At 38.2% G+C, this 72,089-nt stretch overlaps 1 protein-coding gene, 1 long non-coding RNA gene and 1 other non-coding gene across 5 annotated transcripts; 2 read left to right on the top strand and 1 right to left on the bottom strand.

Annotated features, from left to right (window-relative positions):
* The first annotated feature begins 18,005 nt into the window (after positions 1-18,005).
* LOC121970011 lies at positions 18,006-21,339 on the top strand. 3 transcript variants are annotated; one of them, XR_006108810.1, is made up of 4 exons: positions 18,006-18,980; positions 19,800-20,560; positions 20,857-20,928; positions 21,057-21,339. It is a non-coding gene; the product is annotated as an uncharacterized LOC121970011 (long non-coding RNA). The 3 variants fall into 3 exon arrangements; XR_006108809.1 differs by having other exon boundaries at positions 18,007-19,870; positions 20,504-20,560; positions 21,057-21,279; XR_006108808.1 differs by having other exon boundaries at positions 18,015-20,560; positions 21,057-21,279.
* A 7,490-nt stretch (positions 21,340-28,829) lies between these two features.
* LOC121974062 lies at positions 28,830-28,935 on the bottom strand. The gene has a single exon (XR_006109931.1). It is a non-coding gene; the product is annotated as a small nucleolar RNA R71 (small nucleolar RNA).
* Positions 28,936-48,768: 19,833 nt separating this feature from the next.
* LOC121973380 (NAC domain-containing protein 105-like) lies at positions 48,769-65,955 on the top strand. The gene is made up of 4 exons (XM_042524839.1): positions 48,769-48,922; positions 50,590-50,755; positions 50,859-51,130; positions 65,268-65,955. The coding sequence occupies exons 1-4, from the start codon at positions 48,920-48,922 to the stop codon at positions 65,844-65,846; spliced, it is 1,020 nt and encodes a 339-aa protein (XP_042380773.1). The 5' UTR covers positions 48,769-48,919; the 3' UTR covers positions 65,847-65,955.
* The last annotated feature ends 6,134 nt before the right edge of the window (positions 65,956-72,089 follow it).

Raw genomic sequence — 72,089 nt, 5'->3', positions numbered from 1 at the left:
TGTATGATGCCAATGCAGTCATGGTCACCCCTGACGCCAGTCAGCCATCTCACACCCAATGGTGAGACCGAGTGGGTAGGGTTGTGACAACCGTGCACTCTGCATCACTACTCCTGATGAGTGACCGAGTGGACGGGATGCTGTCAGAGTACACACATACTCCTACCCCAAATCATAAATGGGGGAGCGCAATGCTCTCATCTCCCGGTACACGATGACGGGGAGGGGTCTCGACGTGCTACCACGTTGCAATCACACTACCCATGAGCGGACCAACGGATCACCGAACGAGCAAACTAACGTGCTACCACGATGCGTCACGCTACCCATGAGCGTCAACAACGGAGCACCGAAAAGTGATGAAACTGGCGATGTGCTTGACAATAATGGAGCAATCTATCACACAGCATGCAATCATGTGAATGGTGCATGACACTAAGCATGGTAATATACTGAACCAAATCTATATACATACATAATGTGCACCATAATCAATAAATCATATCAAGAGTACACAGATCAGATAAGGTATCACACCTAGGTCCTGAATATGGTGAAGCATGGTTATATCACTACCCCTAATCATGTATAATTAGGTAAGCAATAACATGATATGCAAAACAAGCAATCAACCAAGCATGTAACAGGTAGTGGGTAGTGACTAACCGAAACAAAATAATAAACATAATTATTGCTATTTGTTAAATTCACTACTATGCATATCAAAGACATAAAGTCAAAAGTACCCGCCTCCAATAGAAAGGATCGTATCAGGTCCAAATCCGACGTCGAGATACTCGTCTCGCGTCAAAGTCCTGTGTCACCAATACATATACATTTTATTCAGCTAATTCCTATAAATAGCTAAATAAAAATCTCTTACACTAATTTAGGGACAAACCCTAATTAACACAATAGCATAAACCTAATCCACAATCCACCAATGGATCAAGAATTCAAACTTAATTCCATTTACACATGATTACACATCTACATAATCAATCACCTAAATCCTTACCTTAATTCGGCCGCTGCTAGAACTCAAGGGTTGCTGTTGGACAAAGTGCTGCTGGACGAAGAGTTGCTGCACAATTAGCGGCTGCTCGTTGCCGGACACGAGGTGAGCGGCTGCTGGAAGCAAGAATACCTGCTGGACTAAGGCTGAGGGAATAGGTAATTGCTGGAAATCAGATATACTACCATGAATTTATTGATCTGATCCAAGATTGAACTCCTAGAAATCAATAAGGATACACATGCTCACCTCACTGCTGTTTTGTTTGGATCCTGTCAGCAAAAAGGAAATCTAGGGCACGGTAGCAACAGGGAATCGACGGCGGTCAACAAGACAGCGCAAGAGAGATTTGTCGGCGGCCAGTGCTCGAGTGCGGCTGGTGGAGAGGCTAGGGCAGAGAAAGGTCTCTGCTCGGCTGTGCTCGAGCGTCGCCGGCGCTTGGATAGGGAGGAAGAAGGGAGGCGCGTCGGTCGGCTGTGGCTCGTCGAACCAGAGGAGGGGGAAAGGAAATCGGAAGGCGGTGGTGGAGATGCTAGGGCACAAAGGAAGGAAAGCGAAAAAGAGATAGAAAAAGGAGGAAACTGCCGTGGCCGGCGGTTAGGGCAAAGAGGAGAAGAGGGAAGGGCGACGTCGGGGATGGCTCGGGCGCACGGGTTCAGCGAGAGAGAAAGAAAGAAAATAAAGAAAAGAAAATAGAAAAGGAATTAAGGGAGCGTTTGGTTTAGGGGAATAGGAGTGGGGAATGGGAATGTGAATGTCATGCCCCAGAGGAGTCTCTGTCCGAAGAAATTTCGACAGCATCTCCCCTGTACGGCGGACAATATGAAAACTTCCTACATATCACATATACATCAGCCACAAGCGGCTGGAATGATAACAAAAATAAAACAAACACCACGCAGTTTATAAAGATATTCAGCCTCTGGCTGTCACATCCACACAGTTAATAATAGTAATCAATAACAATAGGACTCTGACTCGAAATCCACCCTACTCCACTACACTCGTAAAGCTCAAATCCAACGAACTTACCTCTTCTGCCGTCCAGGCAGGCACGTAGTAGAATGAAATCCAATATCATATCAAAAAAAAATCCATCAAAAGGTATCACTCCATACAATATCCATAGGAAAAATCCAAAGACAATACTAAAACAAAGTCTGATATAGAAAAAGGCCAAATAAAAATAAATAACGAACTAGTAGAGAACTGGCTCTACGTGCAGATGGGGGGCCAGCGACTGGAACTGCAACTGAAAATATCAACAATGGAGGCGGGTGAGTCCAACACTCAGCAGTATAATCGATACGATAATAAAACAAATAATGATAACACTAATCACGATCTCGAATACGAAGGAATAAATGCAATCGAACGAATCGGAGATAAATTAACCGGATCAAAGTACAAGGTAACAGAGTCGCATCGGGAAGTCATAATCCGTATGACGTCAATCATACGCATCCACATAAACGCAGCAAGTAAACGCAGAATCACAAACAATAAATGCAATAAATGATATGGTGACCGCAGACTGACATCATCGCTTCCCGCAGAGCGATCGAATGGACGGATCTTGAGTACTCCCTCCGTCCCCAAATCATAAATGGGGAGCTCAATGCTCTCATCTTCCAGAGACAATGAGGAGGATCTCTGCCGGCTACCACGCTGAGTCTCCTGACCAACGGAGCCAAACAGAGTCCACCATCTGCCGGCTACCACGCTGCTACACTAAATGCCAACGGAGCCAAACAGAGCGGAACTGACTGCCGGCTACCACGCTGAGTCCTCAGACCAACGGAGCCAAACAGCAGAACCGCCACACACCTGCCTGATATACCACTAATCCATGGGTGGTGGTGGTGTGTGCAGTACATGTAACTGGCGATGGGCTCAACCATAGTGGAGCCGACAATCGCACAGCATGCAAACATGATGCATGATACTAAGCATGGCAATCTCATGAATAACATAGCAAGATCCATACATAAATAAAAGGTGTACCACAAGTCAATGATCGGATGGAAGGTACACAAACAGATAGGTATCATATAAACCCTAGTCCCGAACACGATGTATCATACGGTTGGTCACCACCAAAGCATGTATGGTCGATAAATAATAATACGCAGGCATAATAAATAAACAAACAACATGTAATAATCACGTAGTGACCAACCGAATCAAACGGACATAATTCTTGCTATATGTTAAACACTTTATCACGCATATCAAAAGACATAAGTCAAAGTACCCGCCCAATAAAGTGGTCCAATCCGTCCAAATCCGGACGTCGAGATACTCCTGTAATACCAACAGAGATATATTTTATTTAGCTAAAATTCCATTAAATTGCTAAATAAAATCCTTAAAACTATCTAGGCAAAACCCTAAATCATAAATCATCAACATATCCGAATTTAGCTAATTACTATATGTATTCACTAGCTAAATCAAATTCCTATTAAATCAAGAACCCTAATCAACTAATTCCAATTACTCAAGCCAGAAGAGATTTTCTAACACAAAATCCACATTTAACCTCATCATTAAACCAACCAAATCCAATAATGAACCCACTCCAAAACTTACCCAAACTCAAGTAGGTGGTCAAGGGTACAATCCGGCCACAGAGGTTTTACAATTGCTTCCTCCCTGCTTCCACTTCCTCTTCTTCAGTGATGGTAGTACAATACAAAATCTACTGCTGGTGGTAGTGAAACCGGCTGCCGGAGGAATGGAGAGTGAAAGACAATGGTGTCGGGCAGCAGATTGGGATCACCAAGAGGCTAGTCTCGGATTACTTTGCCTCTGTCCACAACCCGGAGAGATAACTAAAGCACAGAGAAAACAAAGCAAAGATTAGGGCAAAGGAGCATCCGAGAAGAATTGGCCGGGAATATTCGAGATGAAAGCAGAGAGGAGAAAAACCGGCACTGCTTGGCGTCGGCGGAGACGCTAGGGCACAGATGACAGCGCCGGCACTGGAGTTTGTCTAGGGCAGAGGGGCACGGCGTCGCTGTGGTGGCGGCAGAGGAGAGGAGAAGAAACGTCGGCACGGCTTTGGTGCACTCGGGGAAGAAGGAAGGAGGCGGCTAGGGTCGGCGCAGAGGAGATTAGGGCAAGGAGAGGCGCGACGGTTTCGTGGAGAAGAAATGGAGGAAAACGGCGGAAAATAAAGAAAAATAATAAGAAAAAGAAAAGGAAAAAGGAAAAGAAAATAAATCTTTTCCTCATTAAAACAGGGTAACCTAAATAAGCTTTTCCGGACCCCATTTTTATCCCCGTCCACTCGTCCGTACGAGCTCCGAAAAATTCTCGAAAAATCTCCAAAAATTCCGAAAAATTCCCTTATTAATATTCGCCTATTTTCCGGTATTTTACATTCTCCCCCCTAATAAAAATTTGGTCCCCAAATTTCGTTATCTACCATCAGCAAGTACTAACAACAGATATAAAGTATAAATGCTGAACGGTAAATTAAATCACATACCTCAAGTGAAAAGATGGGGATATCGAGCTCGGATAGTATCCTCGAGCTCCCAAGTAGCCTCCTCGTCCGAATGATGCTGCCATCCGACTTTAACCAGCCGGATAGTCTTATTCCGCAACTGACGCTCTTTCCGGTCTAGAATCCATACCGGAACCTCCTCATAGGTGACGTCAGGCTGAACGGGAACTGAGATATCTGTCAGCACATGTGTCGGGTCAGGTACGTATCTCCTCAGCATAGATACGTGGAATACCTCGTGGACGCCTGCCAAAGACGGCGATAATGCCAACCGGTAAGCTACCGCTCTAATCCTTTCCGAGATCTGGAAAAGTCATATATATCGTGGAGCTAGCTTACCTTTGAGGCCAATCTCTTCACCCCTTTCGTGAGTGAAACTCGCAAAAATACATGGTCGTAAATGGAGAACTCTAAGAGTCTCCGACTTCGGTCAGTATAACACTTCCAGCAGTCTTATGCCTCTGACATCCTCCGTCCAATAGTAAGGACCACTCTGCCTCGCTGAGCTCTATGAGGTCCCAACAACTGGGCCTCTCAGATTCTCATCCTGATCGACGACTGAGCAATTATGGTAACAAGACTACCCTGCTCGGTCTGTCCCTGCTCCTCACGGTCTAACACAGAGAAACCCTGAATCAAGTCTATAACCACAACTCGGTAGCAAGTAAAAGTCCCTCTGGACTTCTGGCTAAGTGCATCGGCAACCACATTAGCTTTTCCCGGGTGATAGCTAATGGTACACTCATAATCCTTCAGGAACTTCATCCATCTCCTCTGTCGAAGATTAAGTTCCTTCCAAGTAAAACAGATATTTGAGATTCGATGATCAGTGAGAATCTCAATGTAATATCATATAAGTAATGCCGCCAAATCTTCAGGGCAAAAATAATAGCGGCCAACTCCATATCATGAACTGTGTATTTCTTCTCATGCTCCTTCAACTATCGAGAAACATATGAGAATACTCTACCGTGCTGCATCAGAACAGCACCCATACCTTGTAGAGACGCGTCGGTGTAGAGGACAAATCCGTCCTCTCTAGAAGGTAAAAACCAAAAAAATCAAAGCCAACACTAGTCTCCGCTTCAGCTCCTAGAAGCTGGTCTTGCAATCCTCAGTCCAAGTAAACTTCACGCCTTTCATGGTCAAGCGTGTAAGTAACATAGCAATCCGTGATAAACCCTCAACATATCTCCGGAGATATCGAGTCAAACATAGGAAGTTGCGAGCTTCTTCTATAGACTCCGTCTACTCCCAACGGTAACAACCTCCATCTCCTGTGGAACCACGGTATACTCCTACTGGTGACCGTGTGTCTCAAATATCTCACAGAAGACAATCAAAATACGCACTACTGATCTTCACATCTAGACGTTTCCATCGAAACATCTCTAGAACTATGCAAAGATGATGTGCGTGACTCACCGTGGATCCAAAATAAATCACAACATCGTCAACAAAGACAATGGAAACTGATCCAAACATCCTGGGAATACCAACATCATCCAGTCTCTGAAAACATCTAAGGCTTCCTAAACCCTAATGGTAAAATCATGACACATAATGTCCATATCACAGACATTTCTAACCATAAGATCTCTGATAATAAGTCTGAAATATGATCACCATCGATAAAAATCACCTAAGCATAGATCCTCCAGTGTGAGAGCAACGCTCCATCACAGAAAATACCATATATGGGGGAGCAACGCTCTACCACAAGAAATCCTCAATATGTAGGAGTAACACTCCACTACAAATAATCCATAACATGTATCTGCAATAGATATGGGAGCAATGCTCCGCTACAAGCAATCCGAAATATGTATATGTGGGAGCTCCGCTCCACCACAAACGATCCATAAGTTTCCAAGGCACCTAACTATCCAACTAAAGGCTGCACGAGATCACTCGACCACATATCTCCGTGGGCAGCCAAAAGTATAAACAACCTAGTAAACAAATCAAATCCATAGTCAAACTCTATCATCATCCTAGTGGGTTGGTCACCCACTAATAGGAGAATTAGTTGACAGGGTTATACAACCAATAACATAATGTAGGCACTCAGCATTCTACATTCAACATAGGTAGAATCATCATGATGCTATCCACCATACACCTGGCACACATGCACACACAACATATGTATGATCGACATAATTCTCTAATTAGTACACCCCAAACATACTCACAACATAGGCATAAATCATCGTGTTACCTCTAACAATGCATACCGAACCCGTGTGCATATATCAACATAGGTATAATCGACAATACACCTCAAACAACCTCACATGGCATATATACACCTATGCCAAGAGTATAACCAACATATACTTCCAATAAAGCATACTAAACCCAGGTGCACTCACATATCAAACATAATCAAAAAGATACCTCAGATACCACACCAAACACATATGTACATATCACAACTCAGATTAAATCGACAAAATGCCTCCATCAAAATACCACCGATGTACTTATACTACATCTCGGATTTAATCAACAAGATATCTTCAATAATACCTTCAGATAAATACACCCAACTACATATCTATGATCCACAAGGAACCTTCAAACCATATCAGAACATGGATACATATACTACTCGCAAATGGACAGTCTACCACAGAACTCCTACAACCCAAAACAATCATGATATACATGCAAAATCAGCATACCAGCTCAATCAAAGAGACCAACCTTATGCTACCAACACTCATGGGTTACCGGTATATCTAAACAAAATTCATGCATATGTATCAAGCATGAATACATCAATCAAAGGCAACCCAAAATAAAGCAGCCTAATCATCCAGTAACAACCCTGCTCTAGGTTCAAAGGAACTAATATCGGACAAGAAAGATATACACACCATGTTATAACATTGCAAGTCAATGTCATACACTACCAAGACCATATCTAATGGGGAAAATTTTATCATCATAAATCCAAATGTACTCTCCCAGTATACACTAGTAACGATTATATCTCATAAGTGTTAAACAATTAGCTCTACACTTCCTTACATCAGCAGGGTCACATATCCCAATGCACCCTCTAAGTTATCCCACCAGGTATATACAGTCCACAGTCAAACTCTTCATGGAATATGATACATCGATCCTCTATAACCTATCCAAGCCGTCAGTGATATATGGCTAAATCAGTCCTTTCCACGTCAGTACAAAACATGTACTCAAATGTGCTTTAGATACATAACTATGCACAAATATCCTAAAGGTTCGAACCTCTAAAAATAGAGTATGGCAATCCTCTACTAATCAACCAACAAAACTAAATCATTCATCTACTAACTAATCAAGAATACTTTAATCCTCCACAAGCAACTAAGGTATATCAAACCACAACTACCCAACTCGACAAACATAATTCAATCTTCTACTGACCGATTTAACAAGAGTAAATCAATATTTACTGACGAAAATTAACTAAGATAAAATGGTATACAACATTATCAAATAACTAAATCAGTTCATGGGTCAATTCAACACTAATTACATTAACTCAAACTAGAAAATGTCAACCCACATAATATCATATGTATAAATGTGTACAACCTAAAAGACAAAAGTCAGAATTCAAGAACATCAAAACACCCTCATTTTTTATCCTCAAAAAAATATCAGCCCAAACAATATCAGGTGAATAAGTCTCTACTCCACATAAGAGCATATTAACATTCAAAACATCGATTATTATTTATCCACATAGTCCAATATCAGAGGAAGCATATATCAATTTTTGTCATCCTGTTAACTAACCACAACTAACCAGATTCATTAAAATTTCATGGGCACACTCAACCGTAAACTCTCTAACACCCAATTTATAATCTGAGCACCAACTATAATCATCAAACCTGTAAATATCATACATGACACTCATTATGTCACCATCAACGACATCCCAAATATAAATCATCAAAAATAGTTATCCACTAATAGATCATCAAAACAAATATCTAGTAATTGATCATCAGACAACCACATAACATTATCCTCATAAATCATTAGAAATCAACATATCACAATATCTGATCTCCCAATATCCCTCAAATCATTCTCAACAATGATCAACATGATAACTCTCCAATGACCAATTTTCATCATATCGGGTACCCTAATATCCAAAAGGTATTAGTATAAAAACTCTACTGGCTAAGTCAACAGGAGTCTGTAGGTATCATCCACTACCCAGCTAACAATAGCAGAGGCTGGTATGTGCCTCCATCTCCTACGAGTAGTAACAGAAGCTAAAACTACTGATGGTATGATAAGAAAAATCACCAGAGACTATAATCCTTGATCTCTATTAAGGTCAACCATGCTCAATGGCTAACCCATCACATGTAATATGTGCTACAACAACCAAACAGGTACTAAATAAAAGAAACGCTAATACCTGTCATAAATTATAAAATTAAACATCATACCTATATGCCGTCTGGAGATGTTCCATCGCTGTCCAGCCCCCAAATTGACCTCGGAATTCCGTACGAGAAAAACAACACTGGAAATCCATATAAATCAATAACGGAAGTCCATAACAAAATCGAAACGGAAAATCCGTGCAACCCAAAATAACTGCCCAGACTAATCTGTCTCGCAACTAGGGCTAGTATAAAAATGTCCAAAATACCAAACGCAGGTATCACACCCTGCTCTGATACCAATGAATTGGTATTAGATAAATCCCGAAAATCCAATACACGGAAATCAAATAAATATCGCCAAACTTTGGCGCGCTGATACCCAATAAACTGATATCAGATTATTCAAAGTATCCATAATACGAAAACAAAGATCGTATAAATCCAGAACACACAGCAAGTATCGTAACCTGCTCTGATACCAAATAATTTGTCACGCCCCAGAGGAGTCTCTGTCCGAAGAAATTTCGACAGCATCTCCCCTGTACGGCGGACAATATGAAACTTTTCTACAGCCACAAGCGGCTGGAATGATAACAAAAATAAAACAAACACCACGCAGTTTATAAAGATATTCAGCCTCTGGCTGTCAAATCCACGCAGTTAATAATAGTAATCAATAACAATAGGACTCTGACTCGAAATCCACCCTACTCCACTACACTCGTAAAGCTCAAATCCAACGAACTTACCTCTTCTGCCGTCCAGGCAGGCACGTAGTAGAATGAAATCCAATATCATATTAAAAAAAAAAAATCCATCAAAAGGTATCACTCCATACAATATCCATAGGAAAAATCCAAAGACAATACTAAAACAAAGTCTGATATAGAAAAAGGCCAAATAAAATAAATAACGAACTAGTAGAGAACTGGCTCTACGTGCAGATGGGGGGCCAACGACTAGAACTGCTCCGGACAGCTTCAACCTGAAAATATCAACAATGGAGGCGGGGTGAGTCCAACACTCAGCAGGTACAACTGATATGCATAATAAAACAAATAACAGACAACACTAATCATGCGTACAGTCTCCTGAATACGAGAAGGAATAAATGCAACTGGAACGAAATCAGGAGATAACTGTACTAACCGGGATCAAAGTACAAGGTAACAGAGTCGTCAGACCGGGGAAGTTATAATCCTGTATGCATGTCAGTCATATGCATCCACATAAATGCAGCAAGTAAATGCAGCAATCACAAACAATAAATGCAATAAATGCATATGGTGACCGTGCACTCTGATATCGCGCAGAGCGATCGAGTGGACGGATGCTATCGAGTACTCTGCCCTCCGTCCCCAAATCATAAACGGGGAGCTCAACGCCTCATCTTCCCAGACACAACGACGGGAGGATATCTCACGGCTACCAGTCTCTTGACCAACGGAGCCAAACAGAGTCCACCATCTGCCGGCTACCACGCTGCTACACTAAATGCCAACGGAGCCAAACAGAGCGGAACTGACTGCCGGCTACCACGCTGAGTCCTCAGACCAACGGAGCCAAACAGCAGAACCGCCACACACCTGCCTGATATACCACTAATCCATGGGTGGTGGTGGTGTGTGCAGTACATGTAACTGGCGATGGGCTCAACCATAGTGGAGCCGACAATCGCACAGCATGCAAACATGATGCATGATACTAAGCATGGCAATCTCATGAATAACATAGCAAGATCCATACATAAATAAAAGGTGTACCACAAGTCAATGTATCGGATGGAAGGTACACAAACAGATAGGGTATCATATAAACCCTAGGTCCTGAACATGATGTATCATATGGTTGGGTCACTACCGAAAGCATGTATGGTCAGATAAATAATAACATGCAGTGCATAATAAATAAACAAACAACATGTAACAGATCATGTAGTGACCAACCGAATCAAATGGAAACACAATTCTTGCTATATGTTAAACACTTTATCATGCATATCAAAAGACATAAGTCAAAGTACCCGCCTCCAATAAAGTGGTCCAATCCGTCCAAATCCGGACGTCGAGATACTCGTCTCGCGTCAAGGTCCTGTGATACCAACAGAGATATATTTTATTTAGCTAAAATTCCATTAAATTGCTAAATAAAATCCTTAAAACTATCTAGGCAAAACTCTAAATCATAAATCATCAACATATCCGAATTTAGCTAATTACTATATGTATTCACTAGCTAAATCAAATTCCTATTAAATCAAGAACCCTAATCAACTAATTCCAATTACTCAAGCCAGAAGAGATTTTCTAACACAAAATCCACATTTAACCTCATCATTAAACCAACCAAATCCAATAATGAACCCACTCCAAAACTTACCCAAACTCAAGTAGGTGGTCAAGGGTACAATCCGGCCACAGAGGTTTTACAATTGCTTCCTCCCTGTTTCCACTTCCTCTTCTTCAGTGATGGTCGTACAATACAAAATCTACTGCTGGTGGTAGTGAAATCGGCTGCCGGAGGAATGGAGAGTGAAAGACAATGGTGTCGGGCAGCAGATTGGGATCACCAAGAGGCTAGTCTCGGATTGCTTTGCCTCTGTCCACAACCCGGAGAGATAACTAAAGCACAGAGAAAACAAAGCAAAGATTAGGGCAAAGGAGCATCCGAGAAGAATTGGCTGGGAATATTCGAGATGAAAGCAGAGAGGAGAAAAACTGGCACTGCTTGGCGTCGGCGGAGACGCTAGGGCACAGATGACAGCGCCGGCACTGGAGTTTGTCTAGGGCAGAGGAAGGGTCGCCGGCACTGCTCGTGCGTCGGTGGAGATGCTCGGCTCGGCGGCGGCGGCACAGCCCAATTAGAGCACGACGTCGCTGTGGCGGCGGCAGAGGAGAGGAGAAGAAACGTCGGCACGGCTTTGGTGCACTCGGGGAAGAAGGAAGGAGGCGGCTAGGGTTGGCACAGAGGAGATTAGGGCAAGGAGAGGCGCGGCGGTTTCGTGGAGAAGAAATGGAGGAAAACGGCGGAAAATAAAGAAAAATAATAAGAAAAAGAAAAGGAAAAAGGAAAAGAAAATAAATCTTTTCCTCATTAAAATAGGGTAACCTAAACAGGCTTTTCCGGACCCCGTTTTTATCCTCGTCCACTCATCCGTACGAGCTCCGAAAAATTCTCGAAAAATCTCCAAAAATTTCGAAAAATTCCCTTATTAATATTCGCTTATTTTCCGGTATTTTACAGTGAATCATTGATTGTCATTGTTAATGTTTGAATTATAGGAATAGGAATGCAAATAAGGGAATGAATCCTTAAAATTGGGTAATAACTCATTCCCATGTACCTCCCCTTCAATGAGTCATTACCCTATTTTCATCAATCAAAATATTCCCTTATTCCAAAAATACCCTTGACCTAAAATTAAAATTTTCTCCCTTAATACCAAATATCAAAATATATTTATTTATTTTTTCTTTCATATCACTTCTCTCTCCTTGTTCTCTCTTATCATATTTTCTCTCTCATCATTTTATCACACACTTTCTCTCTCCTTAATCTCTCCTATCACACTCTCTTTCCTTTTCTTTTCTCATTACACTTTCTCTCTCATCATACTTTCTCTCTCTTCCATCACACTCTCTTCCTTCTTTTTCTCTCATCATACTTTCTCTCTCATCATATTTTCTCTCTCCTCAATCTCTCCCATCACACTATCTTTTCTCTTTTTTTCTTATCACACTTTCGCTCTCATCATACTTTCTCTCTCCTCAATCTCTCTTGTCACACTCTCTCTTTTTTTTCCTCAACACACTTTCTCTCTCATCATACTTTCTTTCTCCTCAATCTCTCCCATCACACCACTGCTCTCTTTTTTTCTCATCACACTTTCTCTCTCATCATACTTTCTCTCTCCTCAATCTCTCTCATTACACTCTCTCTTTCATCATACTTTCTCTCTCCTCAATCTCTCTCATCACACTCTCTCCCCTCATTTTTCTCATTATATTTTCTCTCTCTTTATCCTCTCCCATCATACTTTCTCTCACATCATATTTTCTCTCTCATCTTCTCTCATCATGATCTCTCCTATCACACTCTCTTTTCTCATTTTCTCTCATCACACTTTCTCTCTCTTCATTCTTTCTCATCACACTTTCTCTCTCATCAGACTTTCTCCCTCATCATTCTCTTTCATCATATTTTTCTCTCACATTCATCTTTCTCTCACATCTAATTTTTTCTCTTATTTTCCTTTAAGGGTAAAAAGGGAAATTTTGATTTATTCCGATAGAAAATATGCAACTAACCAAACATTACTTTTAAGAGTGATATTTATGCTCATACCCATTCTCATTCCACAATACAATGATTCCCATTCCGATTCCTATTCCTAAGAAAGAACCAAACACCCCCTAAGAAAAAATACATTTCCTCGCTTAAATGGGTCGCCTAAACAGGCTTTTTCCCGGCCCCGTTTTTATCCCTGTTAACTCGTTCGTACGAGCTCCAAAAAATTCCAGAAAAATTTTCAAAAATTCCGGAAAATTCCTTTATTAATTTTTGCTTATTTTCGGTATTTTACACGTAGCGGAGGAAACCCAATGATACAAGCCTTTCAATAAGGCTCCTAAAAAATTAGATTAAAATTCATATTGTGGGATGCAAACAATTTATATCTAAACATTATCAATTAAGAATAATAGCATACAAAATAACTTTCACAATATACATTATTTCTTACAAGGTGAGAACTAAGTGCAAATCATTATCAAAACAAGATGACACCCCGTCATATTGGTATGCTAATAAAAAGATCAAACTGTGGACATGCTTAGAGTAGATGTGGAACACAGATAAAAGCATCAAAATAGAATACATATCATATGCAACATCCTTCTAGCAGTCCACACTAAATAATGTTGCTATAATCACAAATGGAAGTTATTGGGTTTGTAACAAGTAGAACTCATTCTCAAATAGAAATTTTTTAGCTCGTTAGTGGGAGGATAAAAAGAAACTAACTTTGAATCACAAATTAATTTTATGTCCATGGAAGAGAAGTCATATCACGGGTCCAATTCATCGGCAATATACTCATTCAAGGTAACTTTAAACAAATTATTTCAAATCTTTCGTAGGGGTGGAGGAAGGATAGATTTGGGGGTGAGTTTGAAGGTGGGTTCCTTTGCTCTTCTACTATAGGCATCAGTGAAGATTGAAGCAATGTCGTCGTCAGCCCTACGATCAGGCTTGAAGGTGGCTCATCTCCTCGAAGGTGGTTGTCATAGACCTAGCCCACCACCACAGCCGCTGTAGTCGTCGGGGCGTGTCACCACTGCCTGCCCAGACACTCTCAAACTTGAGAATGATGATGGCAGCAATGGCGGAGAGAGAGAGAGGAAGAAGAGACAGCGACCATGAGATTCTACATCTTCTCCATCCTCCTCTTCTATCTCTTTTTCTTTCTTATTTTATGGAAGAGTAGTGAAGCAGTGAGGTCGAAGGCTGAAGTTCATTTATTTATAAAGGAGTCGTGCAAAGAACAGATCTAGGGTAAAGGTTTTTTATTTTTATTTTTTTTACATTTCCCCATGCATGAGTTTTGAGGCAGAAAAAATACAACGGTTATAATTTCATTGACAACGAGTTATAACCGTTGCCTTATTATTATAATGACAACAGTTTATGAACCGTTATTCCAAGTATTATGAAAATATTCTCAATTACAATGGTTCATTTAATTGTTATCCCAACTATTGTTAAGATAAAAAAACTCTTAAAGATAATGGTTTTAGAAAATCGTTGTAAAATGCGTTGTTATTTAAAAAAATTGTTGCCCTAAATGATAATGGATAGTGTCAAACCATTTTCTTTTGGGGTAACTATTGTATCATTGTCTTTTTCCAACGGTTTTGTCAACAGGTTTGTCAAAAATGATTGTCTTTTTCCAAATTTTCAATATTTTTTTCCTAAAATCATTGTCTTTGTGGTGTTATTTTTTAGCAGTTTTATTGTAATGATGATATGAGTTATGTGTCATCTAGTGTGATGTTCACGACCTCTTCTCCTTTGTGGATGGTAGACTCATGAGCCACAGCCCATGTAGTTTGTGATAGGAGAGCTTTTGTGGAGTTCCACCGTTTGAGTCCTCATATAAAGAGGTGATATGTGGGGAATGGAGCATATGTGGTAGTGAGAGGGATTGGGGCGTGCAAGTTGTTGCTGTAAAGCAACCAAATTCTATATATTCATGATGTCTTATATGCTCTAGAGATTAGGTAGAATATTGTATCTATCCGATATCTAGATCAATTAGGATACTATGTGATGTTAGGAAACTCTGAAGTTTTTATTTCTTATGACAACTCTTTAGTTTGCTCTGGTTTAGTCCATGAGGGACTCTATGTATTAAATTTGATTTCATTTGCTTATTCTTATTCTCCTACTATCTATGCATCTGATAGTGTAGTAGATGATGTGATTATATAGTATAGCAGACTTGGCCACATAGGGCATGAGAGGATGAGTGGGTTAGCAACAAGTGGCCTGTTGGGCCCGGTAACCAAAGTCGAGTTGCCCTTGTGTGAGTTATGCCTATCAGGCAAAGCAACAAGAAAGCATTTTGGAAAGTAATGAGAGTCGGGACTCCTTTATAGCTGGGTCATTCTGAGATTTGAAAACCCATGAATGTGAAAATCAGAAATGGAACAACCTATTTTATTATGTTTATAGATGACTACACGTGTTTTGGCTATGTCTACCTAATCTCGCACAAGTCTAAAGCACTAGAGTACTTCAGAAGGTTTATAAGAGAGGTTGAAAATCAACTAGACTTGAGGGTGAAAACTCTCAAAACTGATCGGGGACGTGAGTATCAATCTGAACAGTTTAAAGAATTATGTTTTGAGAGAGGCATTACAAGATAGTTGACTATTCCTACTACTCCATAACAAAATAAAGTCGCAAAGAGAAGGAATAGGTCTTTATTGGAGATGATGAGATCTATGATGGCATTGGCCAATTTATCCATCTTCCATTGGGGGGATGCGTTATTGAGTACAGCCTACGTCTTTAACCATATTCCAACGAAGTCTGTAGTCAGCACCCCGTATGAACTTTGGATAGGAAGGCAGCCTGACCCTAGTAAATTAAAACCATGGAATTGTACTGTGTATGTTTATGATTCCTTACACAAATATAGCAAGTTAGGCTTGCAAGGAAAGAAGTGTATCTTCATTAGGTACTTTGACCACTCCAAGGGACATGTGTTCCTATGAGAACATATAGACGGGACTGTTAGGCTTGCAAGGAAAGAAGTGTATCTTCATTAGGTACTCTGACCACTCCAAGGGACATGTGTTCCTATGAGAACATATAGACGGGAATGTCACTGAGATTAAGTCTCGTGATGCCAAGTTTCTCGAGAATGATTTTCCTAAGAGAGGTGAAATCAATCAAGACTTCACATTCTACAAGATGGATGAGCCTTGTGGCTCAACTATACCCAACGGCGGGATAGATCCTATTAAGGATTTTGGTCCTAATAAGAGTGGTCCATTTGAAGGTCTAATGACTCTGCCTCCTCGTAGGAGTTATCAGGACAAGGTACCTCATCATCATTTCCTGATGATGAGATTCTCATTATAACTCTAGAGGACAATGAAGAACCAAGGATATTCAGAGAGACTCTCAAGGGTTCAGTAAAAAACTAATGGTTAAAGGCCATGCAAGAAAAATTGGAATCAATGGAAGTCAATAAGGTCTAGGACCTAGTTGACTCGCCTGAGGATAGAAAGGCCATTGGGAACAATTGGGCTCTCAAAATCAAAAGAAAGTTGATGTGTTGATCAAGAAGTATAAAGCCCGTTTGGTAGCCAAGGGTTATATGCAAAAAAAAAAAAACACATTGATTATGAGAAGACCTTCTTCCTAGTAGTCAAGTTTATATCAATTCATTTACTTTTAATGATTATCTCTTATTTGGATCTGGAGTTATACCAGATGGATGTTAAAACTGCTTTCCTTAACATGAATCTAGATGAGGAGATTTATATGGAACAACCCTTGGGTTTGTTCTAGTAGGTCAGGAAGATAAGGTTTGTCGACTTTGGAAGTCAATATATGACCTAAAATAGTCATCCAAATAGTGGTACCTAAGATTTCATGAGGAGGTTTTACGATGGCCGAGGAGGTTCATTGTATCTATCTAATAAGGTCAGATAACTCTTTTGTGATTCTATCTTTGTATGTGGATAATATATTGTTGGCTGCGAACAACATTAAGTATTTAATAACCATTAAAATATGGTTGTTAGCCAGATTTGATATGAAAGATATGGGTGAAGCTGGGTTTATTCTCGGAGTATAGATCTGGAGGGATTACTCGAGAAAATGTTGACTCTTTCACAAGAGACCTACATTAAGAAAATTCTTGAGCGCTTTGAGATGAGTAAATGTAATCCCACAGATACTCTAATTGCTAAAGGAGAAGATCTATGTATGAAAATGTGCCCTAAAATGCAGGAAGAAATAAGGGAAATGAGTAAAGTACCTTACTCTAATACAGTTGGTAGTCTTATGTATGCAATGATGTGTACTCGCCCAGACATAGGTTATGAAGTAAGTTTGGTAAGCGTATATTAGGCTAATCCTAGAAGAGAGCATTCGAAAGCAGTGACAAGGATTTTTTTAATATCTTGAAGGAATTGTAAACTTATCCTTGTGTTACGGAGGAGGTGATTTGACCTGTGCGTTCACTATAAAAAAAAAATCCTCATTCAACAAAATTCAAAATATAACAGTTTTATGCTAAAACCATTATTTTTGCCTTTTAACAACATTTCTAATAAGTTACGACAATAATTTTTAGAAACCATTGTCTATTTATACTTTTTTGGGACTATGACAATGATTTTTGAAAGCTACAACAATGATTTTTGAAAATAGTTATCTATGTGCACTTTTTTGGGGATTATGACAATGATTTTTAAAAATCATTATTTATTAAGTGTTGTTGAATATTATTATTTTTTTCCCTTTGTCATTTTTTCGACTTCGTCATTTTTTGTTGCTGCATTTTTCTTTCCCACTCGAAAATTTTTGCATCCAACCTATGATCTCTTCGCCTTCTTCTCATTTTTCTTTCCTAATCTCTTCACACTGGCAAACCCCCCTTTATGCCACCGAACCCCTCTCCGCCTAACCCCTCTACATTGCCTAAATACCTTTACGTTTTCCCCCCTTCGCCTTTTCCTTCTTGAACCCTAAGCGCCTAAATGCCTTCCCGAACCCTAAGCAACAAAACACATCTCCATCCAACCTACGATCTCTTCTCTACATTTTTCTTACCCTCTTTGCCTACAATCTTTCTCTCTTTTATTCGTTAAGAAATAGAGCTTCTCATCGTGTAGTTCTCTCCATCCTCTTCTTCTCCATTTGTCTTGTGGTCATCCAGTTCCAAGACTAATTCTCCATGGACTCCTTGAAGGAATATGCCTTCATGAAGAGCAGTAGGGGGAGTAGGGGGAGGAGAGTGGCGACGTTGGAGGAATCAAAGAAACTAAAGTTCAAAGAAGATTCCATCAATGGACATGTTTTTGATCTTGATTACACCTCTCAGATCCATTTCTTTCTTGACCCGTTAGAAAAGTCCAGTTCATTGATCTCCAGCATAGTAGCTAGGGAAGAGGAATGCCAACGCCGGCGACAACAAAGAGTCAGCCCAAGTGGTGGCACTGTCAGCACCGACGGCTAAGCAGACCAAGAAGATGGTGAGGGATACAGAAGATGATGATTTGGGAAAAAAGAAGGTAACCTTGTTCTTTGGCTCGCAGACTAACACCATCAAGAGGTTCACGAAGGTTAGGTTTCTGAGCTTTTGATCCGTTCTCACTCTACATTCCTTGAAACTAGAGATGTAATTTCTATAGATTTGCTCTAAGAATCAATTTTTGAGAAAACCTCTATGGAAGAGATCAATGCGTGGTACAAGAAGGTCATCTTCAAAGTCATTGATTTGATGAGTTTCGCGAATTCAATCTAGCGATTCCAAGTAATTTACGAAATTTTGTTCAACTTTATTTTCTTAGAAATTTTGTGCGACTTATCTTTGAGCATTAAGTCAAGAAAAATGCTTGAATCCCTAAATTATCTTGCTAAAAAGATTTCTGATAACATACCTACTGAATTCAGAAACTTAATGAGTGTTGAGGAGATATAAGATACATTACTATTTTGCTGGGGTCTTATAGATATATATCTATTTCTACATGTAACTCTATTGATTTTGTTTATTCTTGGTATAAATTTCAGTGATTTGTCAAAAAATTACTTATCCAATATGATTCCTGAGGAACTTAGACTACTTCAAAATCTAGTCACATTGAATACCTCTTTATGAAATTATTTGTAGTTTATTTTTGAAACCAATAAATCAGATACTTTGAAAGGTTATAGAAATTTTATTCTACCTCATGATTGCTAAATTTTGTTGCAAGAATTTGGAAAACAACAATGTGACTAGTGGTATCACAACTCTCACTCACTGCCCAAGTCTTATTACCCTGTAAGTGACTCTAGAAAAATCACATTTTCTGTGTTTTGAAAATGAAATATTTAACTGTAATTGATTATGTTTCGGTAAACAAGAATTTATCTAATAATAATTTAGTTGGTGATGTTCACATAGATTACAACTTCTCTTGATTTTCTCCCGAAAGGTGAGCAATTGCACATTATTCATGATTTAGTTCCTTATTAAGAATCCACCTTCTATTGCTTATTGCATAGCATGTTAATCTCTAATGTTCCCATTTTTGAGGTTGATCATTAGGACTTTCTAATTAAAAGTCTTTTTCTACTTTTTACATAGTTTTATAGGAAATCCTGGTTTTTGTGGTTATTGACTAAGCTCTCCTTGCCACTTCCATCCACCACAGAGAGGTATAACTCTTTGTACAATAATCTAAGAATTTCCTAGAAGCACCTGCAATTTGTTGTTTGTATTTTGTATGATAATCTATGAATATACAGACTGCTTATTAACATGAGCATCACATGCAATGTATTAATATTTCATTTAGACAAGAGATTGGTAGAATCAATATAAAAATTCTGTTGTCTTAACTCTTTTAATTTTTTTTCCTATTTACCAGAAAAATACTTTTATGTCATGAAATAAAAAATTACTAAGAAAATCTACACAAAAATCTTTAATTAGTTTGTGTATAACCACATAACTAGTTCTAATGAATTTAGCAAAATAATTTTATTACACAAGGTCAAATCTTCTTGATAATGGGCATTTCTTGTTTGTGTCTATTCACAATATTTAATCTGACAGATGTAGAACTTCCCCTCAATGATTCATCAAATGTAATTTTTGCTAATGGAATTAACCAACCTTTTCATTATTTTGTTAGCTAGATAGCATTTGGGTAATGGGTGACAAAACTATAGCTAGAGAAATAATGAAAAAAGCTGGTGTTCCTACTGTACTAGGAAATGATGGACTTGATCTCTAATTGTTACTGCTTCAAATGCCTTGATCTCTAATTGTTATTTTTTGCAATTTAGTCATCAAAAGAGGCTATGAAGTTTGCCCATGAAATTGATTTTCCTGTGATGATCAAGGTACTTTTTTATTTCCTGAGATAGAGTCAACGTGTTTAATACTACAAAATATGTAGTTTTACATTTGTTTAGTCGTACAATCCATGATTTTAGTTTTTGTTAATTTAGTCTGATCTAGTTTCTTTGATGTCCACATGCAATGTTTCTCAGCCCATTTTTCTTCATGACAACTAAAGCACTCACTTCTAGATTCAGACAAATTTACTTCTAAATTCAAAATTTTTTCATCTTGAAATTAACTTGGCTTTTGGGGGTATTTTATTAAATCTCTTCTTTCTCTCCCTACTTTGACTTAGGCAACTACTGGTGGTGGAGGATGTGCAATGAGATTAACTAAAGAATCTGATGAGTTTATGAAGCTACTACAGGTACTTTTATGCTAGACGTGTACAGTCAATACCAATCTTGTTTTTCTTTTTCACTAGAATGCATCAAGCAACCATGCAAATGCAAGTTTCCCTTACTAGTTTTCTAATTCCTTTCTCATCATGAACAGGTGGAAATAATTTTGATGGGACAGTTAATATTTGTAAATTATGAGATTGATTGAAGTTAATATACTCTGAGAATTTGGACTTCCATTGAGGTAAGAAGATACTTGAGTTTGAGACATAAGGCTAAAGTTTACCACCATGATACAGTGTGGTTTCAACTTGTACTATCATGATATTCTATTTCTCTACCATTATTTAGTAACTGATGGCTAACTACTTCATTTAGTAACTGATGGCTAACTACTTCATTTTTTATTGTTACTTATATGAAGCTACTTGTAAACTAATGGTTGCTTCATATAATGGCTGATGGTTGCTTCTACTATTGTGTTTCTGACACCGAGCATAATATAGATTATTCTGGGACGTGAAACTACAGAGGAATTAAGAAAAAAGAAGAGAGAAATAACGAAATAAAAAGTAGTTCAAGATAAGTTTTTTTTTAAAAACCCTTTCTTGAGAAAATAAGAGCGGGAAATAAAGAACAAAAGAGATGTAGCCGTAACGTGATTTAAGCAAAACCAATTGATTCAATATCAAAATAATTTGTCCCAAATATCATCTAAGCATAGGTTTATATATCTCTCAAAACTCTCGAAAAAATCTAAATAGAAAAATAACCAACTAGACTTATTTCCTAAGATTTAGGATAAATTAACCATTAAGACTCGATTCCTAAGATTTAAGACAAAATTAAATATAAAAAATAAACTAAATTTAATTAATGGATAACTATTTAAAAAAATCTCAATTTTGGATTCTCTTCTGCATCAGTCACCTGAAGTAGAAGAGAACTCATCCTTGAGTTTAGGGTGGGTGTATCCGGCTCTAGAGCATAATGACTTAAGTGTTTTACATTAAAAATATCATAAGTTTTTAAATGGCTAGGAAGTCGCAACCTGTAGGCATTGTCATTAATTTTTTCTAGTATCTCGGAAGGTCCAATCTTTCGATCTTTGAGCTTATTGTATTCACCAACAGGGAAATGATCACGAGTTAATACAACCCAAACCATATCACCAATGTCAAAAACAACTTGACGTCGATGTCGATCTGTCCTGATCTTGTACTCGGTGTTGCTTTCTTGAATAGCTTGCTTAACCTACTCATAAATAACTTGAAGATGCTTGGCCATCTCCTCAGCCTTGGGGTTAGTTTGTCCTCGATGCGAAATAGGGACTAAATACAGTACCCTAGATGGGTTTCATCCATAAACAACTTCGAAAGGACTCAAACTAGTGGTCCTATTCTTTGATCTATTGTATGTGAATTCTGCTTGAGGTAAAACTAGATCTCATTGCTTTGGTTTGGTTCTTGTGAGACATCTCAGAAAATTTCCTAAGCTCCGATTCACTACCTCAGGCTGACCATCTGTCTTAGGGTGATAGGCGCTGTTGAAGTTTAGCTTTATTCCTAGTTTTTCCCATAAAGTCTTCCAAAATCGACTAACAAATTTAGTATCACGATCCAAAGTAATAGTTTGAGGAATACCATGTAAATGCACAATCTCTTTGAAGAAGAGAGTGGTAATCATAATAACATCCATGGTTTTTCTACATGTCATAAAGTGAGCCATCTTGGAGAATCGGTCCACCACAACTAGAACAAAGTTTGCATTGGCGAGGGTTCCCTTAGATTGCTGACAAATAAAGCAACGGTCCACAAAATGAGCTACGTCACTGGTTAGCTTGGTCCAATAGAAGTCAGAAGAGATGAGAGCTAATGTCTTATCTCGGTCAAAGTGTCCTTCGTTATGCAATTCATTGATAATGAGCTGTATATCTAAGAAAGATCGAAAGTCGACATCCTTAATGCTCATGGTAGTAAGCAGGGAAGAATGACAGCTTTGAGCATCTGCGACATAATTAAGACTCCTAGATTGATACTTCAGCATGAATATAAACTCTAGAAGTGCTAGAATGGATGTTTCGGTCATCTTTTCCTTCATCAATTGAAAACTAGTTGTAGCCGCTTTAGTCCACTTGAACCCGTGCCCTTTGAGATACTCAGTGATAAGACAATTAAGGTGCTGAAATTCTAGATGAATCGACGATAAAAAGAGGTCAATCTATGAAAATTTCGGATGTCATGAATGGTTTTTGGCTGTGGCCACTCTAAAATATTAGCTAGAGCCCTAGAGCCAATCATTTGATGATTGTATTTTGAACTTATTGTATCATATTCTATATAAATAAAGGCATTTGGTTTTTGGTTATTATACTTAGTTGTATTGGTGCCAAATAAACTAAGTATAATAACGTCCTTGAGTAGAAGGTTCTTACCTATATCAATCGATTGGTTGAATCGATATTGAGATGATATAGGGAACACTACTCTTAATCATTCCTAGTCGAGTATTAACATTCAGGGACAATGTTAATGTAATAAGACTAGCATGTAGGTCAACTCGATGACTTGGTCTCACAAGTCATGGATATAGAGATATCAAGTTGACACATGGGTATGCATTAGAGAATGTATACTGAATGACCCGCCATGAGAAAGTATCATGGATCGTTATATGAGTGTCATATATTTTCTCATGTGGCTATTAGTATGACTACTAGTCCTTGTACCTGAAGTCACCATGGATCCCTACATAAGGAGTTATGTACTTTGGTTTCGTCAAACGTCACCCGTAACTGGGTGGACTATAAAGGCGATTACTTGGTATGTAACAAATTATGCAGAGGGATGTGAGTGATGTAGATGAGATTTATCCCTCCTATATGACGGGAGAGACATCAATATTCTTGATAGAGTGAGACTACCAAGTGCATGGCCATGTCCAAATGAGTCAATATGAGATATTGAGCTCATTTGATTGAGTGAGTCTACTTGGAGTTCAAGATTTAGATTGATTAGAGGATGACACGCTCTATGCCTCACATTGATCAATCTAGATGTTTAGGATAGAAGGACACTTGTCATATATTGTGAGGAGTCACAATTAGTAGTCACAAGGTGATGTTGGATCTCAACATTCTTGTAACATTGGGTAGTAATGATGTGTTGCTAGATACCGCTCATTACTTATGCTCCTAAATGGGTTTAGGGGCATTGCCAACGTTATAAGAACCTATAGGGTCACACACTAAGGACAATTAGATGGAGATTAGGTTCATATGATGAACCAAGAGGATTAGATTCATTTGATGAATCAAATTGGATTAAGAGTAATCCTAATTGGACTAATTGAGTTAGACTCAAGTTGATTCATGTGTTTAATGAGTCTAATTTGGATTATGACTCATTGAATCAATTTAATTAAATGAATTAGATTCATTATATTAAATTGGCTTGAATTAAATGGTTTGATTAGATCAACCATGAGAGAGATTAAGTCAAGTTTGACTTGACTTGAGAGGAAGATGAAGAGTCAAGTTTGACTTGACTTTATGCCACCTCATTGGTGAGTTGACATTGAGTGGGCCAATGATGATGCTCTATATCATCATGGTTGCTTAAGTGGGATGCCACCTCATGGGAGTTACCAAGAGTTGTGACTCTTGGCATTCCATGGGAGTTACTCACACCCTCTTAATGTGGCCGACCACATGAATGGAGAGATAAGTTTTCATTTTTGTGAATTACTCTTATTCACTCCATCTTCTTCCTCTCAAGCTCTCCCTCTTCTCCTCTCTTTCCGTGACCTATCAAGGTGCTAGCACACCTTTCGTTTAGGTCTTCTCCACCTAATTAGTTCGTGTGGATACTTCTAGAGGAGTATCTATTTTAATACTCTTGAGATCCGGCACCATTTGGACGAGCGAGAACGCGAAGGGCTTCGGTTCAAAGGTATAACCCTTTTTTTTTATGTAGATCTAGGAGTAGATCTCGGTAGAAACTCGTATTCGTAGTTTTCGAAATTTTTCTTTGCATGGATTCGTTGGCTTTGGGGCTTTCGGGATTTCCGCGACACGAAAATGCGATTTTCGCGGACCAAAAAATCCAACATAAAACTGCATCTATCTTTGATGGATCTGCACGAACACCATCGGTAGATACTATAAATCCAAGAAACAAAACCGAGGTTGTGAAGAAAGAACACTTTCTGTTGTTGATGAACAAGTGTTCCGCCTTTAGCTTCTTAAAAATAGTGTGAAGGTGATCAAAGTGCAAAGCTCGTGTCAGTCTATAAATAAGGATGTCATCCAATTATACAACTATGAATCTTCCCATAAAAGGTCATAAGACTTGGTGAATGAATCTCATGAATGTGTTGGGTGCATTGGATAGTCCGAAAGACATGACCATCCACTCGTACAATCCATGTTGTGTCTTTTAGGCGGTATTCCATTTATCTCCGGGCTTGATTCGAATCTGGTGGTATCCACTCCTAAGATCAATCTTGGAGAAGATGTTTGAACTGGAAAGTTGATCCAACATGTTATATAAGCGAGGATTCAGAAATATATACTTCACCATGATTATGGTAATTGATCTACTATCAAATGCACCACGAACCATCTTTCTTTGGCATGAGTAGGGAAAGGACTGCATAAGGGCTCATACTCTCACGAGTATAACCTTGTCTCAATACCTCCACAACTTGTCATTGTAGTTTTTGAGCATCCTTAGGGATAACACGGTATGTCGGTCGATTAGGTAAGCTTGACCCTAGAACGAGGTCAATCTAATGTTGAATGTCTCTCCTAGAGGAAAGCCCCAGAGGAAGGTCTTCAGCCATCAAATTAGCAAAGTTGGATAGGAGTTGTTGCACCTTAGCTGGTAGATCTAAGTCTAGGTCTATTTTATCGCTTTTGTAAGTAAGCAAAGTATAGAACATGTCTTCGTGCTTCATCTTGTTCAAAAATCTGGACATAGAAAGTAGTGTAGAGTTATTAGTTACCAAATCTGAAGGGATTCCATCTCATCCAGACTTCGAATAGAGTGTAACCACGTTAGAAGACCATGAACTCATCATCTTCCTTGTAAATAGCCACTTTCGTCCTTCTTCTAGATTCAAAAGGAAAGTTGGTATCTTTATTTTCATCTCGTAACAACTCCAAGGGGAACATAGCCATGTTGGATGGTACGAGATGACTGTGTCACTAGATGCTCCTGCATCAGATGCCCCAGGTTGAAAAGAACTCATCCTCAAGTTCAAAATAATGTCTTCAACATCCATAGTCTCCCTTTTCATGTATTGTCTTCCGATACAGCACAAACTGTATCCTCAAATAAGACCGAAATCTCATGGTCATCACCATAGAGTACCTCGTCAACTTCATCATCAAATATCGATTCGCCTACTGCTTCGATCTCATCTTTGTTGTAAATTGTATCATCGAATAATTCGATCTTGTCGTCGTCTTCGCTGCCTCCTACAATTGGATGATCGAGAGAGTAGGACTGGTCGTACTCAATGTTGTCGAGGTCCGCATCCTCATGGTTGTCTCCACCGTCGTGAGAGGAAGGGGGGACGTAGAGGCACTGCAGAGTTGGTGTTTTCTCAAAGTTGTAGGTGGTGGGGTGATGTGCGTAGATTATATACTCTTTTATGCATGTTTTTACGCACATTTACATACTTTGAGCATGCTTGATCTATGCATTTTTATACTTCCAGCTTTCCTTTTAGCATATTTACTCTTTTGGTTCGGAGATCTGCTTTTTGTGCATTTTCTGTACACAGGAGTCGAAATTGGTGAAGATTATGCGTCCTCGGGCAAGCTTGGAAGGAATTGAAGGGAGAGAGCATCAGGCTGTGTACCACACACGGCCGTGTAGTTTTAACAGGAAGGGAAGAGGACATGGCCGTGTGAATCTCACACGGCCGTGTCTTGATTTGAAGAAATTAGAGCAGATGCCTTACATGGCCGTGTAGATCTACACGACCGTGTGAGGTTTCCAGAGGCTAAGCAGGTGGTAGCATTTCCAGAGAACAGAAGGGTCCTGGCCGTGTGAGTCACACGACCATGCAGCTTTGGCAGAGAATGAAAAGGACATGGCCGTGTCACAGGGCCGTGTGGCGCCCGATTTCCTCCTCTATTTAAACCCTCCTTCATGAATTGAAAGGGGATCTCTCCCCCTTTGGGAGAAGGCAAGATTTGGTGGTTTCCTCCTATTCTTGGGAGGATTTCTGGGCGATTCGAGGGGAGTTCTTGACGATTTCGACTCCGGAGCGAGGATTGGATCCGAAGACGAGGCTTCTTCGTAGATAAGTTTTCTCTTTCCCCCTTTTCTTGGTTTCTTGGATTGGGGATTTAAGAAATGCTTGTAATCTTTATTTCTTCGGGTATTTTTCCTCGATTCATGGAGTAGATCTTGTAATCTAGGATTAAGGGAGTATTTGTATGATGGATTGATGTAATCTCTTATGGATTTGCCAATTTCTTGTTTCAATGACATTGTCTTGCTTGTATCAATTAGATCTTGAATGATTAATGGTGATTTGTGCTTAATTCTCATTATTGATTGATTGTTTGGATTTCTTGTGGACTTTGTAAAGATAAACTCTCACTCGATCATCCGAGGGATCCACGTGGCAGGGCCCGTGTAAGGACGTTTGAGAGATAATCTTGAAGAGGAAATAGGAATATTCAAGAGAGTAGGATGGATCTTGTGATTAGTTTCTTGTATCTTGATAGATTAATAAGTTGTGGGCTTCTATGTTGATATCCGAGGAAGGCATAGTAATAGGTGCGCTTTTGTGTAAGGACAACGTAGGTTCACGTCTAATTGATCATATTTAGATACATTTCTCAGTCCTTAGCCGGTTATCTATTGCAAGAGAGAACCGACAACTTTCTACAAGTGTTTGGCAATTGAGGGATAAGAATTGGTGAACCATTTACATTCAAGAAATCTTACAAAGAAACCGAAACTCCTAGAGTCTCCCTTTATCATAACTCAAAACACTAAACTCTTGTTTGTTGATCTTTAATATTAGATTTGTTTACCTTCACTTTGCATTTGAAATAATTGGATAGTTGTTTAGCTAATTCGCATTGAGACATTTCTAGTGCTTATTCCAGTCCCTGTGGATACGATAATCTTTTATATTACTTGCGACATTTCCGTACACTTGCGGAGCGTAACAAGTTTTTGGCGCCGTTGCCGGGGACTGCGCTATAACCTTAGGAATTATCAATTGAGTTAGACTAAACATAACATTTGTTTTCCTTTCATATTGCATAGTTGTAACTAATCATTAGATTTCTGTTTTTACTCTCTTGTATAACTTTTACTTCTTGTTAATTCTTTTTGTACAAATTCAATTCTGCATTTTTGACTCTTTTATTTTTCATTTTCTGTTGAATTGTCATTTGCTATCTTGTTCTTGTGTATGCGAAGATCTAACTTTGCAGGGGAATTCTTTCCTTTTGATCCTGAGATTGACAGAACTTTCCATAAAAGAAGAATTCTGCAAAGGCAAATTGAAGAACAGGAACATTTGAACATGACGAATAGACCACTCAAGGATTATGCAGCACCTTATGCAAGAGGTTTTCGATCTGGTATTTCAAGACCTTCAGTGGAAGCTAATAACTTTGAGATCAAACCTGCAATTATATCTATGGTGCAGCAGAACCAATTTGGTGGAGGACCTCATGAAGACCCCAATCAACACTTAGAGGTCTTTTATGAAATATGTGGTACCATAAAAATGAATGAAGTTCCTTCAGAAGCAGTTAAATTATTATTATTTGGGTTTTCTTTAAGAGATAGGGCAAAGCAACGACTGAATTCTTTGGCCCCTAATAGCATCACCACTTGGGAGCAGTGTGAGCAACAGTTTCTTGATAAATTCTATCCACCAAGCAAAACAGCTCATATGAGGAATTTAATTGCAAGCTTCAAGCAAACTGACTCAGATTCTCTTTTTGAAGCATGGGATAGATATAATAGTATGCTCAGACAATGCCCACATCATGGGTTGGAAAGATGGTTAGTGTTGCACACTTTTTATAATGGTATCAACTATCATACCAAAGTGTCCTTTGATTCAGCTGCTGGAGGGGCACTTATGAATAAAAGTTTAGATGAAGCTGAAGAAATTATTGACAGTGTAGCACAAAATCATCATCAATGGGCAAATGAAAGAAGTGGTGGCTATTCTTCTGTAAACCCAACAATTAAAGCATCAGGGAAGTTTGATGTAGATGCAGTCACTCTTTTGTCTGCAAAATTGGATGCTCTTACAAAGAAATTTGAGAATATGGGGACTAGTGCTAATATGGTCAATGCTATTAGTACATCTTGTGAAGTATGTGGGAGTTCAGAGCACTCAAATAACTCATGTCCATTGGGAGCTATCACTGCACAAATCAATCAACTGGAATAATGTGATGCAATCATGAGTTACAATCAAAGGCAGAACAACCCATACTCAAATACTTATAACCCTGGATGGAAGAGCCATCCCAATTTTTCTTACAGAAATTATCAAGATCAAGGACCATCTATGGGGGCAAGACCAAATTTTCAAGCTGGGCAACAAAATTTTCAACATCTATCTTCTCAAGGCTTACCAAAGTCAAATATTGAAAAGATGCTTGAAGAAATTATCTCAAGTCAGAATGAAATGAAGCAAGATTTAGCAAAGCTCATTCAGAGAATGGATAATTCTGAAAAGCATCAAAAGATCGAGATAGTCAAATTGCCCAACTAGCTTCCTCATCATCCAGAGCACCAGGACAACTTCCAGGAAAACCTGATGTGAATCCTATGGAGCATTGCAATAGAATTGAGCTTAGGAGCGGACGGACCTTGGGAGACTCCCAAGTGACTGCTCCAAAAGGGATACAAAAAGAAGAAGAGCTCTCTCCTCTTATACCAAATCAGATTCAAGCTAATGAGGAGAGTACCATTGAGGTTGAAGAGACTCTTCCACTGAACCATCAGAGCAAAGCTATCCCTTTTCCTCAGAGACTTACAATGCTCAAGAAAGATGAAGAATTTGGCAAGTTTTTAGAAAAAGTTAAGGAAATTTGTGTAGAGGTACCTCTTATTGATGCTATTCTTCAAATGCCTAGATTTGCCAAATTCCTGAAGGATCTCATGTCAAACAAGAGAAGAAGAGGAGAGGTTGAGATAATTGCGCTTAGTGAGGAATGTAGTGCTATTTTGGAGAAGAACACTTCCCCAAAACTAAAGGACCCAGGGAGCTTTTATATTCCTTGCAACATAGGAAAATATTTTTTTGAAAAAGCTTTTTGTGATTTGGGGGCAAGTGTTAGCCTCATTCTCTATTCAATTTGTAATAAATTAGGTCTCAAAAACATTAAACTTACTACTATTGCACTTCAACTTGCCGATCATTCCTGCAGGTACCCTTTGGGTATTATAGAAAATGTGCCAGTAGAGGTGGATGGGAATGTTATTCCCACAGATTTTGTCGTGTTGGACATGGAAGAGGACCCTAGGATTCCTATCATATTAGGAAGACCTTTCCTTGCTACAGTTGGAGCTATAATTGATGTCAAAAATCATAAGCTTTCTTTGGTAATTGGTAAGGAAAGGTTGGAATATGATTTATCTAATATCTCTAACCATGTCTCGTCTCTTTTAATGCTTGTAGCAGGACAAGCACTTATAAACTTGAGGAATGGAATTTCCATCCTCATGGAAGGCCACCAAACGAAGGAGACAATGTGGTGGAAGATGCTGGGAGAAGATCTCCCAACAAAAATGAAAAGTATATCTGTCCTCCAAGGGCGAGGAAAAGAAGTGAATGATCAAGTTTGGTCGAGCTAAAGACCTTAAACAAGCGCTTCTTGGGAGGCAACCCAAGAGTTCTTTTAGTTAGTTTTGATTTGTATTTTAATTTCTTTTAGTTTGATGCATTCTTTTGATTTTGTTTTCAGGTTAGGTGCAAAACATAGCCCGGCCGTGTGCTATACACGGCCAGGCAAAGGTTGCAGAGAAGGGAAGTGCTTGAGCCGTGTCATCCAGACACGGCCGTGTAGGATCTCCCGAGGAGAAAAAGGACTAGGCCGTGTCCCAAACACGGCCGTGCAAAGAATTCCGAGAAGAAAGATGGAGAGGTCGTGTCCCAGACACGGCCGTGCGAAGAATCCAGAGAAGGAAGAGGGGGAGGCCGTGTGGATTTGCACGACCCGTGTAGGAGAGTTATTTAAGTCTTCTTTCTACCTTACACGGTCAGATCTTGGCCGTGTTCCGCACACCCCCAACTCTCCAAAACATCTCTTTCTCTCCCAATCTCTTAAAAACTCCTCTCTAATCTCTCAAGATCTCTTAGATCCGGATTCTCCTCCTCTCTAAGACTTGGACTTTTTGTTCTCCTAACCTAAGATCTTTGCTCTTTGAAGTTTTGTTCTTTGAGTTCCATTTTTCCAACCCTAGATAATTCTTCCCCTATCTAAACTCATCAAGATGTCCAACATTTTGAAGAAACTTCGCAAAGGAGGTGGTGGATCCAATGGAGACAAAGAGAAGGAGCCATCAAGGGACAAAGGAAAACAACCAGTGAAGGGCAAAGGCAAAAGGACTTCATGCAACGAAGGTAATGACAATGAATTCAATATTGTGTTTAGAAATGATGATCAAGTAACTAGATTTGCAATTCTTGTCAATAGAAAGATAGTGTGTACTAGATATATGGACCCAACTGTTCTTGATATGCTTGGAATTAGGGAAGATGTAGATTTGATGATTGGGTTTTTGGATTGGAGTGATATTATGTACACACATTTGCCTACATATCCTCGTCTTGTTTTGGAATTTTTAAGTTCATTGGATGTCCATTTTACTAATGAAGATGATTATTTTGGAAAAATCTCATTTAGACTAATGAATCAAGAATTTCTATGGGCATTTAGTGACTTTAATTCTTGTTTTGGATTAACCACCGGTAGCCCTCATAGGTTTGATCCAAGGTTTAATTGGAATCATTTTTGGAATGCAATAACTAGGTTAGATAAACCTTATGAGCCTTCAAGAGCTAAGGCCTCCCATATGCAAAACCCCATCTTTAGGTATCTACATAGAGTCATGAGTAAAACTATTTTTGGTAGGGGAGAGAGTGATGGGGTGGTTAAAAAGATAGAGCTTTATGCTTTATGGGCTATGCTGTATAAGGTTGAATTTGATTCTGGTTTTCATTTTGTTCAAACCTTATTAAGATCTGCTAGGGCATCATTGGGATCAATTGTTTTTGGTGGTTTGATTACCCGAATAGCTTATAATTTAAATCTTAATGTTGATGGGTTGGAAATAATTCATGGTAATGACATGATTGACATTGATGCATGTCTTGCTATGAAAATGATCGTTCGGGATGAGAATGGTTTCGCGTTTCCTAGGAGGAGTGGTTCTCCTTTACCCCTTCCTTTTCCTGAACGAACTACTATTCGTAACCCGGCTAATTGGGTAATTTCTGAGTTAGATTTTGAGGATAACCCTTCTATACCTGGAGACACTGAGCCACATCATGAGCCCTCGTCATCTGGACACCCGCAGCCTTCTAGTTTTATGGAGCCTGCTAGGCATTCTTTTGCATATGGCACGGGATCTTCTAGGTTTGATTTTTCAGATTTTCGTACGTCTCTAGAATCACTTCATGAGAAGCAAGATGTCCAACGAAAAATGTTGGAGGGGTGCTTCTCTTTATTTGATGATCAGTTTAGGGAGGTACAAAATCATTTTCAGTTTACGAGGAATTTTCAAGGTCAAGTGGCTGAGTTTGTGCAGGATTATGATACTGATCAGGCTAGGATGAGAGATTTTATGCAGAGCATGATGCTTACTAGCCAACAAGTAGATGCTTTATATGGGTATCATAGATCCTTGGGTGAGATTCCAGGTTTTCCTAGTTTTCCTATTGGCCAACCACGTCGTAGACCTCCTTTCCCTCGTCCACCTCCTCCACCATATTGATTTCATCGGGACGATGAAAAGTTTAAGTCTGGGGGGGTGTCATGTACTGTTTAGTTTGGTTTTCATTTTTTAGTTTTTGTTAAGTTTTTCATGTTGGTTCATATTTTCATTGTTTGTTAAAAAAAAAAAATAAATAATAAATTTTTGAGAACATCAAATCTTCACTTATATGCTTTCTTGGATTCAAGTGAAATGTTAGCACGATTATTGTCTTGATTCATGATGTTCGAATGATGCTAGTAGTAAACTTTGTGTAGTTCTTTTTTCTATCTTGGGAAGCATTAATAAGCTAAGAATCTTATGGTGATGAGTTTTAGTTTTGGTTCAACCTTAAGGATTTTATCTTCACTACACTTGTGCTTGATGCTTGAATAGTTGATGTCATTGAAATAGTCATGATTCATCTTGTTTGCTTAGTACTTGGTTTCCATGGTGATTTCTCAACTTTCATTTTGGTTACTGGATGAGGCTCAAATCATTAAAGCTCATTTGGAAAAATCAAAATATCCCAACATGTGTGCTAAAAGTACATTTGTGAATAAGTTTTGCACAATGCAAATACTTATAAAAAAAAAAAAAGGGATATAAAAAATAGTTGTCATGAGTGGAATCTAGCGAGTCACCCCTTTGAGACCGAGTTAGGTTACTGGGGAAATGACTGCCTAGCTTCCCTTGAGATTGAGCACACCTTTGAGACCTTGGGTTAGTTGAGAAATATGAACCAAGTGAATGGTGAGTAAGTGCCTATCACTGGTTACTTGTCTTTCACTGGAAACATTAGGAATTCAAATTTGATGACGACTTGACTAGGACATGGATTGAAACTTGAAGGGTGTTGAGTTACTTTTACACTGTGCACAAGATTCTTATGCTTGAACCATACTTTACTTGTTTCCATGATCACGCTTGTTAATGAAACTTTTTGATAGAGTTAGGAAAGTGCACTAGGTTTTATGAATGTGTTATAGAACATATGAATTTAGACTGCAGCATTTTGCTTGAGGACAAGCAAAGGTTTAAGCTGGGTGTGATGTGCGTAGATTATATACTCTTTTATGCATGTTTTACACACATTTACATACTTTGAGCATGCTTGATCTATGCATTTTATACTTCCACTTTCCTTTTAGCATATTTACTCTTTTGGTTGAGATTTGCTTTTTGTGCATTTTCCGTACACAGTGGTGAAGATTATGCGTCCTCGGACAAGCTTGGAAGGAATTGAAGGAGAGAGCATCAGGTCGTGTACCACACGGTAGTGTAGTTTTAACAGAAGGGAAGAGGACATGGCGTGTGAATCTCACACCCGTGTCTTGATTAAGAAATTAGGCGGATGCCTTACATGGCGTGTAGATCTACAGTGTGAGGTTTCGAGCCAGCGGTGGTGGTCGTGTGCACCACACGACCGTGTAGCATTTCCAGAGAAAAGAAGGGTCCTGGCCGTGTGAGTCACACGGCCGTGCAGCTTTGGCAGAGAAGGAACTAGACATGGCCGTGTGAATCTCACACGGCCGTGTCATGGGGTCGTGTGGCGCCCGATTTCCTCCTCTATTTAAACGCTTCTCCATGAATTGAAAGGGGATCTCTTCCCCTTTGGGGAGAAGGCAAGATTTGGTGGTATCCTCCCATTCTTGGGAGGATTTCTGGGCGATTCGAGGGGAGTTCTTGACGATTTCGACTCCGGAGCGAGGATTGGATCCGAAGACGAGGCTTCTTCGTAGATAAGTTTTCTCTTTCCTCCTTTTCTTAGTTTCTTGGATTGGAGATTTAAGAAATGCTTGTAATCTTTATTTCTTCGGGTATTTTTGCTCGATTCATGGAGTAGATCTTGTATTCTAGGATTAAGAGAGTATTTGTATGATGGATTGATGTAATCTCTTATGGATTTGCCAATTTCTTGTTTCAATGACATTGTCTTGCTTGTATCAATTAGATCTTGAATGATTAATGGTGATTTGTGCTTAATTCTCATTCTTGATTGATTTTTTAGATTTCTTGTGGACTTTGTAAAGATAAACTCTCACTCGATCATCCGAGGGATCCACGTGACAGGTGCAAGCCCGTATAAGGACGTTTGAGAGATAATCTTGAAGAGGAAATAGGAATATTCAAGAGAGTAGGATGGATCTTGTGATTAGTTTCTTGTATCTTGATAGATTAATAAGTTGTGGGCTCTATGTTGATATCCGAGGAAGGCATAGTAATAGGTGCGCTTCTGTGTAAGGACAACGTAGGTTCACGTCTAATTGATCATATTTAGATACATTTCTCAGTCCTTAGCCGGTTATCTATTGCAAGAGAGAACCGACAACTTTCTACAAGTGTTTGGCAATTGAGGGATAAGAATTGGTGAACCATTTACATTCAAGAAATCTTACAAAGAAACCGAAATTTCTAGAATCTCCCTTTATCATAACCCAAAACACTAAACTCTTGTTTGTTGATCTTTAATATTAGATTTGTTTACCTTCACTTTGCATTTGAAACAATTGGATAGTTGTTTAGCTAATTTGCATTGAGACATTTCTAGTGCTTATTCCAGTCCCTGTGGATACGATAATCTTTTATATTACTTGCGACATTTCCGTACACTTGCGGAGCGTAACATGGGGTGGTTGAACCCATATTTCTCAAAACTAAACTTGTGCTTAGACAACTCTTCTAGATTCGAAATTAGAGATTTTTCAAAAGGGAAATAAAGGAACTTATGATATTTTTGTTATCATGTTGCTAGACGTTGAGATTGTTGGATCGAGAAGCGCTAGAGGGGGGGGGGGAATAGTGCTCGTGGCTATTTCGATTTTCGAATTCGTAAATCGTACGAGAAATTAACAGAGTAATAAGCAGCGGAATAAAGAGAACAATCAAACACAGAGACAAAGGAATTTACTTCGTTCGGAGCCTGTGACGACTCCTACTCGAAGGCCCGCGATCTTTGATTGCTTTCCGTGGGCAACAACTATAAGCTCGATGAGGTTTTACAAGTATTACAATAAGTGCAATTAAAAAAGACAGTTATATCGACAATAGTTTCGTTATCTGAAGATTTGGAGCTCCGAGTTGTCGGTGTCAAGTCGCAGCATATCCGGATCGTCTGGCTAGCAGCTAGTTGCAAAGGGATCGCTTAGAATTCATTGTAAAGAGCTACTGGTCGAGACCCTCTTATAAAGGGTGTTCAAGGCGCCTTCATTAAGCTCCAAGGCACCTCTAACCTAAGGTTTTATCCCGATTAATCTACTGTCGATCAAGCTTTGACCGCTGCTCATTATCCATCTCAAGGCGCCTCCAACGCCACTCCAAGGCGCCTCCAAGCCGCGGTCCAAGGCGCCTTCAGTCCCTATGAAGGCGCCTCCAGCTCCTCTGGATAGCTGGCTTCGGCTTGCACCCGAGGCGCCTCTAAGCTCTATGGAGGCGCCTCGGATACTGTTCATCCGAGGCTAAGTTGTACTCCTTTGGTCCTGCAACAAGTGTTAGTCCCAAACACATACCCTGTAAAACCAAGTTAGCACAAAACAATATAGATATGATAATGACAGTCTCTGGATTGTCCGGGTCTGACTTCAGATTTCCAACCGAAAACCCTAGGTCGACCCGACGCCTACTGTTTCCTCTACGGGGAACGCATCCTCACCTACTCCACTCAGGAGATTTACCTGATGCCATTGCGATCCTTCAGATCGACTGGACTTTTACTCGGTGCTCGATGCTTCCAGACTTTCTGCTAGACTTCCGTTTCCCGGCTGGTCCAGTTTTTCACCTGGTTCGCGACACCAGGACTTTCCACCTAGGGTTACCCCCCCAAGACTTTTGCCTAAAGCACTCGACCCACCAAGACTTTCCGCATAGGGTTACCACCCCCTATGACCTAGGGTTACTATCCCCTAGGGCTTTTACCTTGCCTAACCACAGTTAGGGCTTTTGCCTAAGTACACTTAGGACTTTCCTGCAATCTCATTCAGACTGTTAGATCACCAGACACCTTAACTTTGAATCCTTTTCCATTATCAAAACTCATGTTCGATCGTTGGATGCTTCACGCACCAACAATCTCACTCTTTTTTATTATGGCAACCCAAATTCAAAGTTAAGTAAAACAAATGCATAAATATATTTAAAAGGTTTAAGTGAGCAAGCTTAAGTAGATAAATTCAAATACAAGCATAACTTAAGCTAACACTTAAACTTTGTGAAGCTCCCACTTAATACAGGGCTTTAGACTTTTACTTTTGAATTTCCCTATTCTTCCCCTTTGCCATTTATAAAAAACAAGCCAGTTTAAAACAAGTTTTAACATTTTAGACAAACAGATTAGGCTTTGAAAGAAGGTAAAAATGCTTGTGTAACACTTAGCTTATTATAAAATTTTACTGTAAAAACTGTTAGCTAAGTGAGATAAAGGATTTAAAAGGTAAGTTTAAGAGGCTAATATATGGTTGACTTCTTTGTTTTTTGAAAAATACTTAGCTAAAAAAAATTTGGAGAAAAGAATCTGTTAAATATTGTTCTTTGAAAAATATTGTTCTTTGAAAATCTGTTAGAAGAAAAACTTAGTTAGATTTTAAAGAATTTTTTTAGAGCAAAAAAAAATTTGAAGTCTCTTTTTATTTAGCAGAAATATTTTGAAAGCAATGAGTTAAATATTGCAAGGATATGCTTTTTAATACTTTTAGCTAAGTAGAGAATGAATCTTAGAGGTAACTTAGAAAAATATTTTAGCAAAAATTTATAAAGTTAGATTTCAAGATTGGCTAAGTTTGTGAAAGTTAAAAAGTTGCTATTTGAACCACTTAACTAAGCCTTTTGCAAACATTGAATTTTGAAGATATAGCTTCAGTTGCTTCAATTTAAAAAGGTACTTAGCTTAACTTCAACAAAGATTAGCTAAACTTAATCTTTTGAAACTAATTGTTGTTTGAAAAATGAGCTATTTAAGAAGATTTTAACAAACACTTAAAGGTATAAATACTTAACTTTTTTTTTAAAAAAAAATTATTGATAAAAGCTTTGCATAAGTACTTAACTTTAAAAGGATTTTCATAAAAGTTTAACTTAAGTACTTAGCTTTGAGAGACAGTTTCTTGCAAAAAAAATACTTAGTAAAAGATTTGGATAATTTTAGTGCTTAGTTTTGAAAAATTATTAACTAAAAATCCAATTTTTTAAAAATAATTTTAATTCAATATTAAGCTTAATATCATATCTATTTTAAAGCTGAGTCAAAAATAATTTTTTATTTTAAGTCAAGTCAAAAATAATTTTTAAAACCAAGTTAAAGATAATTTTTATTTTAAAGGAAAACTAACTTAAAAAAGAAAAAAAATCCACTCTCCCTTGATTAATGCCTTAATAAATTCTTAGGGTCCTATAGTCCAAGCATGTATTTAAGAATTATTTTTCTAATTTTTCATCTCACTTATTCTAGGTTATCAAGCCTGTTCAGCATATGAGTGAGTGTGAGATGGAGTTGCCTTTATTTTAATTAAAAAATAAGTTTAAGTTTGATTTTCAAATGAGTGTACATTTAGAATTTTGATGAAAAAAATTAATACTTTGATTGAAATTAATTAGCCTTTAAAAATTAATTATGATTGGAACCTTAATAATTAAAGAATTAAATAAGATTTATAATTTTAAAATTAATTATAGAATTAAAATGATTTTAAATAATTTAAAATTATTTTCAAATGATTTTTAAATAATTTTCAAAAATATTTTTAAATATTTTTCAAAATGATTTTAAATAATTTTCAAAATGTTTTTTTTTAAAAAAAATAAATTTTGAAATGATTTTTAAATAGTTTTCAAAATGATTTTTAAATAATTTTCAAAAAGATTTTTTAAAATAATTTTTGAAATGATTTTTAAAAGAATTTTTAAAAGGATTTTTAAAATGTTTTTTAAAATGATTTTTAAAAGGATTTTTAAAATGTTTTTTAAAAGAATTTTAAAAATAGTTTTTAAAAGAATTTTTAAAATGATTTTTTAAAAGAATTTTAAAAAGGATTTTTAAAATGTTTTTTAAAATGATTTTTAAAAGAATTTTTAAAAGGATTTTTAAAAGATTTTTAAAATGTTTTTAAGAGAATTTCAAAATAGTTTTTAAAAGGATTTTTAAAGGATTTTTAAAATGTTTTTTAAAAGAATTTTAAAAAGGATTTTTAAAGGATTTTTAAAATGTTTTTTAAAAGAATTTTAAAAATAGTTTTAAAAAGGATTTTAAAAATAATTTTAAAAGTGATTTTTAATTTAATTTAATTTTTAATTTAATTTAATTTAATTTAATTTAATTTGAATTTTGAGTTTTGTCCTTAGTTATCTCACTCGATCTAAATTTTTTGATCAGGGGATCCTATAATTTTGTGAGATGAATTAGGTTCAATTATAGGGTTTGATTTAACTTTTTGTTAGATTCATGTTTAGCTTTGGGCTCAACAAATAAACATTCTTTGGATAAACTTCTGGGCTATGGTGAGTCACTTGGATATCATTAAAGTAATCATGCATTCGAGGTTTTTCAAATAGTCCTATCCACTGAATTTAGTACAAAACCTTGGTCTAACTAGTTAGGATCCATAAAGGATAGCTTCGGTCAATTTCACTTAGCGAAATGCACCAGGTCGAAGTCATATCTTCCAAACATGCATATACTAAGCTTCCTTAACGTATTATCATCCAATACTTCACCAGTACCGTGGGTCAAGTTAAACTTAGTCCTTTTTATTCTAGCTTTAAGGGTAGGTTGTGTTTGGTTACCCTGTCGGGTAGATTCCTTTTGGAGGTGCTAGCTATTATGGAGCCTCCATTATTGATTATATTCCTTTAATTTTATTTGTTAAGATAATTATTTATTTATTTATTTATTAAGATGAATTTAATTAATTATTTATTTGTTAAGATAATTTTTATTTATTTATTAATTAGATTTGGGTTATATTTAAATTAAGTTTGGTAAATAAAAGGTGATTGATTATAGCTTGGTATGTAGTGTTTAAGTTTTACTTTAGACTTATAACCCAAGTCTAGATTTCATGATTTGACTAAATTATTAACAATCTTCTCTAATTTATCAATTTTATCTTTTAAAATATTATTTTGTATTTCTAATTTTCTAAGAGTTAATTTCTTATTTTTATTTGAATTAATTTTATTCATTACATTATTAGCATGCATATCTAATTTTGAAGAGAAATCTATACTAGAGCAAGCAGGATTAGTTAAACTAGTGCAATCATGTGTTGCAAAAACTGGATTTTCATATAATGTAAATGTACTAACCTTGATTTCTTCCTCTGGATTCTTAGGTCTTCTTTCTGGGCATTGTCTTTTGCAGTGACCCATTAGTTTGTATTTGGAGCATTTAATGTGTTTCTTCCCTCTCCTAATCATTTTCTCCTTCTCCTCCGATTGTGTCGGTCGAGTCTTACGAGTGGGGCATTCATTTCTATAGTGCCCTCTCTTCCTACACTTAAAACAGGTTATGAGAGATTTACAATTTGAATTTATAATTTTACCTTTTAGATCCGTGATAGGATTCTCCCCCTTGACTGTTGCCGTTTCAAATTATGACTCAGATTCAGATATCTTGTCTTTGACCATCAGTGCTATGAAATCGGTTTGCTCTGATTCTTCTGAGTCTGGTTCGGAGGTTGACTCTGGGGATTCAATTTCAGATTCAGACTCAGGTTCTATTCGATCTTTTGGCTCTGAAGGGATCTCATAAAGCTTGAGCACTTTCTTCCAAAGCTCCTTAGCATTGTTGAACTTTCCAACTCGATCAAGATCTGAATTTGTTAGTCCGCATAGGAGAATCCATGTTGCTTTTGCATTTGCCTCGAATGTTCTTATTGTTTGTGCATTCCACTTGTCACAGGTGATGGGTACACCTTCTTCGTTGGGGAGAATAAATCCAATATGGACTATGGTTCATATTTCTGCTTCAGTCTTTAATTGGTGCTCTATCTGGTCTTTCCAGTATCTAAAATTTTCGTCGGACAGAAGTGGTAGGCATGTGGAGTTGTACCCATCTTCGTAGGCCATTAAGAAGGAATCTCGCAAAATAAACACAATAAAACTTGTTCCAAGACTTGGTCTTAGATCAGTAGTGCGGGAAAGGATAGAAATAGAAATTTATGAATTTCGAGAAAAAAATAATAAAATAATAATAATATATTATTAAAAAATATTAAAAAAAATTATTTTAAATTTTGCCAAATTCGATATTTTATCAATACTAATAAACCGTGAAGAGATGAAAATGAATTTTTTGAAAATAATTTTGGAGGGAAAAAATGAAAGGCGTAAGGTTTTATTTTTACCCTATACGAAAGAGAAAGCGACGAAAAAAAATGCTCGAACGGTAGTTGTATCAATTCAGAGCAACCCCGCTCTGATACCAATTGTTGGATTGAGAAGCGCTAGAGGGGGGGGGGTGAATAGCGCTCGTGGCTATTTTGATTTTCGAATTCGTAAATCGTACGAGAAACTAACATAGTAATAAGCAGCGGAATAAAGAGAACAATCAAACACAGAGACGAAGGAATTTATTTCGTTCGGAGCCTGTGACGACTTCTACTCGAAGGCCCGCGATCTTTGATCGCTTTCCGTGGGCAACAACTATAAGCTCGATGAGGTTTTACAAGTATTACAATAAGTGTAATTAAAAAAGACAGTTATACCGACAACAGTATCATTATCTGAAGATTTGGAGTTCCAGGTTGTCGGTGTTAAGTCGCAGCACTTCCGGATCGTCTGGTTAGCAGCTAGTTGCAAAGGGATCGCTTGGAATTCATTGTAAAGAGCTGATGGTCGAGACCCTCTTATAAAGGGTGTTCAAGGTGCCTTCATTAAGCTCCAAGGCGCCTCCAACCCAAGGTTTTACCCCGATTAATCTGCTGTCGATCAAGCTTTGACTGCTGCTCATTATCCACCTCAAGGCGCCTCCAACGCCACTCCAAGGTGCCTCCAAGCCGTGGTCGAAGGCGCCTTCAGTCCCCATGAAGGCGCCTCCAGCTCCTCTAGATAGCTGGGTTCGGCTTGCACCCTAGGCGCCTCCAAGCTCCATGGAGGCGCCTCGGACACTGTTCATCCGAGGCTAAGTTGTGCTCCTTTGGTCCTGCAACAAGTGTTAGTCCCAAACACATACTCTGCAAAACCAAGTTAGCATAAAACAATATAGATATGATAATGACAGTCTCTGGACTATCCGGGTCCGATTTCGGATTTCCAACCGGAAACCCTAGGTCGACCCGACGCCTACTGTTCCCTCTACGGGGAACGCGTCCTCACCTACTCCACTCAGGAGATTTACCTGATGCCAGTCCGATCCTCCAGATCGACTGGAGTTTTTCTCGGTGCTTGATGCTTCCGGACTTTCTGCTGGACTTCCGCTTCCCGGCTGGTCCAGTCTTTCACCTAGTTCGCGACACCAGGACTTTCCACCTAGGGTTACCCCCCTAGGACTTTTGCCTGAAGCACTCGACCCACCAAGACTTTCCGCATAGGGTTACCACCCCCTATGACCTAGGATTACCACCCCCTAGGGTTTTTACCTTGCCTAACTACAGTTAGGGTTTTTGCCTAAGTACACTTAGGACTTTCCTGCAATCTCATTCAGACTGTTAGATCATCAGACACCTTAACTTTGAATCCTTTGCCATTATCAAAACTCAAGTTCGATCGTCGGATGCTTCCCGCACCAATAGAGATAACTTTATGACTTGTCTCTGTAGATACTGAATCTCATCTTGGGTGTTACGACCACAATGTGAGACTTCCTCAGCCAGAACCTACCTTTCACAATCATGACCACGTCCACCACGACCCTCCATTGGATCTTAATGAGCTCTGATACCAATTGATATTGAGCAGAATATAGATTATTTTGGGACGTGAAGTTGCAGAGGGATTAAGAAGAAAGAAGAGAGAAATAACGAAATAAGAAGTAGCTCAAGATAGGTTTTTTAAAAAAATCCTTTCTTGAGAAAATAAGAGCAGAAAATAAAGAACAAAAGAGATGTAGACGTAATATAACTTAAGTGAAACCAATTGATTCAATATCAAAATAACTTGTCTCAAATATCATCTAAGCTTAGGTTTATATAGCTCTCAAAATCCTCGAAAAAATCTAAATAGAAAAATAACCCACTAGACATATTCCCTAAGATTTAGGATATTAACTATCAAGACTTGGTTCCTAAGATTTAGGACAAAATTAAATATAAAAAATAAAAAAAATTTAATTAACGGATAACTACTTAAAAAAACTTCCCTAATTTTGAATTCTTTCCTGCATTAGTTTCTTTTTATAGTTGATAAACTACCTTGTTTAGTTAGTAGCTTTTGAAGTGGTAAATTAATTTATTTCTTCTGAACTGAATGATTTTATTATTGCAGGTTAAATAAGAAATTTTTTATCTGCATGGTGCAGATTATCTCCGTCTATTGAAACTCTTGATGGCATTTAAAATTTTGATTGCGTGCAAGAAGTTCCCCATGAGCTAGGGGTCCTATGTGTGATCTTTTGTAGTCTAATCTTGGTGATAGATGTGGTTTGTCATATTGTAGCAAATAGATGCTTCTGAATTGAACTGGATGTATTTATATTATAAATATTTTATTTTTTATGTATATATATTATAAATAGATAATAGTATTTCTTATCAAGACAATAATTATTTTAACCATTGAAAAATGTGATTAAAGACAATGATTTTAAAATATTGTATGAAAAAAATTCAAAGACAACGGTTTGTAACTATTGAAAAAAGTGCATAAAGACAACGATTTTAAAAAATAATTAAAGACAATAGTTTTAAACTATTGTTGATCCATCAACTAACATTGAGGTCCTCAAGAAAGACAACGGTATTTAACTGTTGTCAAAAGCATCAAAAGACAATATATTTTAACTATTGCAAAACTGTTATCTTTGGTTTGCAAAGACAAAATTTAAAACTATTATAGTTGAGCACACTTTTAACAACAGTGCTAATTACAATATTTTTTAAATGGGACAATAGATTTTATTTGTTGTCTTTGAGTGCTTTTGTTGTAGTGGTTACTCAGACAATGATTGGGGAGGTGATCTGGACAAGCATAAATCAACATCGGGTTTCAACTTTTTGCTTCATAATGGGGCCATCTCTTGGAGAAGTAAGAAACAAACTTGTATTTCTCTATCTACAATGGAGGCTGAGTTCATGGCTTGCTCCTATCAATTCAAGAAAGTGTTTGGCTCCGAAGATTATTAAATGACTTAGGGATTGTAGCAGATAGTGGGAGGCCAGTAATGATTTATTGTAATAATCAGGCTACTATCGCTTATAGTCGAGACCCTAAGTTTCATAATAGAATTAAACACATAGACACTAGATATCATTTTGTGAGAGACATTATCGATAAGGGTGGAGGACCTTCAAGTATATTTTGACACACAACATAGTTGCTAACCCTTTCACTAAACCCATCTCTCGAGATCCCTTTATAGGACATAGAGAGTCATTAGATTTGAGTATCTTATAAAATATCTCATTTTGTACTTTATTGATGATATTGATGCTTATTAATTAATCATATATATGATAATCATGGATTATTCAATTACAATTACATCTTATTTATATACACTTGCGTCACCCTAATATGTGTTTAGGATGAGGTCATATGTGATAAATATCACCTATCATTTGTCATATTGTCTTCAAGATATTCTCTATGAGATATACGGGTAGATTCTTATGTGTAGACTAAGTCTCATGCCTTCACAGTGTTAGAGAAATATGACATATGCCCTTTGAGATATGAGAGAATAATATTATGGCACGTGTTTCATGTAGGATTGAAAAGAATTTAGATATCTCCATAATGGTATGATATTGTCCACCCCCTTCAAACAAAGGACCACAGACTTCCCATGTCCGATCCTCAACCCACCAAGTCTTCCTGCCCCTCAGTCCACCCGACCTACTAGGACTTCCTGCCTGGTGTCTGGTTCTCTTGATTCGGGTATAGGAGTCCTCACTTTCTTTGTTCGAGGTCAATATTGTATTCACATGACTCAATCTAACCATAGCTCTTGTGCACAGTCGGCGGTTAAACCTTCTGGCAGTCCGAGCTCTAATACCAATTGTAGGATCGAAAAGAATTTAGATATCTTCACAATGGTATGATATTATCCACTTTGGGCCTAAGTCCTCATGGTTTTGCTCTTGGGCTCTATCTAAAAGGCCTCATGCCAATGGAGATATCTTTTCTCTTATAAACTCGTGATCTTTCCCATGTGTTTTCAATGTGAGACAATGTTTGCAACCTTACAACCCCAATATTTCATACCACGTGTGATAAGTTGACTAGGGATAGTATGATCTATATTACTTGAGACAAAAAGATGATATTCCTGAGCCCTACTGTGTGAGATCCGATATCTTTAAGGTGAAATTTTATGTGCCCTTATTACTTTCGATTGTTTCTTGAGGTACCAATTCAAAATTTTTCTACTTTAGTCTGTTTACTGATGCCCCAAAAGATAAATTGAGGTATGAGGGATAGATCTAATAAAGCAGCTGAATTAAGACTGATAGATTTGAGTTTGGATAAAGGAAGACTAATTGACATAACATCATTATCTTGTATTCATCGATCGGCCTTTTATGATCATCTATGTAGGGATGAACATAATAGTAATACAAGGTCAAGTAAAATTTGGGGATTACTTTCACTGAGGAAAGTAAATCGATGGATGTAATTAGTCTTGAATCTGGGGTACAACGAACTTTTATATTTTGATATTAACAGTGACTACTCAAGCATCCTAATAGGTGCCTAGACAAGTTTTTGTTTGCATGTGAACTAGCTAGTCGCATGACATCCAACCTTGTATGAAATTCCAATGGGGTGATATAATGGATCATATGAGTTGTGATTAATGATGACAGTGAAATGCCCTTGTGTGCAAGTGGGAGATGTTGGTTATGCCCACACCAAGGCATATGAACATGCTAAGGAAGATAATGGGATCAAGGCCCAATATCTATGACCTCTCCTTTCCCATTATTCCCATAATATACATGAGTATATAAAGAGTCTTGGGACATTAAGAGAGGTGCGGAAAATGTGGAAGAAGATAGGTTCTTGTTGATTATGAGGCTATTGTTGATTGTTTGTGGAAAAGTAGATCGTTTACAGTCGAAGATCACCGGGTCGAGGGTTGAGACATTGTGAAGCCGTGGTAATAGTTTTACACATGTGACTATTCTCTCGACTACGAGTTGTTCATCGTTTCCAAAGTTTACAACAACGTCGATTGAGGTATATCGAGAACTTAACTCATTTTGTATATGTAATCTCTTATATGCTTTTAGTATGTCAGAACAAAATTTGACATGATGCTTCTGTGAGGATTAAATTCATCATGTCAATATTGTATATTCCACTAATATGAATTAAAACAATAATGGATGTAAACATAGTAACACAAAGCTCTATTCCTACTCTACCGCTTATCAATTTGTTAATTGTATCACTCTCATAAATCCACAAATAAAATCTACTTTACTAAAGGTGGATTAAATATCTTACAAGTATTTCTTCTCTTGAAATAAAATAGTCAAATAAACATGATAACATTTCACTCATAATCTCTCACGACTCTCTTACCTTCAAGTCTTTGATCTTGTCAATGTTTTATGTTGCATTGAGTTCATCTCACCTCAACCCTTAGTATATTGAATGCACCAACTCCTCCAAACTTGCTCTAGTATTATATTCTTCATTGTTCACCTATGAAGTTAATGTGCATAGGTTATATATATTTCTAAGCATTATTTGACGCATATCTACTTGTATTTCATGAGTATAATTTATATTTATTTCATCCTATTTCATTATAATATCTTTCTTCCATTCCTTTTATTTACAGATCTACTCTTTACTTATTTTGATTAATAGGATGTAAATTGAAGTGAAATGAAGTAAAGAGGCACATTGGAGTAAATATAGAGAAAATAAGTAACCTATTCATGCCCTAGAGGCACGACTCTATGTCAACCCAAGGGTAGGTCGTCGTGCCTCCTACCAGTAAGCATCCAGGGTATGGCCGTATGAAACCACATGATCGTGCCCTCTCCAGAGCCAAATCATGGTCAGACCATGCCCCATCACCAGAGGAGCATATGGCCAAGCGGTTCCAAATGAGACGACCGTGTCATATTTCGAGAGCTGAACAAAGGAGGGGTTGTGCCTTTATGCACTATCTTGCCTCCCCATCCAAGGGCGACACATGCCTTGGTCGTGCCTTTAGGCACGACCTTGCCTCGCCATCCAAGAGCGACACACGCCTTGACCATGCTAAGGAGGCAAGACTGTGACATTGGCTGGGCAAGGATCATGCCCTTGTCTATAAAAGGGGGTTTCTCCCATTTTTCACGCATCTTATATTCTAATCTAGGGTTGGGAGCTCTGTTCCTTTCTATGGAGAAGGGTTCTCCCCTCTTGGGGGTACTCATTGGGCCAAATCAAGCCTATTTGCTCTTCATGATGTGCTCTTTGGGTTGGATAATTATATAGGCCTAATTAGTTCATTTCTTGTAACTCAAAACAAAATACACTAGCTAATTATGATACTTATCAATGAAAATACATAATTTTATATTCCTATTAAACTCGAACCAAAATTCAACTTGGTGAAAAAAAACATCCTTATAGGAGTTTTTTTGGGGTCTTGTCAACTTTACTTGAAGAATTTTGCATTGGTATGTTTCAAATTAGTGCCAATTTTGTATTCCCATGCATACTTGATTGTCGACCAAACCCTAGAGTTGAGTAATCCTCTCAACCTCTCTCCTTTCCTAGGAACCATCCAAGGTTACCTAATTGATGATGTTACAACAAATTAAGATAACCGGTGAATTTTGAGTTCTAAAATTAACTAGAAAGAGAATACAAATGGGCTTTGCATGTTTTTACAGCTACTTTCAGAACATTATATAATGATTTTTCATAATGCATATGTTAAATTACCAAATATTTAGGTAGTGAACCGGATAATCCTCATGGAGATTGGAATAAATTTTCAATGGGTGTTTCTTTTGTATTGTTTTGTGGAGTTGTTTGTTCAACTTTTTAATGGTTTTGTGCACGTAAATTTTCTTGTTATTAGGTAGGAGTAGTCGCACGTGCCAAAATGAGTATTTGGAGATGATCATAACCAATTGACTAAAATCAAATCTAACTCAAATTGAATTACTCATGAAACTGAATCAAGTGAGATTTGAGTAATAATTATAACCATCTATCTATCTATCTATCTATCTATCTCATTAATCCGCAGTGCGCGTCACTGGCAAGCTCTCTTTTGCCCTCCAAATCCTCAATTATGATCTCTAAATGGCCCAACCAAGCATTCATTTGGCCTTCCACTCCACCCAGCAGCAAATCATGGCATGAGAAAAGCCAACAAAATTGCCACTGAACTACACTGCACTGCACTGCACGCAGACCAATTCCTCATTGCCGATCGATCGAGATCGATCGATATATCACAATACGCTTGACAACAAGTTAAATCTGCCATGCTCTCATTCCTCCCCTCATCCCCGCTGTACGGTTCCCTTCCACCCCCCGCCCCACAACGCACCATGCACCCTCGCAGTCTAATCTGCACTGCTCTACGAGCCAAAGGCAAAAGCCTAAGCCGAAGCCGAAGCCGAAGCCGAAGCCAATGAAGAGTCTTTTGTGATAAGATAGATAGGAAAAAGGTGGAAAGCAAAGGGAGAGTGGGTGTGTGACGTCAAACGACCTTCATTCCATCAACCCACGCGCAATCGAAACCAGAGGCAGAGGCAGAGGGGGTGGGTCTGCCTCCTCTCAGGCTCATCTCCTTTTAAAACTTAATTTATATATCCCCTCAGGCCACCTTCTCTCCTTCCTTAGAACGCCACCCAGCTAGCTGCTCTGGCCTGCTACTCAATTCGGAATTGTTGACGACGACGCTAGCTGCTACCTTCATACAACTTTTCCCCCATATCATATGGTTAGTTTAATTTTATCAAGTGTAGCATATATTTAATACGAATATATATGATGCATGGGGGTAACCGATACGTCCCCTTTCTCACATTAATGAATCGATCTCTTGATCAGAATCTACTTGTTTTTCTTTTTGCCCTTTATCCACTATAATTGAACAGAAGCAAGAGAGAACTGGTTAATTTTAGGGTTCTGTCTATGTACATAACTATTAATTAGTTTCTCATAAGGAAACTGCAAATTATACAGATCTTGGAGTTTTATTGATCACTTGGTTTAAGAATGAAGATTGTAGGCTTCTTATAGTTATCATATGAGATCTCAGATCCTGAAGCTGGTACATGCATCTTTTTTGTGATGATTATTCAATATTCTGGATATATGATCTACCTTTGCTGATTCTTTCCAAGGTAATGATCTTTTAGCTAGTCTGGAGACAGAAGATTGAAGCCATGAATTATCAGAAACAGCAGTTAATATTTTCTGCACAATTGATGAAACAGCAAGTAAATTATGAATGAAGTATATATAGGAATCATTTTTGATAAATTACAACGCAAAAGTATAAAAGGGAAATATTTTAGAGATATTTGATCATAATTACCTTTACACTCGTATCCATACGAGACAGAGAAACCAAGAAGCAATTGTTTCTGAATCTAGGAGAAATTATACAGGCTTTCAAGAGTGTTTTTTCCCCCTTCTATTCAAAACTTAATCATAAGTATATATGCTCACTTTCCCTTTTTTATTCTACTTTTTTACTATCCTTTTACACATCTTAACTCGCTTGACATAAAACTTCTCTTTCCCATCAAGATCTACAAGACTAATTAGCAAGCCAAAAGGTCGAACCTATTATACATTGCCATGAAGAGGTCGAACCTTGTTCTGGATCCCTCCACCTTGTTGAATCCAAGCTAAAGTAGGGAAGACGACTTAGCTAATTAGTAAGACAAAATGTACTGTACTGTACAGGGAGAGGGAGAGGGAGAGGGAGAGGGATGTGTACTGACATGCAATCCCAAGACAAGGAGACAAATGAGTCAGTGTGCAAAGAGCTCAGTTTCCTCCTTTTAAGCCTCTCCGTGACAGGCCTGACTCTAAGAAAGCTTCCTTTGTTACCTTTAGATGGCATTCCCCCTCACAGAAGAAGCGCATGCCGTGTCCTTTACCAAACGTCATGCATGCTCATGCCAATTGAACATGCACTCCCCGGCTGGATCCTCCGTTAATTAAGCTTATCATCACCAAACCACACATCTTAGCCAATAATTACACTCCAATGTTCAAGTAGATGGTAATTAATGCAGTAGCTGAAGCTGCCATGATTGCTCAAGGCAAAGGAAAGGAGAAGAAAACAAATGAAAAACCATAACCACTTGGCTTTGCTCCCTTACATTAAGTCTGAACCATGATTATTGAGGACTAATAGAGCACATGTTGTAGCCGAATGATTGCCACCATTCACATTCCAGGGACAGCATCATGGCAGGGACTGCCCTGTCCCGGCTTCCAACACATGGCCATTTTCCCTTGATTTCATAAAGGACAGTACAAAACCAGAGCCATGCCAAGTATTTTAAAATCATTTCCTTCCTCTCTCTCTTTCTCTCTTCCTATGAAGTATGCATCACTTATATATAAGGAAGAGCTCTTGCCCTGGTGCAGGCAAGGGAAGCCATGGAGTGCTGCGTTCCTCCTGGCTTTAGGTTCCATCCCACCGACGAGGAGCTCGTTGGGTATTACCTCAAGAAGAAGGTGGCCTCGCAGAAGATAGACCTGGATGTCATCAGAGACATCGATCTTTACAGAATTGAGCCATGGGATCTCCAAGGTACGTGAAAAAGCGTATATATAGCAGTACTCTTTCAGGTAGACATTTCGTCTAACACGCAGACGATTAACCAATCGCATGCCCGCAATGTGTTTGTGCTAAGAACAATGCCGGATCGGGTACGAAGAGCAGAGTGAGTGGTACTTCTTCAGCCACAAGGACAAGAAGTACCCCACGGGGACGAGGACCAACCGGGCAACCATGGCCGGATTCTGGAAGGCGACAGGGCGAGACAAGGCGGTCCATGACAAGAGCAAAGTGATCGGGATGAGGAAGACGCTGGTGTTCTACAAAGGGAGAGCACCAAACGGGCAGAAGACTGACTGGATAATGCACGAGTACAGACTGGAGTCCGAAGAGAACGGACCACCTCAGGCAAGCTCAAATGCTATCTCACCTTCTCTCTTTTTTCTCTTCAGTAATACTTTAAATTTTCAGTATTATCTTAATATTGCATGGAGCTTCAGAAGATTATTTAAATATATTACAAACTGATGCATGATGTACACAACTTTTAGCTTTTAGAAAGACAAATAACTTTAATTATGAGCATGCACAGGCATCCTTAATTATAATGGGTGCAATAATGATACTTTTTGTTCTTTAGCTTCCACTAATTCACCTTGTAAACTCATTCCACTTTTTGTTCTTTTGTTCACTATACACATTTATGTCCAAAGCGCTTTCCTTTCTAAGCTAAACATTTTGATATTTTTATAATATATACTGAACAAAAACACTTCAATGGTCTTTGAATACATTTATACTTTTTTTAAAGAAAAAGTTATAAACGACTGTACTCTCAGTTTCACTTATAGGTACTTCTATTTTATTTTGTATAATCTCTCACATTTGTATGGCCTTTTAAGTAGATAATATATATACCATAGTAACCTTTTTTATTTCTAAATTACTCTTACAGTTTTGCTACTAAATTATTGCTTATCAAAAGGGTATAGTAAAATTTATTTTTCTTTCAAATTTATGAAAACATATCTCCATGCTTGACTATATAGTTCTTAGTTTCAATGAAGATCAAATATTTGTTACCTTGGATCTCATTCATTACCATTTGCTATCCACCTCCTAAGTTATGTATCTACACCAAATAGTCATTGTAAGTTCCTACTCCTATCCCCTTCTAGACAACAATTTTTCGATGAAATCTAGTTAGTTGTCGCGTATATATTTTACACATATAATGTAGCCCCAAATTTTGTGATCATCATTGAAACGGGTTATAATGAGTGGACCCGAAAGATGACGTGACGGTCAAAATCAAGGTGACATGGCAGTTAAAGTCAACGGAGGAGAGCATCTTCTCATCTGGCTCTGATTGGCTGCCCGATGCTAAGATTCGTCAGATGGGTCTGGTCGAATTCTAAGCCGTGCGAAAAAAGGTCGACCGACCCTTAAGTTGGTCGAACATAAGAGTTTCAATGCTTCACCTTTGAACTAAAGAAATAACGCACCTGGTCACTCAATAGCCGATCGAGTTTAAGGACGGTCACCCTTATAGGTTGGCTAGAATAGCCGACCCTCTGTCAAAGGGAGGGTCGAACTCATTCTTATGTAGGAGCCTTTCTATATACACCTAGTCGATCTGATCACCAGTTAATTTTATGGGTATCTGCTCAAAAGTAGAATTGATCGAGTTCATATGACTTAATGCCCATCTCTTCTATGTATAAGCGGGATAGCTTTATGAATCTGGTCGAATGGCCAAGTGATTTTACCTGCAAGTTACTATACTCCAGGTCGGACAAAGGATCGACCAGGCCTAAGACACTTTGGCTTGGGATGTTGACCGAACCTCTCGGAACACAACATTTCTCCAGATGCTAGTTGTATGCCCGTTCGAACAAAATACCGATCGGGCCAAAGGGAGTTAAGGTGTTTAGCTTCATATTACGGATCAAATGGATCTCTAGCACACACAAGTTATTATATTGTTTCTCAAACAGACACTCAATGTGTACAAGCATTATATTATTCTCCGAACGAATGACTTAAAACTAGGTAGAATATAACCAAACGACTTAAGGCCGAGACAGATATAAAAGCAATTTGGCCTAACAAGGTGGTCGGTTTAATAACTGGCCGAGATATACTCAGCAGATAACATCCTAACAGCCTATTAGAATAACAAATAATATGTTAGAGAATATTCTCCTGAAACCTTCTTCAAGGACTCTTTTGTCCCCTGTCAGCTAACCATTTATAATAGCATATTCCTTCATCAGCCTCAACAGCAATAAAAGTTATAAACGACAAAAAAAGTATATATGTGGGTAAAAGGAAGATTCCTCGGAGGATTATTGCACACTGCCTGAGTTGTACACTTTTCTTTACCTAACAAACTCAGACACACTCTATCATCTCATGATTACAGAGATTATGTGAGGTGGTAAATAAAAGGGGAGTCCTCTCTGTGGCAAAGGTACGATCTTTGAACATCATCAATTTTACTCTCGTGTGCACTTTCTTACTGTTCTTCATCCACCCATCCAGATTTGTACTGACTTGAGCGTCGGAGGGCCTTCGTTAGGAACTTCCCTGGTTTCTAAGCGCTGATGTTTTGTTGGCTCATCTCCATGTACGCAAGAGGAGCATAAAGCTTTTTTGTGGAGAAAAAGGTCTTTTACCAGTCAACCCTCAATCCACCGTGCCCAGCGCGTCATCTCTGTAGTTTTTAGACAGGACCAAATTTGGCGCCATATGTGGAAACTTCGCCTGAATCTAAGAATAAAAAATGGAGGAAGCTGGAAAACTCACTACCGTTATCCTGACACAAGAATATTTGTATCTGCTCATCAATACCTGAGTTCAAAAATTATTACAACAACAACAATAGCAATAAGTGGCTACCGGCAGCACCCTGCTACCACCCAATCTCATTGCATCAACAAGACCCCACCAGTGGGAAAAAGGAGTTCGGAGGAAGGCCTGGTTCATTTTCCGCAAGCATCTCCCTCACTGGCTCCACGTTATCTAGCACTTTTTCTCACGCCATCTGAGCACTTGGGCCAAGAAAGATTGCACCAGGAATCCTCAGGAGAAGCACATGTCCAAGAAGAGAGTAAGGAAAAACCTCCAGCAAGGTGCAGCTCCCTGAAGAAATTAGCACCCTATTCTTTCAGAAGGTGTTAGAAGACAAACTACCAAAGCATTATCAAATTTTGGTGATAAGGGAATATTCAGAGTCAACTGACCCTGAGGATCATCTCCTTAAATTTGAGCACGCTGCTTTCCTTCATCAATTTATTGATGAGATAAAATGTCGGGTATTCCTCACTACATTCGGTGGTTTGGCGCAGAGGTAGTTTAAGTGACTACCTATTGAATTCATTCGCTGTTTTAAGGATTTCCACAAGATTTTTCTCCATCACTTTGCCAGCAACCGACACTATTAAAAGACTCCCCTTAGTTTTTTCTCACTCAAACAGGGGCCCAAGGAATTACTGAGGACCTACATTAAAAAATTCAATTAAGTGACTATAGATGTCCCTTCAGCCACCATCGAGATCTTGGGGAGTGCCTTTTCTTAAGGGCTTAGTAATAATGACTTTTTTTGTCTCCTTGGTTAGGAGACCACCTAGAAGAATTTTAGATCATCTGTTGGACCGAGCGACCAAATTTTTTAATATGGAAAAAAATAGGCCGCTTGGAGGAAGGAAGTCACTGCACTAGCTACAACTCTGGCACCCAAGCCCCGAGTCTTGCCCTCTCCTCCACCTAGGGGGTCTCGAGTAGGTCCTCAGTCTCATCATCAAAAACTACGGCCCTAGGTCGTACAACATGTGGAGGTCGAGCAAGAGAGATACCCCAGGAGCTTTGCGACGATAGTGCACCCTCCACCGGTTGACTACTCATGACACACAAGACTGCTATATTTTGGCCAATTTCCAGGGGTAATTGGAGATTTTACTGGCTCACTCCATCATCTGACCGCTGCCCTTATTGACAACTAAATGGCTCGCTTAGAAGAAATCAATGAGAGATCGAGTGAAGCCAGAGGACACCGTCGCCATGTGCAGATCGGACACCAACTTTAGCCCGAAACCAACCAGAGTTACCAAACTATCAAGAGGAGAACCACAACAATGCCGCTCGGGGCACCATCAACATAATAGCCAAGGGGCCTACCAATGGAGACTCCAACCGAACAAGAAAGTCACATGCTCGGAGTTTGGAGATTCACGCGGTTGGCTATAATATAGAATATGCAGTCGGGCCCAAAATCAACTTCAGACCCAAAGATTTGAGGGGGTGGAAAAACTCCATGATGATGTTTTACTAATTAAGGATGTTATAGCTAATTATAATATTTCTCATACTTTTGTTGACTTAGGAAGTTCAGTCATCATCATCTTCAAGCAAGTGTTTGAGCAGTTACAGATAGACTCAAGCGACCTTCAACCCATGACGACTGCCTTTTATGGATTCATAGGAAATGAGGTCCAGTCGCTCGGTCAAATAAAGTTGGCCATATCCTTGGGGAGGAGCCCCTCGTGAGGATGCGCAGATCGATCTTCATAATGGTGGACATGTCCTCGGCCTATAATGTCAGTTTGGGTCGACCAACCTTGAATGAGTTCCGGGCAGTAGTTTCTACTTTCTATCAGAAGATAAAGTTCCCCGAAGATGATCAAGTTAGGAAAGTCAAAGGAGACCAACTAGCGGCACGCAAGTGCTATGTTGATGTAATAAAAACTGAGGCTAGCTCCGCACGAAAGATGTAGTGGATGGAGGTTAACATCATTTAGGAGGCACCACCCACCCTGGTCTATGAAGAAAAAGAGGAAGTCCAGATTTGACCAAGCTAACCGGAAGCTGTTGCACAATTGGCGGTTGGTCTACCTTAAGAACTTAAGAAGGAGCTTGTTACGTGTCTTACACGTAACAATGATGTTTTTATCTGGACACTTGAAGAAGTGACTGGGGTGTCACCAACGGTCATGGAGCATGTGATGCATCTCTACCCGGATGCTTGGCCAGTCAAGCAAAGGAAGTAGGATTTTGGGTCAATCAGAACAAGATCATCAAAAAGGAGGTGGGCAAATTACTAGAGGCGGACTACATTTGCGAAGTCCAATTCCTAAGTTGGTTGACTAATGTTGTCCTAGTGTCTAAGCCAAGGAATAAGTGAAGAGTTTGTATCGATTTCAGAGATCTTAACAAGGCATATCCGAAAGATTATTATCTATTGTCTCGCATCGACCAAGTAGTTGACTCCACCACCAGATGTGAATTTATTTGTATGCTAGACGTGTATCAAATATATCATCAAGTTTCGCTCTCCAAGGACGATTAAGAGAAGTCAGTTTCATAACTACCGAGGGTACTTATTGTTATAACGTTATGTTGTTCGGTCCGAAGAATGTAAGAGCTACCCACTAATGGCTCATAAACAAGATGTTCCGAAAGCAGATCAGGTAAAATATGAAGGTGTATGTGGATGACATCTTTATCAAGTCCTCCTGGGTGACTGATATGTGTATTAACGTGGAGGCAATCTGCCACACTTTAAGGTAGTACAGACTAAAGGTTAATCCTAGTAAGTGCTTGTTTGGGGCCAAGAGCGGGAAATTTCTAGGATACATTGTGACTAAGCAGGGAATAGGGGCTAATCCAAGCAAGGTGCGAGCGCTTCAAGACATGACTCCTCCATGCAATTTGAAGGAGGTGCAAAAACTGACCGATCAAATCACTGTCCTTTCTCGCTTTATCTCCCAGCTAATGTCACGCCCCGGAGGAGTCCCTGTCCGAAGAAATTTCGACAGCACCTCCCCTGTACGGCGGACAATCTGAAACTTTCTACATACACAATATACATCAGCCACAGGCGGCTGGAATATACACACAACCACGCAGTTATATGATACAGCCTACTCGGCTGATACAATAACAACACAACCACGCAGTTATAAGTAAAGCAGCCCACTCGGCTGTACCAAAATCAAAACACAACGGAAAACGACAGAAACTATATACAAACCAAACACGAAACTGCTACCGGATAGGCTTACACAACCAACAACCAATACAAAATACTACATAACAACATCAACACTCCAAAAATAAAACCGGAGTACAGAGATAAACAAACTGATACATAAACAACAAAAGATAAGTGAAAACCGATAAGTCTTCTGATGTGACGTGGGGACCAGCAGACAGGATATTCCAAGCGACACCAAAACCAACCTGGTACCTGAAAAAGATAGTATCAACGGGGGTGAGTTCAACAACTCAGCGAATACCAATGGACATGAGTAGTAAGATATATCTAACAGCAACAAACATGGAATACAGCTTCCTAATCATATATAGGGAATACGCAAAACTGAAAGGTAACTGAGGAAGCTGTACTCACCAGGAACTCCTATCCAGACAAAAGGGTCGTCAAACCGAAAGTGTCAATAATCCTGTATGCAGGTCAAAAGTATGTATCCAACCAAAATGCAGCAACCAAATGCAACAAACACAATCATAAAAATATAAATGTATCAATGCATATGATGCTAATGATGCGTCCTGGTCACCCCTGACGCCAGTCAGTCATCTCACACACAAATGGTGAGACCGAATGGGTAGGGCTGTGACAACCGTGCACTCTGTCGTCACTACTCCTGATGAGTGACCGAGTGGACGGGATGCTGTCGTCTGACCCCAAATCATAAATGGGGGAGCTCAATGCTCTCATCTCCCGGTACACGATGATGGGGAGGTATCTCTGCCGGCTATCACGCTGAGTCACCTGACCAACGGAGCCAAACAGAGTCCACCGTCTGCCGGCTACTACGCTGCTACACTAAATGCCAGCGGAGCCAAACAGAGCGGAACTGTCTGCCGGCTACCACGCTGAGTCATATGACCAACGGAGCCAAACAGCAGAACCGCCACACACCTGCCTGATATACCACTAAACCATGAGTGGGGGTGTGTGCAATACATGTAACTGGCGATGTGCTCAACCATAGTGGAGCCGTCAATCGCGCAGCATGCAATCATGATGCATGACACTAAGCATAGTCATAAACTGATCAGCATAACCATATCCATATATATATATATAATATGGGTACCACAGTATCAGTAGGTCAAATCCATGGATTTAGGGTATACAGGTCCTCTATGGTATAACAACCTAGATTCTGAACCTATCCCCCTCCATAACATATGTACCAACAATATGCACAGACCAAAGAAGAAGGGTCGAGGTACACCAATCAGATATGATATACAAATATAAGTACACAAGCCAGGTACGGTATAAAAACCTAGGTATCAGATAATCTAGATACGCATGCCAGAAATAAAATCTAGAACCCAGTCCTAACCTCAGTAGAGTATGGTATGTCACTTACTCTAGGAATTAAGGTACTCATGGCAATAATCACGAGGTATAAACATGGATACCTATCAAGCAACAAAATAGAACATGCTATGGATATCAAACTGACATACCAAAGACAATCATGATTATTGCACGTAGCTATAAAATACTATGCATATCCATATGACAATATCATAAAAGATAAGTCAAGAGGTACCCGCCTCCAATAGAAGGTCCAATCCGATCCAAATCCGACGTCGAGATGCTCGTCTCGCGTTAAAGTCCTGTATATCATTTAATGTACAGTTTAGCTAATCTTATAAGCAACGACTAGCTAAACTCAAAACTCAATCCTAATTTGGTTAGGTATTCTCATTTAATTCCACCTAACAATCCAAATCAAATTAGATAATTAATCCATCCTTAATCCATCGAACAATTCCTTAACTTTCTCAAATTAATCACTAAATCAAATCTCATCATTCTATCACATACTCCAATTGAATTAATATAGAAGTAAACTAATAACCCAAATGGAAATATGTAATGAACATATCATCCTCAATAGGAATTCAAAGAGAGATCACAGAAATAAGCTCACCTGAATTTTTTTTTTTTTGAACCATGATCGGATATCACACCTCAGCAACAGCTTAGTCTCATAGATATCAAACCTAGAAATCAAGCAACCATATCCAAACAAACTCATCCAAATCTTAGATGCTCCCTCATTGATTCACCACTGGTGAAACTTGCTGCTGGAATCCCTCCTCACAGCCCTCCAAAATCTCAACTAGGGAACGAGTGAGATCGGCTGCCGGTGCTAGGGAAGAGGGAAAACAGAGGATCGTCAACTGTGATGCTCGGGCAGAGGAGAAAGTGGAGCGGTGACAACCGGCGATCTACCATGAGATAGGCAGAGGCTAGAGTCTGGGAGATCGGTAAGGGCTTGTCTGCGCTAGGAGGTGCCGACGGTTCTAGGCTGTGCCGGCCGATCGACGGCGGCAATAGCCAGTGGCGAGAGGGAGTCGGGTGGTGGTGGAGACAACTAGGGTAGAGGGCTTCCCTGGGCCGATGGCTGGTACTCGGGAAAGGAGAGGAGACCGGCTAGGGCAGAGGAGAAATTGACGCAGGGAGATAGTCTCGGCTTCTCTTTGGTCGATGGTTTGTACCCACTGGAGAAGAAACGCCGCAAGTGGGGAAGGTGATCGAGCTCGGGAAGAGAAATAGGTGGTCGGCGCCGAGAGGAAGAGAAGTGATCGGCGCAGAAGGGAATCGGGAGGAGAAATGGGTGCGTCACAAGTGAGGGGAGAAGAAAAGAGGGGGAACGGTTATGGCACGGGAGAGAAAAAGAAGAAAAGAAAAAGAAAAATAGAAAAGAAAATTCAACATTTCCTCGTTAAAATAGGATAGCCCAAATAGGCTTTCTCGGGCCCCATTTCTATCCTCGTAAACTCATCCATACGAGCTCCGAAAAATTCCCGAAAAATTTCTAAAAATTTCAAAAAATTCTCTTATCATTATTCGCCATTTTTCGGTATTTTACAGCTAATCAATCAAATCCTGTCTTTTTTTAAGATACTCTATTGAGCGATCAAATTTCAATGGGATGCCGATTGTGATAAAGCTTTTGAGGAACTAAAGAATTACTTGTCCGCCCTGCCTATTCTTGCCAAGCCGATAGTGGGAAAAACTCTGTGGGTGTATTTGTAGACTAATAACCATGCAGTCAGGTCAATATTAGCGAGACAAGAGGAAAATGAACAGCAATCTATGTACTTTTTAAGTCATTTTAATGAAAGGAGTCGAGTGTCGTTATACTGCACTCGAGAAGTTAGCATATAGATTAGTCTTAGCTGTCCGGAGGTTACTTTCTTATTTCCTTTCTCATCCAATCATACTCACTAAAAGCACTTTGGGCTAGGTACTTGTCAACCTAGAAGCTTTCAGAATGCATTTTATACCGCCTATAATTTTATTTTTACAGCAAGGCATTTTACCAATAGATAGAGAACATGCACGCATGATTAAGGAAAGATCCAGTCAGTTTACAATGATTAGTGACCATATTTACAAACAAACTTTCTCATGTCCACTACTCAAGTGTATTGGGTTGGATGATATTCATACATTTTATAGGAAGTACATTAGAGCTCATGTAGAAGTCATGCGGGTGGTTGATCCCCTGCTTAGAAAATTTTACTGGCCGGATATTTTTGGCCTACTTTACAAGTTGATGTAGTGTGATTAGTAAGGATTTGCTTATTTTGTCAGAAGCACCAAAATATTCCACATCACCCCACGGAGTTACTGAAGACTTCCATTATCTCCTACCTCTTTGATCAGTGGGGTATGGATATAGTAGGATATTTTCCCTTGGCATCTGCTTAAAGAAGATTTTTGATAGTGGCAGTGGATTATTTTTTGAAATGGGTGGAGGCCAAGCTAGTGGTCAAGATAACCGAACAGATAGTTATCAAATTCTTATAACAATATATCATTTGTAAGTTCAGAATTCCATATAAATTAGTCTCAAACAATGAAAGACAATTCCAAGATAGGAAAATTCAAGAATGGTGCTCAACCTATGGTATCACCTAAGCCTTTACATCGATGGCTTATCCCCAGAGCAACGGCTAGACGAAGGTAACAAATAGAGAAATCATAAGATGGCTTAAACCCAATTTAGAATATGTTGGAGGAAACTGGGTCGATGAGCTCCCTAGTATACTATGGGCATATCATAGTTTTGAACTGTAATAGAAATGATCAACCAAATTGTTTCAAGGCGGGCAATGGTGCAAAACTTCATCATAGTCAATTTCAACCTTTTACCTGTACCCTTTGGTAACTAATCTTGCTTTGTATTTTTCAATCTCGATATCCACTTCACACAAATTGTGTTCTTGCCATTCAGTAATGATACTAGCTCCCATATATCATTCTTTTGATTGCCTTGATTTCTTCATTCATAGCATTTCTCCATATCATGAGTGACATTGTCATAACTTATAGGCTCGACTTCTGCTAATAAAAAAAATTGAGTAAAATCATTAAACTTTACCTCTTCAATGGTATCATAAATGTCATTCAAACTTTTGAATCTTTGAGGCCCTTCACTCGAGCTTACTTCATTTATTTGTGAATTTTGTGGTGGTGGTGTTGGTGGTGGAGTATTAGATGGTGCCATGCCTTCCTCCTTATCATCATCAAGGAAAGAACTATATCTCATCTCTTTCTTAGTAGTAGTCCACTCCCAAACACCTACTTCATCAAACTCCATGTCTCTGCTTATGACAATCTTCCCATTGCTTGGATTATACAACTTATAACCTTTAGATCTTTGATCATAGCCGATGAAGAGAAACTTTGCATTTTTGTCATCAAGCTTCGTTCTTTTCTCATCATGAACATGTGTGTAGGCAATGCTTCCAAAAACCCTCAAGTGTGAAACACTTTTGGTGTGACACTGATTTATCAACTATACTGCACAAGAGATAGCCTCGGCCCAATATTTATTCGGCATGTTCTTGCTTTTTAACATACTCCTCACCATGTTGAAAATAATTCAGTTCTTCCTCTTTACCACTCCATTTTGTTGTGGTATAGAGTCACCATGGGACGATGAATGCTATTTTTTTCATAAAAAACCTTGAATTCATTAGATATGAATTCTCTACCTCTATCAGATCAAAGAGCTTTGATTTAATAGTCACTATATTTCTTCACCATTAATTTAAACCTTTTGAATGTTCCAAACACCTCCGATTTTACCTTCAAAAAATACGCCTAAGTTTTCTGAGAATAGTCATCAATGAAAAACACAAAGTAATTATTCTTACCAAGTGATGATGGCTTGATTGGTCCGCACACATCCAAGTGTATCAACTCCAATGGATGTTGAGCCCTCGTTAAAGACTCCTTGGGAAAACTCTTTCTCGCTTGCTTTCCAAAAAGACATCCTTCACAAAATTTATTAGGATGGTTTATGGAGGGCAATGCTTTCACTATTCTTCCATTGCTCATCATTTTCAGCCCATGAAAGTTCAAATACCCAAATCTCATGTGTCATAGCCAAGATGAATCTTTGAAACAAGATTTCAAACACATAGGAACATCACTTTGAATATTTATCAAAAACATTCAGTTCTTTGTCATGGGTACCTTAGCAAGTAATCTTCCACTTTCATCTTTCAATGTCAAGTATTTATCTTTTAAGTGAATATCATAATTTTTTTCTAATAATTGACCCACATTCATAATGTTACTCTTCATGGCTGACACATAGAACACATTAGAAATTAATTGATGACTCTCATCTTTTGAACGAATCAAAATCGTACATTTTCCTTTCACTTGAACTTTCGAAGAGTCGCCAAAAGTTATATCTCCATCAGTTGATTCATTAAGTTCCATGAACAAATTTCTCCTTCCGCAAATGTGGCTACTTGAGGCGGAATCAAAATACCATGTACTCTCATTTCATCTTGATACGTTTTGCAAGCTAAAAGCAAAGAAGGGCCCAAATATTCTTTTGCATCATTGCTCTCCGCAAAATTGTTCGTCTCCTCCATGTTATTTCTACATTCCCAAGAATAGTAGCCAAGACGATGACAAGTAAAGCACTCAACTTCAGATTTGTCATACATCATTTGATGACCTCCACAACTTCTACCTCTTCCACGATTTCTTCTTTGATTGGAGTTTTGACTCGTCTCATTATTATATGAAGTGTTTTTGTCACCTCGTCCACCTCTTCCATGACCATGGCCTTGACCTTGGCCCTGTCCTCAAGATCCTCCACGTCCGTGGCCTCTTTAGGATGTGCCTTGGTTTGTGCCCTTCAATGATAGCTTTGCTTTCAAAGTTTGTTCAACCGATACTTGAACCGGTTTTATTAATCTTTCTTCATGTGCTTGTAAAGATCCGGAAAGTTCATCAATGGCCATGGTGTCTAGATCTTTAGACTCTTCGATAGCAACCACGATATAATTAAATCTTGGATCCAAAGATCTCAACATTTTTCCAATAATTCAATCATCTTTCATATTATCTCCATATCTTTTCAATTGATTTGTGATAGCCAATACTCTTGAGAAATAATCCGAAATGGATTTGGAATCTATCATGCATAGAGATTCAAACTCTCCTCTCAATGTTTGAAGACATACCTTCTTCACTTTATCAACACCTTTAAATGAAGCTTGAAGAATTTCCTATGCTTGCTTGGAAGTAGTTGCCGCAACAACTTTCTCGAACATCTTTTCATCCAAACTTTGATGGATGAGGGTGAGCGCTTTTTGGTCATTCTTCTGGACGGATGCCTCATTTTCATCAACGCCATTCTCCACAGGATTGCAAGCTTCATATGCTCCAAGCAAAGCCTTCATTCTTATGCACTAATTATCATAATTTTCCTTGGTGAGAGATGAAAAGATAAATCGGGTTATGTTCGACATTTTTCCTTCAAGCTATTGTCTCTAAACACAAAATGGTGAGCTCTGATACCATTTTGTTAGAAGATGGAGAGCATAAAAACTATAACACTTAAGACGAGAGGAAATTAATTTGTATTATCCTTTTTCCATATTTGAATTGTTAAATACATAGGGTATTTATAGGAATACCCAAGATGTATCTATACAAATACATGAACCAATAATAAATAACATACATACATCATCCAAAGAGTCAGTCTTGAATCCTCCAAAAGACCTCTAATATTTATCACACAATATTAAATAATTTTGACTCAATTAATCTGGTTTATATTTTCAACACTCTTGCAATTGTGGTCTCAATTGTGTTAGCGCCTAATATGTTGGGGAGGTGACCTACACCGTAGTTGATGGCAACACTCACTCATGGAAGAGTGGGTTATGAAGGTTAGATTGTATCTTGAACAAATGAGAGTGATTTCAGGGGGTGACCTTGGTGTTAGAGGTGTTTGAGTTTCATGTAATCTTGGACACAATGTGAGTTATAATCTTAAAAGTGTTAACTTTTGATTTAATGACATGCTCTTATTGGTAGTTAGAAATGCTAATAATTATGGAGTCTTGATCATTTTCTGCATTGCAAACCCAACGACTTCAAATTAAGGAAAGCGAGGGACTCCTTGTTTCAACTCAAATTGATTTTACTCTATGAAATCCAAGAAATAACTTGATTGTTGCATAAAGAAAAATTTATCAAATATATGCATCAATTACATTGATATCGCATCTTCATTATTTAAAGATTCATAACAACTAACCCCAAAACTAAATGATCATGCATATTTTTCATACTTTCTCTTCCCAGTCAGTAGTTTGAATTCTAGATCTATAACTTCCACATCTCAATATAAATGTTCTTGAACTCTTTGCATTGAGTCTTATCCTCATAAACAAAAAAAAATAATAATTAAGAAGTTAGATCCATATTTAATTAATTTAATTTAATAGTAAGGAATTCCATCATAAACTACACCAAAATGTATCTATATAAACCATTAAAAGTAAACATATGAAATAAATAAATTAAATATTAATCAAGAAGAATACTTTTTGAGAAGTACAAATATAATGATATGAACCAAGAAAAGTTTAGAATTATTTAACAGAACTAATTTGTCATTAGATATTTAAGGACTTGAGATCTACTATAGGCATACCCTACCCACAAGATTGATAGACATCAAAGTTGGCTGGTAGAAATTATATAGTTATATATATTAATAAATGGAAACCAATAAAAGAATCTGACAATAACTATCAATTTTGTTCATGAACTAATTAATTCAAAATGAATTAACAAACCTTATCAACATTACTTTCATGAGGGCATGATATATTAATCTTTTTATATCTTTGGAAATATCTACTAAGCGCAACATTTGCATTTTCTTTATATTGTTGAGAAAATATATTTAGTAAGAATTTAGATTATAAGAAATCACCTTGTATATTATTTCATTTTAGATGACAATATTTTTGAGAAATTATGCCAATATTTGTTTTTTATAATTAGGCATGAGTTCTAAGTTATTGAGCATTTAAGAATATGTCAACACATTGGACACCTTAAAATCATATTCATCATAATTGTTATTGGGAGGCTTTATAAAAGACTCTTTTAATGTGTCTTTTGTTGTTAAATCTCCTAATTAACTTTTTCATTACATGTTTATAGGAAGAAGGTTGGGTGGTGTGTCGTGCATTCAAGAAACGATCCACAACCTACCCTGCACGGAGCAATGTTGCAAACATTTGGAATTCCAACTATTGCTATGATGACCATGGCTGGATGAACCCCATGTTGAACCATCATCCCAACCTCTTCTCTCCTATGCACAAGCAACCCTCTCCCATGACTCCACAATGTAAGCAAGAAGAAAGTGAGCTCCTTGACGACCTTCACCTCCTCCACTCTAGTGACTTTGTCCAACTTCCCCAACTTGAAAGCCCTCCCTTGCACCAACCTAGCTCCAAGCTACAATCAAAGGACAACACTAGAGAAGACCAATTGGCAAATAAGGTCACAGATTGGAGGGCACTTGACAAGTTCGTTGCATCACAATTGAGCCACGAGGATAATAATAATAATAGGTTCAACGATATTATTATTGAAGAACATGATGTGATGGGGGATTTCAGCTTGGGGAGCAACTCAGAGATGACATTACTTTTGCTACACAATGAGAAGGAGGTAGTGGACCAATTTTTAATTAACTCAAGTGAAAAGGGAGAAATTTGTATATTCGAGCAATGAATTTCATGTATTTGGATATGTAAGATAAGGAAATATTAAGGTGTTCTATGAGAACCATATCATTTGTTTCAATATATAATATATAAGCTTTGTGTTGTTTGACTTCTTATAGCCAACCTTTTCAAGTAGATGAACATGAAGTTGATCTTTTTTGCTTTGATTATTGAAGATAAATTTATTTGTATGAAGTTGATCTTGGAGGTGAATTTCAAATTTAAGTGTTCAACTAGAATTGAATGCATGAAAAAAAATTCCAAAAAAATCATTATGCAATGAATAAGTTGTAAAGGCAAGGAGTCATTTTTAAGTTCTAGAGAAGTTTTGATAAGGTTGAACAACTTATTAAAAGTTAGATAAAGATTTATATCTTGAATGAATTTTCTTTTTAATGTAAGATAAATTTATATTATCTTGCAACTCAATTTATCAATATCAAAATAATATGAAAATTCATTTCAGTATATCATCATAAAAAATATATATTAGTCATTCCATACAAATGTTACCATAAAAATGTCATCAAATATAGGGCACAAGCAATGATGAGATATACAATGGTTACAATTCATGTAAATAGGTTACAAATGAATTGTCTCATTGCCCTATGACACTTTTACTTTTGATTCAAACCAACTAATTTAATATTAATAAGATCAAAACCTATTATCTAAATTCAACACAATCTTATATGGTCGATCCAACATAAACCATTTGATTACATTAGACAAATCAAGTCATGTTGCATTAGTTAAAATAACATGTTGATCTTACTTTAACTTAGTAACATAAATTATAAAAATTGTCTCATCTACATGCCATCGTGACTAAGTTGGTCATAGTTATAGAACCTCATTTGTAATGGCAAGGGAGGTCCTCTCAACTATAGTCATATGTCTTCCACATAAAAAATTTATTTTGATAAAATGTTGTTGCAATGTAACATCCACAAAAACATTATCAGTTGGTCATGCACAAAATGACACTATTTTGCAACATACATGAAATAAGGATTTCTAGCACAACAAATTCTATTTCACAATCATTAGATGACTTCCTAGGGTGGTAGACATTGTCGCAATATTATAGAAAAAATATTTTGAAATTAGTAATATATGTAATCTTGTATACATGAAACTAATATCAATCATTATTACTATATTTACTTTCATAACAAATTTCATGTGATCCAAACAAATGCATACTCAACAAAATATTACATATTTGATATAATAATAACAGATTAGAACAAACACAATTTTAATTTAGTGTGTGTGTATATATATATATATATATATATATATATATATATATATATATATATATATATATATATAAAATATATAAGCCTTGTCTTTATCTTTGGACAAGGAAAGACTCAAGCAACTTATTTATCCTAAAGGTATTAGAGAATGAATGGTACATATAATAAAACAAATTAACCTGGTGAAGATGACTACCATTAATCTATTAGAAAAAGGCTCACTACAACAATGGTTTACCAAATAATCCATCAAAAACAACAATTTAAGATGGTCACAAATTCAATCACAAAGTAAATTGGCTGATATACTATGTGATGGAAATTTCAAAACATTGTAAAAATATGCAACAAAAAATATTGTTCTATTTCTATCTCAACGTCTAAAATTCACATGGGAATGTTGTGATTGTATTTTCTATTGAAAAATTTAAATTATTTTTGCTATCATTGACCGAATGCGAGATATTTATTATTGTAACACACACACACACAGACAATTTTAGTTCAATTGGGATCCACTTGGACTTTACCCTTACACACACACACAATTTTAGTTCAATTGGGATCTACTTGGATTTTACCCTTGACAATTCGTCGTTGGACTTTCAATTGTCAAGTATATATATATATATTTTGATTGAGTGACATGTTATGTAGGTCAGAGTTGACTTGTATCTTGATAGTGGAGAAGTTTAATTTTGGGTCACGATTGACTAACACTTGACAATTAAAAGTCCAACGACGAGTTGTCAAGGGTAAAGTCCAAGTGGATTACAATTGAACTAAAACTTTACAATAAAAATGTAGGACTAGGAAGATGATATAGAGGGAGGGAGATATCACGTGTTAAAAACTTTTTCAAACACTTTTAGAAATCAGAGTCATAGCGGGAAATAAAAACATACAGATATAGGTGGTTACTTGGTTCATAGTCCAACGTCTGTTATTCCAAGGCCTACAATCCCTTAAATCATTTTTAGATAGATAAGCACTATAATTTCTCATTTCGAAAAACTTTTAGAGGTAGAGAAGACCTCTTACAAATATAGCGAATATAGTAAAAACTACTATTCCTCTAATACAATGAAATGTAATATATAAAAAAAATGTTATCGACATCTTATATGATAGAAGCTTAGCGTAGGTTGTTAGATGATACAACACAGATGAGCAAGGCTTGATTTACTGAGTAGGTCAAAGAAGAACTTGATTGAATTGATACTAAGCTTTTATCTCAAGCTTCTTTTATAGCCTTCAATTAGTTGACCAAACACCACACTCGGTTGACTGATCCGGATGTGATCCCTCCAACTTATTTCTTGATTTCTGAGTTTTTCGATGGACTAAACCTTTGTACCGGTCAACTGAACACAAACTTTCCTTTCTTGTCCTATCCAATCAGATCAAATCATTGTGTAATCCACTTGATTGGTCGACTGATACTCCTAATTAATTAACTAAACCTTAGGATTTCCTTTTCTTCCTGATGTCATCACATCTAATCCTTTGTTTCCATATAAGCTCGGTTGTCTAATCCTTGTTATTGGTCGACCAATCCTTTATTTGTTTTTAGACTTGGATCATATATAGCTGTGCTTATCTTCATATGATCACTATTCGGCCGACCACACCCTTCGATCAATTGAAGACTATTGTTCTATAAAATAAAGTTAGTGATATGGTATTGGTGCAAATAGCATCATACGATCGAACCTAAGTTTAGATGTTGGCAAAGGGTCAAAGTTAAGTCTTGTGGTATTCTAATATGTTGATCAAGTTTGCAAGAAATTTCTAGGTTTGATTAGGCTAAGAAGTCTTAGTTAGAGTGACTAGGCAAGGAAGTTCTGATCAATGAGATTAGGAAAAACATCTTGGTGAATCAAGGACATCAGGCGGGAATCCCCAGGAGTCAAGGACACCAGGCAAAAGTCTAGACTAATTGAGTATTGGAGGTCTAGTAGAAAGTCCCAAGGGTCAAGATCAACTGAGCAAAAGTCTAAACAAGTCAGGTGGATTAAGGTTTGACATCAAGTAAACTCTCTCGAGTGGAGTGGTGAGGACGAGCTCTCAGAAAAATAGCAGTAAGCATTGCTCTAACCTAGGTTTCACGAGAAACCTAAAGTTGAGACCAAACAAATGAAAACCTGTCAATCATACTCTTCTTGTTATACTTGTGATAATAAAGTGATGCAGGAAGAAAAAATAGGAGCTGGCAGGAAAAAGGAACTATAGGAGCCTAGAGTAGATCTAGGCGATCGAAATCCGATCACCCCAAGTAGATGTAGGTGCTCGGACAGCTCAAACTCCAGGCCACGTCGAGATGAGGTGGCAAGCCATGATTGGGTAGTGCACATCAGCTTCTAGATGCCTAAAAGGATTTCAGGAGCCTGAGAAGGGATAAAGTCGATGCAGATAAAACTTTGTTTAGTGATCACCACACCAACAAGTCAAGTGCCCAGAGTTGGATAACTCACAAATGGATGTGGATCAGATAGGCCTTGCTAGGGCCGCTCGGGGCTAGTTTAGGTGCCCTGATCACCCTATAAAAGAATTCTTGAATAACACCTTTAGGATCATCTTTCTAAACCCCTTGAGTGCTTCGTTAAGCTTCTGAAACTCCAACACTCTACTGCACTTAAGCCTCAAAGATGTGACAATGACACGACACCGTTACGAGCTCAAATTAGCCTAGCCTTGGGTAATGTTTAGTTGTTTCTTTCAATTACACTCTCTTTCTTTTGTGCGAAAATACTCTAAGGGTCGATAGGCTTATTATCGAACCCTTCATTTGTAAAAGAAGTGAGTCTTCTTCTCTTTTGGGAAGAAGATTCATAGTGATTGTCCATCGAAGCGGTCAAACTAATTGTGGAACTTAGAGTTATAGCCACTTGGATGTGAACCAAGTAAAAACCACTATGTCTTTATTACTCTGTCTTTATTATTTCCATGGCATGACTTTGGTTTCTTGAACAAATTTTGAATGCATATGAAGCACACCATTCACCCCCTCTAGCACTTTCTCTATCCAACAATTGGTATCAGAGCAAGATAATTCTGAATCGATGCAACTACCTTTCTTACACCTTTTTTTTTTATTTTTCTTGCTCATTATCCAAGAAGGCTATAGTATTGTCCGCTCCCTTTATTCAATGGCGATGATTTCATTTATTGGAAGGGGAGGATGAAATATTTCTTAAAGATCCGCATAAATTCATGGATCATAATCAAGATCGGGTTCACCCTACCGATCAACGAAGAAGGTTACGAGAGATGGACTACCAAAATACAAAGGCAAATTAAAGTTGATGCCAAGGAAACTTATGTTGGTGCAGTGAGCACCAGATGATCGAACCTGAGTTTTGATTATAGCAAATGGCTCAAAGTTAAGCTGTGGTGTTATCTAACAAGGTTCATGGAGCTTGCAGGAAAGTCCTAAGTGATACTTAGGCAAAAGTCCTAGCTGCGGCTAGGCAGGTGAAAACCCTAGGTCCTAGGGGGAGGTAACCCTAGGTGGAGGAAAACCCTAGGGGGTGGTAACCCTAGGTCATAGGGGGTGGTAACCCTATGTGGAAAGTCTTGGCAGGTCGATGGCTTCAGGCAAAAGTCCTAGGGGGTGGTAACCCTAGGTGGAAAGTCTTGGTGTCGCGAATCAGGTGAAAGACTGGATCAGCCGGGAAGCGGAAGTCCAGCAGAAAGTCCGGGAGCCTCGAGTGCCGAGCAAAAGTCCAGTCGATCGGGAGGATCGAACTGGCATCAGGTAATCTCTCCTGAGGGGAGTAGGTGAGGACGCGTTCCCCATAGAGGGAACAGTAGGTGTCGGGTCGACCTAGGATTTCCGGTCGGAAACCCAAAGTCAGACTCGGACAGTCCGGAGACTGTCTATACTTCATTTATCATATTTATTGTGCTAACTTTGTGTTGCAGGATAGTGTTTGGGACTAACGTATCTTGTAGGTACAAAGGAGCAACCTAAAGCCTCAGATGAATAGTGTCCGAGGCGCCTCGCGTGCAAGGCTGGAGCTGGCTGCGAGAAGCTGTTCAAGGCGCCTTGATGAACAGTGGAAGGCGCCTTGAACAGATGAAGGCGCCCTGTGAATAGTGGAAGGTGCCTTGAATCTGTGATAAGATTCGACCAGTTCGCTCCTTATCTCCGCGGCTGACTCGGCCTATTCAAGGCGCCTTGGGTAGCATTCAAGGCGCCTTGAACACTATTTATAAAGGGGGTTCGACCAGCAGCTTGAATCAATGATTTCCAAGTCTTCCTTCTGCATTTAGTTGCTAACGAACTCATCTCGAAGTGCTGCAACTTGACGCCAACGACCCGAACCTTCAATCTAGAACTTCCTATTGTCGGTATAATTTATTTATTGTATTTCTTGTAAATCATCTTTTGTAAATTTACGATCTTATAGTTGTTGCCCACTGGAAGCGATCAAGGATTGCGGGCCTTCGAGTAGGAGTCGCCTTAGGCTCCGAACGAAGTAAATCCTCCGTGTTCTTCTGTGTGTCTTTCTCTATCTCATTTCCGCTGCATTAATTTCTGAATGACGTTTTAATTACTCCGATAGTTTTACGATTCCGAAATTCGAACGATTTAGCCACGAGCGCTATTCACCCCCTCTCTAGCGCGGTCTCGATCCAACAATTGGTATCAGAGCGGGGTCACTTTGAACTGGTGCAACCACCATTCAAGCATTTTTTTGTGGCTTTGTCGTTTGTATAGGTTAAAAATAAAACCTTACGCCTTTCGTTTTTCCCTCCAAAATTATTTTTAAAAAACTCATTCTCATCTTTTCACCATAAGTCAGCATTAGCAAAATATCGCAATTTCAGAAATTTGAAATAATATTTTTTAAAAATATTTTATTATTTTTTAAAATTCGTGAACTTCTATTTCTATCCTTCCATACCGCACTGCTAATCCAGGATCAAGTCCTGGTATATTTTTTACTATTTTTTGTGTGTCGGTTCTTTTAAATGAC

Source organism: Zingiber officinale, chromosome 4A, assembly GCF_018446385.1.
Source record: "Zingiber officinale cultivar Zhangliang chromosome 4A, Zo_v1.1, whole genome shotgun sequence".
Lineage (NCBI taxonomy): Eukaryota > Viridiplantae > Streptophyta > Magnoliopsida > Zingiberales > Zingiberaceae > Zingiber > Zingiber officinale.
Note: the sequence above shows the minus strand (reverse complement) of the source record. Positions and strands in the feature narration are given on the sequence as shown.

Bases quoted from the DNA above. Each gene is read 5' to 3' on its own strand.
- LOC121973380 (XM_042524839.1), top strand. The intron at 50,756-50,858 runs GTACGTGAAAAA...GTTTGTGCTAAG, and splicing joins TGAGCCATGGGATCTCCAAG to AACAATGCCGGATCGGGTAC. The intron at 51,131-65,267 runs GCAAGCTCAAAT...ACATGTTTATAG, and splicing joins AAGAGAACGGACCACCTCAG to GAAGAAGGTTGGGTGGTGTG.